The sequence below is a fragment of the Meriones unguiculatus genome, chromosome 11 (genome assembly GCF_030254825.1).
Source record: "Meriones unguiculatus strain TT.TT164.6M chromosome 11, Bangor_MerUng_6.1, whole genome shotgun sequence".
NCBI classification, from domain to species: Eukaryota; Metazoa; Chordata; class Mammalia; order Rodentia; family Muridae; genus Meriones; species Meriones unguiculatus.
This window is the reverse complement of record NC_083359.1, coordinates 2,898,040-2,963,733: the sequence shown is the minus strand read 5'-3', so window position 1 is coordinate 2,963,733 and position 65,694 is coordinate 2,898,040. Positions and strand designations below refer to the sequence as shown.

The 65,694-nt window shown below is 57.2% G+C and overlaps 4 protein-coding genes, 1 long non-coding RNA gene and 7 other non-coding genes across 15 annotated transcripts; 7 read left to right on the top strand and 5 right to left on the bottom strand.

Annotated features, from left to right (window-relative positions):
- The first annotated feature begins 6,795 nt into the window (after positions 1 to 6,795).
- On the top strand, positions 6,796 to 10,614 carry Vamp2 (vesicle associated membrane protein 2). Its single transcript, XM_021642519.2, has 5 exons — positions 6,796 to 6,952; positions 7,429 to 7,549; positions 8,019 to 8,177; positions 8,266 to 8,317; positions 8,896 to 10,614. Coding segments are annotated over exons 1-5 (351 nt in total). The 5' UTR covers positions 6,796 to 6,950; the 3' UTR covers positions 8,913 to 10,614.
- Positions 10,615 to 12,896: 2,282 nt separating this feature from the next.
- Per1 (period circadian regulator 1) lies at positions 12,897 to 27,610 on the top strand. Of its 4 annotated transcripts, none has more exons than XM_021642466.2 (23): positions 12,898 to 13,046; positions 17,972 to 18,379; positions 18,539 to 18,637; positions 18,731 to 18,885; positions 18,999 to 19,120; positions 19,212 to 19,413; positions 19,551 to 19,602; positions 19,728 to 19,870; positions 20,220 to 20,298; positions 20,368 to 20,474; positions 20,611 to 20,764; positions 20,856 to 20,964; positions 21,044 to 21,175; positions 21,327 to 21,432; positions 21,532 to 21,703; positions 21,791 to 21,921; positions 22,120 to 22,299; positions 22,872 to 23,108; positions 23,942 to 24,549; positions 25,011 to 25,197; positions 25,376 to 25,565; positions 25,828 to 25,978; positions 26,768 to 27,610. In XM_021642466.2, the coding sequence occupies exons 2-23, from the start codon at positions 18,105 to 18,107 to the stop codon at positions 27,029 to 27,031; spliced, it is 3,855 nt and encodes a 1,284-aa protein (XP_021498141.1). In that variant the 5' UTR covers positions 12,898 to 13,046; positions 17,972 to 18,104; the 3' UTR covers positions 27,032 to 27,610. The 4 variants fall into 4 exon arrangements, with proteins under 4 accessions (XP_021498144.1, XP_021498141.1, XP_021498143.1 ...); XM_021642468.2 differs by having other exon boundaries at positions 12,974 to 13,093; XM_021642467.2 differs by lacking the exon at positions 12,898 to 13,046 and adding an exon at positions 16,402 to 16,554.
- A 1,315-nt stretch (positions 27,611 to 28,925) lies between these two features.
- Positions 28,926 to 28,999, top strand: Trnat-agu (transfer RNA threonine (anticodon AGU)). Its single transcript has one exon. It is a non-coding gene; the product is annotated as a tRNA-Thr (tRNA).
- A 363-nt stretch (positions 29,000 to 29,362) lies between these two features.
- On the top strand, positions 29,363 to 29,444 carry Trnas-cga (transfer RNA serine (anticodon CGA)). Its single transcript has one exon. It is a non-coding gene; the product is annotated as a tRNA-Ser (tRNA).
- Positions 29,445 to 29,653: 209 nt separating this feature from the next.
- LOC132646443 (uncharacterized) lies at positions 29,654 to 32,755 on the bottom strand. The gene is made up of 3 exons (XR_009584740.1): positions 32,715 to 32,755; positions 32,350 to 32,436; positions 29,654 to 31,915 (listed from the first exon to the last, which is right to left on the bottom strand). It is a non-coding gene; the product is annotated as an uncharacterized LOC132646443 (long non-coding RNA).
- A 3,950-nt stretch (positions 32,756 to 36,705) lies between these two features.
- On the bottom strand, positions 36,706 to 36,776 carry Trnag-gcc (transfer RNA glycine (anticodon GCC)). Its single transcript has one exon. It is a non-coding gene; the product is annotated as a tRNA-Gly (tRNA).
- A 145-nt stretch (positions 36,777 to 36,921) lies between these two features.
- On the top strand, positions 36,922 to 40,878 carry Hes7 (hes family bHLH transcription factor 7). Its single transcript, XM_021642511.2, has 5 exons — positions 36,922 to 37,406; positions 38,181 to 38,235; positions 39,295 to 39,390; positions 39,825 to 39,912; positions 40,156 to 40,878. The coding sequence occupies exons 1-5, from the start codon at positions 37,135 to 37,137 to the stop codon at positions 40,605 to 40,607; spliced, it is 963 nt and encodes a 320-aa protein (XP_021498186.2). The 5' UTR covers positions 36,922 to 37,134; the 3' UTR covers positions 40,608 to 40,878.
- Positions 40,879 to 41,098: 220 nt separating this feature from the next.
- Trnar-ucu (transfer RNA arginine (anticodon UCU)) lies at positions 41,099 to 41,186 on the bottom strand. Its single transcript is given in 2 exon segments — positions 41,099 to 41,134; positions 41,150 to 41,186. It is a non-coding gene; the product is annotated as a tRNA-Arg (tRNA).
- Positions 41,187 to 41,454: 268 nt separating this feature from the next.
- Trnal-uag (transfer RNA leucine (anticodon UAG)) lies at positions 41,455 to 41,536 on the top strand. Its single transcript has one exon. It is a non-coding gene; the product is annotated as a tRNA-Leu (tRNA).
- Positions 41,537 to 41,822: 286 nt separating this feature from the next.
- On the bottom strand, positions 41,823 to 41,894 carry Trnaq-cug (transfer RNA glutamine (anticodon CUG)). Its single transcript has one exon. It is a non-coding gene; the product is annotated as a tRNA-Gln (tRNA).
- A 279-nt stretch (positions 41,895 to 42,173) lies between these two features.
- Positions 42,174 to 42,246, bottom strand: Trnak-uuu (transfer RNA lysine (anticodon UUU)). The gene has a single exon. It is a non-coding gene; the product is annotated as a tRNA-Lys (tRNA).
- A 584-nt stretch (positions 42,247 to 42,830) lies between these two features.
- Positions 42,831 to 64,617, top strand: Aloxe3 (arachidonate lipoxygenase 3). Its single transcript, XM_021642510.2, has 15 exons — positions 42,831 to 43,165; positions 43,455 to 43,659; positions 45,002 to 45,083; positions 45,792 to 45,911; positions 46,183 to 46,308; positions 49,113 to 49,216; positions 49,626 to 49,798; positions 50,505 to 50,648; positions 50,737 to 50,940; positions 51,024 to 51,110; positions 51,526 to 51,695; positions 52,384 to 52,505; positions 58,412 to 58,512; positions 59,030 to 59,200; positions 63,863 to 64,617. The coding sequence occupies exons 1-15, from the start codon at positions 43,019 to 43,021 to the stop codon at positions 64,040 to 64,042; spliced, it is 2,136 nt and encodes a 711-aa protein (XP_021498185.1). The 5' UTR covers positions 42,831 to 43,018; the 3' UTR covers positions 64,043 to 64,617.
- Positions 64,618 to 65,694: the final 1,077 nt, after the last annotated feature.

Here is a 65,694-nt window from a genome sequence, read left to right as displayed (position 1 = left end):
AGCTGGTGTCAGTCAGGGTTCCACCGAAGCGACAGGACAGCCAGAGCCTGCCTCCTGCCTCCAACAGCTGCGGCACCGGGTGTGAGCCTCTATGCCCGACTCGGGGAGTCCCTAAAAATAAGCGTGAGTACATTATGTATTTACGTACAAATATGTAACATATTTATGATGAGAAACAGAAGCCATAAAGGACCCTAGCACACTCAGCTGTGTGAAATGCACAGTGGGGTACAGCTCAGTGATCCAGGGCATGCTCAGGACACACTAAGCTCTGAGTTCAAGCCAAGCCGGAAACCTTCACACCGCACGGTAGCTCGGGCTGATGGTGCTCACCCTGACTCAGGAGAGCGAGGCAGGAGGAACACAAGTTTGAAGCCAGCCTAACACTTAGGTGATGCTTTGTCGATAAAAACAAGCAAACAAAAAACAATAAAACTTATGCACACTTAAAAACATTGCCAAAGTAGAAAGCAAAAGATGACAATCTTGAGAAAGTACTTGTAAATTATTTTGTAGAGAAAAGGTTAATGTCGACACAAAAATCTATAGGTCTATAAGAAAAACATGAACTTGAAATAACACAATAATGTTATAGGCATTTCATAGGTAAGAAGTTAAAAGAACTATTAAACCTATGAAGAAGCCTCATGTCACCACCGTACAATGAAAGATGTGTTTAGTTAATATATTTAATTTTTAAAGATTTCTCTGTATGTATGTGTATGTCTGTGTGTATGATGTGTGTGCAGACGCCTGAGGAGGCCAGAAGAGGGTGCTGAATTGTCGGGTCTGGAGATAGAAGCGGCAGGACATGGGGACTGAGAACCTGGCCTGGGTCCTCCAGAAGAACAGCAGGTACCCAAGTACTGAGCCAGCTCTGCAGCCCCCACATGGTCATAGTGGCAGAACAGCCTCACAGCATGTTGGAGATGTGGGTAAACAGGTCTTACCTGTTTGCTGGGTGGGAAGAAATCTTGGTAGCATACCTGCAGATGGCAATTTGGCAATACCCATCAAAATCACAAGCACCTTTGGGTTTCCAGATTTTTTTAAGTCTTTAGCTCGAAACTAGGACTGAATCTATGGCCCACGGGGCTAGGAAGGCCCAGGAATTATTAAATCACAAGCCTTTCAATTTACCTTCTCAGCTTAATACATTGGGACCCATTGGGTTTCCCAGGCTGACCTTTAATTTACTCTGTAGTCTAGACAGGCCTTAAACTTGTGATCCTCCTGCCTCAGCTTCCTAAGGTCTCCCACCCAGCCCACCTAAGATTTTATTTTCTTCTTTCTTTTTCTTTCTTTTTTTGAGACAGGGTTTCTCTGTGTAGCTGTGTCTACCTTGGAACTTGCTGTGTAGACCAGGTTGGCCTAGAACTCAGAGATCTGCCTGCCTCTGCTTTCCTGAGTACTGGGATTAAAGGCTTGTGCTACTGTGCCCGGCTTTGAACTAAAATTTTCATATTTAGGAATTTACTCTACATATTTGCATAAAGGCAAAGTTGGAATGTATAGAATGTCTTTATAGCTTTCCTTAGGCTGACAAAAGGTCACCAACAAGCTAAAATGACTGGATTGATTAAATCACTGTATGTCCACACAGCAGGATACTACACAATCATAAAAATGTGAGTTTTGTGCCCGACATATAATGGAACAATCTCCAAATCATGTCAAATGGAAAAAGCAAAGTGCAGAACAGTCTGTGTAGATTGCTTGCGTTAGGGTGAAAAGATTAAAGCGTATGGCTGGAAGGAGGTACAGCATTGGGGTCCGCTGCTGGGAGACGGGCACCCGGGACGGAAGAGGAGAAGCTGTGCTTTGAACTATATGCTCTTTTGACATCCCGAAGCTCTAAGTACAGATGTATGCATTAGCTAGTTTGTTTCTGGGCCAAGGTCTCCTTGTGTAGCCTGGCTGGCACCAATCTCATGGCAACTTTTCCTTCTCAGACTCTGACTGTTAGGATTACAGGTATGTGCCACTGTGCCCAGTTTTAAAAAATGTCTGAGATGATGGGGGCTCAAGCCCTGGACGGTACTAGTCAGGCACTTGACCACTGAGCGACATTTCAGCCCTAACTGACTTTCAATCTTATGCTGAGACAGGGTCTCACTATGTAGCTCTGGCCCTCCTGGAACGAACTCACGAGGGTCTGACTGTCTCTGCCTCCCCGGGCTGGAAGAAGAGGTCTGCACCACCACGTTAGGTCCTAACAACTGTAACAAGCGAAAGCATGGGACGGGGGAACGCCTGGCAACTGCGTGCTGCCAAGCCCGACAGCCTGGGTTCAACCCTGCTACCAACACGGCGGAGAGGAGGCCGAGTTCCAACAAGCGCCTCCCCCACAAATACAACAAATAAATTGTAATAAAAAATACAATAGGTGACATTTAAGTTCCTGTCTTTCCAGGTCCCTGTCTCACACCTACCCTCAGGGGTTCTTTTTTCTTCATAACCTCTGTTTCTATCACTGAAAAAAAAAAACTTTATTTTTAAAAAACTTTTTATTGATTCTTTGTGAGTTTTACATCATGTACCCCAGCCCCACCCACCTCCCTATTACCCCATATCTGCCCTTCGCCCTTGCAACTGCCCTCCAAAATAAAACACACAAGCAAGCAAACAAACAAGCAAAGCACAGAAAACATCTCATCATGGAAGCTGTAGGGTGTCACGGTGTATCCCTCTGTCCACACGTCTCCACTTGCAAATGTTCATTGCAGTGAGTCACTGGTCTGATTCGAGGTCTCTGACCTCTGTGACGCCGTCAATATTGGATCCTCATCGGGACTCCTCCTGATTATCCTGTCACTGCTGTGTGTCTCGGAGACCCTGCAGCTTCAGAATAGCAGGACTGGCCCTGTCATACATCCCAACTGTTTTCAGATGATGTAGATGTTGGGGTGGACCAACTCAGAGCCCTGGATCTGGGCCTGGGTGGCAGCTGAGCCATGGCTGGCTCTCCCTTATCTGCACCACCAGGGCGACTTTCCAGCACCAGTCCAGCGAGGCCACTCAGTGTGGTCACCCACAGAAGGCAGGGTCGGCTCTCCCGCTTTCCTGCCCACCTCTCCCCACCCACCCCTCCACAGCCAGCTCCACCATGCTGCCCAGTCAAGGTGCAGGGCCCGCTCTCCCGCGCTGCAGCCTGTGAGGGGCTGAGCCAGCCAGCTCCCTTACAGTAGTACCCTTACCAACCCTCTGGGGGCCTCACCCGTGTCTTCACCGTCAGCGTCAGCTCCACTGTGCTGCCCAGGTGAGTGCAGGGCTGGTTCTCCTACTCTCATGAGCCCAGGGATAGTGCTCCCCTCTAATGGAGGCGACCGCCAGATGAGTGGGAGCCAGCTCTCTCAGTACCTTTTTTTTCTTAAAGACAGAGTCTCACTGTGTAGCCCTGGCTGGCCTGGAGCTCACAGGAGAGCCACCCTCCCTTCCTTCTTGAGTTCTGGTATTCAAGGATGGGTCAACTACACTTTACTTAATGTTTTTATTTTTACTTTTGATTCTCACTTAGAATACTCTTCGCTGAGGACCACTGTCCTGACCATGCATTATCCGTTTGTTTGCCTTGTTCCTGACATTGTGCTTTGTATTAGAAAACGACACAGATGAAGCAGATACCACTTTAAAAAAAACAAAAAAATAGGTGCGGCGACGTAGGCTGGTAATCCCAGCATTCAGCAGACCAGCCTGAACTATACAATGAGACCTTGTCTCAACAAAGAAATGGGTCCAGTGAGAGGATTCCTCAGGGCCTGCTGCCAAGGTTGATGACCTAAGTCTGGTCTCCGGACACACTGGAAGGAAAGAAAAGCCTCCTCCAGTTTATCCTTTGATGATCACATGTGATTCCCCAATAAATAACCGCAAATTCCCCCCTGGCTTTTCAAGACTGGGTTTCTGTGTGTAGCCCTAGGCTGTTCTTTAACCCATTCTGTAGCCCAGGCTGGCCTCAAACTCTGAGATCCCCCTGCCTCTGCCTCCAGAGTGCTGGGATTAAAGGCGTGCGTGAGTCATCACACTGGGAAGGCCCTGATTCTAATTCCCAACATTTCAAACACAAACACAGAACCAAACCAAACCTTCCTGTATGTGGGGGAAAAAAAAGTTAACAGTTGAAATCAAAACAAATAAAAAAGACTCCATCAAAGCCTTGTTCTAAGCTTAGCTTTGCCCACATATATCAATATATGACATGTTATCAACAGTCATAAGGGCATAGCATGTAACAGCAAAACACTGGAAACAATATAAAAGTCAGTGGGATGTACTGGCGGGATAAACAAGGTCCCAGAAATTAATTACTGGTTTCTCAAGGCTTGACTCATGAGGCTGAAATGAGTTCATGAATCATGTGGGAATGATCCTTCCACCCCAGCTGCTAAACCAGGAGTCCTGTGCAGAGGGAGGGAAGTGGGAGCAAGCTTTCATTAAAGTGTGATCTCTGTAGGCCTACATGAGGAGCCTGAAGAACTGCCTTAGAGATAAGTCTTGCGCCCTCCCCCTCCCGCGCATTTCTGCTCTTTGAGGGTTTCTGCTGTTGCTAGCTCTTTATTGTTGCGGTTAATTTCCTATTTTTGTGTGTTTAGGATTTCTGCCTGCATAAATGCCTGTGCACTGTGCAGTCCAGAGGGCCCACAGTGGGTGTGATTTCCCCCAGGACTGCAGTTACAGATGGCTGCGAGCTGCCGTGTGGGTGCTGGAAATTGAACCGGAGTTTTCTGGAAGAGCAGTGAATATTCTTAACTGCTGAGCCATGGTCCCTCCAGGCCTCAGACCTTGGCTTGTTTTGAGATAGTGTCTCATCTACAGACTGATCTTAACCACGGAGCCACCTCTCCTAGCAGACTGACCTTAAACTCCGGATTCTGCCCCTACCTTCCAAGGGCAGGGATGAGGGGACACACGCCACTAAGCCAAAAAAAGAGCTTCAGGAACTGGGTCTAGAAATTCGACCACCAAAGCCCTGTAGCAGCCAACTGTGGAAGCGTCTCAGTCGTGCAAATACTGTTTTTTTCCCCCAGCTCAAGTCTATTCTGAGTCTCCATTCTACCTGTTCGCAGTCAACATTCTCTCACCCATTTCCAGGTGAACTCGGTCATTCCGCAGCCTCCTCCCGCCCCCAGCGCGGCTCTAAACTTAGAATTTCTTAACACCACACCGAGGTGGGATGGGAGGGGTTGGGCTGTGCGCTGGCAGTCTTCACTCTGCAATGAACCCTACTGGGTCCTTTCCGCCCTTCACACGTGCCTTCATTTTCACCCTGCGGTAGCTGTTCCCAGAATCCACCGCGAAGAACCACTTTCCCAGTGAAATGCCAAAGCTCAACCTCTCCAAATCTGTCTGGGAATCGGTCTCTCCCGCGTCCTCTGCGTTCGGCTGGGCAGCATGTGTGTCATCCCTAGACCAGGGTCTGAGGTCTGACCTGCTCCTCACGGGGTGGGGTGGGGTAGGGTGCTGGGCTGTGCGGGATCCTGCTCAGTTACTCTTTGCTTGCTCTCCACGTTTCTCCCGGCACTAGGGCATTCGAACTTGAAGTAATGGAGTTCAACATCGTTGTTCTCTGACTGGAAAGTAGAGTAAAACCAGAGCCTCCCAGCTGCTCGGAGACCTCCTCGAAAGCTGCTCTTTTCGTGAGCCCAGCCTCACAAAGACGAGGCTGGAAGCTGCTGGGGGAGGGGAAGGAGCCCAGAGCGAATCCTGCACCCAGCACACACTCCCCTGCTCTTTCACCTCCCCCAGACAGCTGGGAAATAACACTTCTGACTGCAAAACCCCGTCCTGGGGCGTCTGGGAGGGGGCGGGCACTGCAGCACCCTGGGGGCCCTGGGAAGCCCCGAGTGGGAGGAGGAAAGCCAGACCCTGCCTGCCTCGGGATTAAGGCTCTCCTAGGGATGCAAGGAGTGCTTCCCCACCCCAGAGCCACTAGGCCTCCCCTAGAATGCCTCCTTCAGGCTGGAGGCTTGCTGACAAGCAGCTGCCCCCCTCCCCCGTCCTACCTCTCTCTAGACGCAGCATGGGTGTGTGTGTGTGTGCAGCTGCTGCGGCTGCTTGGTGGACTTAAAATGGAGCCGTCAGGGATGGACCAGGTCTAAGATGACACCCTATTGTGTTGTCTGTAACAAACCGTTCAACAGATATTTATGGTCTACGTATGTGATGCTGCAGGGTCCAGGGAGAGGCAGTTGGTTCCGTCAAGGTCATGTCTAACCCGCATGTAAAGCAGCGCCTCTAACTGAGCACTACAGGTGCCACCTTTGCCTGCTGCCCTTTCTTGGCCCAGGCCCTACGCTAGCATCAAAGCTGAGGCGGGGCAGTCGGGGACCAGCCTGCAGTCAGCATGTGATAACAGCAGCCTCTGCCCTTCCGGGAGTCTTTAGCTTTGACTGGATCTGGGCCCACTCCAGCTTTGACTGCCAAGCACACACGGCCTGAACTTCACCTGAGAGCAGGGGCAGCTTCCACAGCTCTTAGTGCACGCGTGTGTGTGTCGCGGGGAGCGGGCGCTTCTGTTAACTCCTTTGCCCGTACCCTGCAAGGAAGTCAAAGGCGCCCCGTGGGACTTTCAGTTGCAGGGTGCAGGGTGAGACCTCGGGCTGTTTGTGGCCAGGACCCGCGCTTCGGCTTCAGGGAGGAGGGAGGATGCGGCCTAGGGGTGACCTGTGGGTCTCGGTTAGGGCTGGGCTTGCGAGCGGACGGACCCTCAGCGTAGGACAGACAGACAGACCCGAGCAGACCGAGGACCCCCGGCCCCGCAGCGCCCCGCCCCCGCCCGCCGCGGGCCGCCAGCGACGTGTCGCCTGCCGCGCCCCGCCCCCGCCGCAGTGCCCGGATGCGGGTGACGCGCGGCCGCCATCTTCCAGTCCCGGGCAGCCAGCGCCAGTGGGAGCCAGCGCGAGCCGCCGCCGCCGCCGCCTCCGCCAAGCCCTCTGCCCGCTGCCCCCACCATGTAAGTCGGCACCCGCCGCCCGCCGCGTCCCGCCCGCGTGGGGCCGCCACCGCAGGGCGGGCAGCGGGGCACGGGGGTCCCGCCCGCGCCTCCCGTGCCCGTGGCTGCGCGGGGACGCCCGGAGCCCGGTCCCGGGCGGCTTGGCACGGACGGCCGCGGGAAGGGGCGCAGCCGGCGTCCGGCCTCCGCCCCGCCCCGCCCCGCCCCCGTCGCCGCGGCCCGCAGCCCCTTCGGGTGGACCCCGGGCGGCATCTTTGAGGTCGCCCTCCTTTAGCCGGCGGGGAAACTGAGGCACGGGGAGGGTCCGTCAAGGTCACGCAGCTCCACCCAGTGGGCCGGTGGGGCGACCGTGTCTCCCACCGGGTGGCCTTCCTCGCGTGCGAGAGGGCTGGGGGGACCACGGATGGACAGGTGGATGGGTGGAGCCCCGGCCGGAGGCTTCAGGCCCTGAGTCTTAATCCGTGTCTCTTCCTCAGGTCGGCTACCGCTGCCACCGTCCCGCCCGCCGCCCCGGCCGGCGAGGGTGGCCCCCCTGCACCCCCTCCAAATCTCACCAGTAACAGGAGACTGCAGCAGACCCAGGCCCAGGTGGATGAGGTGAGTGTGTGTGTGTGTGTGTGTGTGTGTGTGTCAAAGGTGCATGATGGCGGGGTGGCAAACAGGTGTGGGAACCCATCTTGGGCTGAAGGTGATTTACGCTGGTGGGGTTTGGTCAGAGACCTGCCATCTCCCTTCTCTGTCTCCTTGTCAGCGTGCACTTGGAGGGGCGGTGGGGTGTGAGCCAGCTGTGCCAGCCCGGGCTGTGCCAGCCGGGTCAGGGGTGCTGTGGTGGCAGCCTGATCCAGGCTCCGTGGATAGGGGTGTTGCTGTGACAGCTGAGCTGTATGGCTGCAGCATGCCCCTGATGTGTGCTCCTTGCATGTCCCCAGGTGTGCTAGGCATGTTCTGTGTATGTCCTTGGCATGTTAGCCGGGAAACATCGGGGTGCATGGTCCGTGTGTGGCACAGTGGGCACATGCTCCAGAAGTGCCCTCCCTGAGGCGTGCCTCGTGGGCCCCTCCCCCAGGTGGTAGACATCATGAGGGTGAACGTGGACAAGGTCCTGGAGCGGGACCAGAAGCTGTCTGAGCTGGACGACCGTGCTGACGCCCTCCAGGCCGGGGCCTCCCAGTTTGAAACAAGTGCAGCCAAGCTCAAGCGCAAATACTGGTGGAAAAACCTCAAGGTACAGGGAAAGGGGCCGGGGGCGGGTAGGCTGGTGGTGGGCAAGTGGGGGTGCCAGCCTGTCTCATGCACCCCTCTCTCACCCCTAGATGATGATAATCTTGGGAGTGATTTGCGCCATCATCCTCATCATCATCATCGGTGAGTGGGGAGGGAGTGGTCAGGGCCCTTTCCCTGGAGGTCGAGCTTTTCCCTGTGGATTCTGGGTTCTGAAGGTCATTAACCTAGTTTTTACTCTTCAACCAAAACACGTTTTGCTGCTATTGGCAGTTTTGATTCATCTAGAGCCAAAAACTGTGTAACCTGACTTTGCCTGGTTCTGGGTAATTTTGGTTAAAATTTTTTGAGACTGGAATTACTAGGTGGGTGCCTGGTGCTCCACTAAGAACCCTTTGGGCCACAGAGCTCAGTCGGGGGATCCTAAAACTGGGAAGTAGGAGACTGGAAAGGTCCAGGGCTTGAACACGAGACTACCCCACCATTTGAGAGCTTGTAGTCACAGGCCCAGGAATTAAAGGGCTTATGCCCCTTTTTCCTAGAGTTTAAGGGATCGAAGTACCCACTTGTCAAGTCTCTTCGAGGAAACTGAGGCTGAGAGATGATGGGAAGGGATGTCATTCAGTTGGGAGTGGGGAGGTTTGGAACAGGGCCAGGCCTGACACACTGCTTTCTTTCTCTCTCTCCCTCTCCCTCATCCTCCTCTTGCCCTCTCTCCACAGTTTACTTCAGCACTTAAATCCCTGAGGAGTCTGCCCTGCCTAAGAAGGGCCTCTCCCCCACCCCCAGCCGTTCCTTCACCTCTCAGCCATATCTTTCAGCCCCCTCCCTTGGATCCGTGTGTATGTGTGTGTGTGTGTCCGTGTGTGTGCCCCTGTAAATAGCCAGCTGTTATTTATACATATATAATATTATATATATTTGGTCTGTTTGTAGTTTTATTACTAGAAGATTTTTTCCGGTTGTCCTTAAGGCCCCTTCCTGAGGTTCCCATCACCTCTCTCTCACCCTCTGTCCCTTTTCCTCTTTCCCTGGTCAGCCCAAGTCCCTTCATTTGCATCTGCTATGCAATAGCCCCTCCTCCCTCCCTTGGATTTAACTGACCCTTCCCTATCTTCCCTGGACAACTCCTGACCCTCCCAAAACAAAAACCAACCCCACAGAAACAGAACACTCCACGTGTCCAGGCTTCCCTAGGTAGCATCTCTGTATCCCTCGGGAGGCTCTGAGACTGGTTCCACTTGGTCCTAAGAATCCCAAGGTTTTCTGGGAGCTTCCAACATGTTGATTAGCATATCATTTACATACCAAGGTCTTTTTCTGTTTCCTTGCTTTTTGTTCCATTACTCTTCACTCTGTTTTTTTTTTTCTTTCTTTCTTTTTTGAAGAGTTAGTCTCCATTGGTCCTCTTATCACACTTTTATTTGCACGACATTACCTGCAGGTGGTGGGGAGCCTGGGCTTTTGGGGAACCAGGCTGCTCTGGACCCCAGAATTGTCCCTTCCCAGCCCCTCTAGTCTAGTTTGCCTCCCTTACCCCATTTTCCAAACCTCGTGTACCCTCCTCTCCCTCCCCCCAGCTGGTGTGTAAGTGTTGTGGAGTTTAGTGTATTATGATGGACCAATAATTCTGCCACTCGGGGTCTCTCCCTACATTCCTGCTCCCCAGTTTTCATGTGGGGCACTCAGCTGACATTCCCAGGAGGTCTCCCTCCCTCCCATCTGCCTGATCTGCTGCCTCCTCTCACCAGGAGAATTGGGGGCTGACCACAATCTGATTCTTTGAGGGGGGGTGGCTCCAGTGTGTGTGTGGGGGTCATCACTGCCGTGGGGAGGAGTGGGACAAAACAGAATCCCCCCAATCCCTCCTGAAATCTCTGGCCTCGTCCTTGCTAGAGGTTGGACTGAAATCTTTCCTCCCCAATCTGGGGGGTGTTACCCCCCATCACTGCCCAGCTCCTCTGACTGCCCCCTGTATTCAGGTGGGGGTACTAGTCACTGCCAATATGTGTATGGGACTTGCTGGAGAATGGGGATCCCCATCCTTCTCCAGGGTTGTTGAGCCGAGAGAGAGAGAGAGAGAGAGAGAGAGAGAGAGAGAACAAGCTATTCCCTTGTTGGGTGAAACGATAAGAGGAAGGATCTAATCTTTTAAAATGGCACAGTTTTAGGGGTCTGAGGGTACAGCCCCTTAACCTGCCACTGGGGGTACCCTCAAACTCTCCCTCCCTACACCAGGTTTTCTGTATGGAGGGGAACCAAGGAGATCTAAACTGTGGTGTGAAAGGGTAGGAGAGATGCTGGGGGTGGGGGTGCTTGTGTTTTAGACCCCCAATATTATCCCAGTGTCCCCTGCCTTCCTTCTTCCCCTACCCCATACCCCCAATTCTGTGGCGCATCCAGATTGTGAAAATGTACAATAAACGTGTAATGAGTAACCAGGTGGTGTCTGGTATCTTTTTCTTAATCAGCAGTCAGAGTATGGGGTCTTCAGGCAGGGGATGGTTGAAAGATTCTTTGGGAGAAGCTGGCCTGTTGCAAGAGGCCCTGACCTTGGGCCCCTTCAAAGTGTCATTCCCGAAGTGGCCACACGGGGCACCAGCAGGTGAGACTCGGAAGTATAACTAAAAGTACCTGCCGCCTGAGCCAGGTGAACTATGCAGCATGGGATCCCACCTTCGCACTCGCTGGCCTGGAGTATGCTGCAACCACTGACCTCCTTATCTCCTAAATTTCACTTCTAGCTACCCCTTAGGCTCTCATAGCCACGCACTCCTGAGCCACTTCTGGGGAGGTGCTTCTTCCCCTGCCCAGCACAGTGCCAGGCGACCAGATGGGTTAATGAATGCTTGCAAGGACAGCTTGAGGAGATGAAGCTGCCTGCGGACTGCCCACTCCCTGTGCAGCCCGTTGTGTGACTGTTGCTCTAGCCCCTCCTGAGCTCTCCAAGCGCCGTCGGCATCCTGGTCCCCAGGCACTTCAGGAGCATCTGGGATGTGGCTGCATAGGAAGTAGGCAGTGTTTCTGCTGCCCTCTGTATTGAGGGTGTGAGGGACTAGTCACTGCCAGTGAATGTGGTACTTGAAGAATCCTTGCCCCTCCAGGGCAGCTGATGGGAGAGAGAGAGAGGACTGGTTAAGAACCACTGGAGGATCCAGCTGGGGCACTCGGGAGGCAGTGGCAGGCAGATCTCTGAGTTGGAGGCCAGCCTGGTCTACAAAGTGAGTTCCAGGACAGTCAGGGCTGTTACACAGAGAAACCCTGTCTCAGCAAAACAAAAACAAAACACACCCACTAGATGGCTATGTGGTGCAAGCTTTTAATCCAAACACAGAAGGTGGAGGCAAGCCTGGTCTACATAATGAGACCTGTCTAAAGAAATACATGAATTGTTTTGTTTTTTGAGAAAGGATCTCATTATGTAGAGTGAGTCTCTGGAGTGCTGGAATTCAAGGTGGGTGCCAACATATCTGGCTAAGAAATAACTATTTTAGAGGTATTTTTAAGAAATAGACTGTCAGAGCCTGGTACTTGGGAGGCAAAGGCAGATGGATCTCTGGGCTTGGGCCAGCCATGTCTACGGAGCAAGTTCCAGGATGGCCAGTGATACACAGAGAAGCCCTGTCTAGAAAAACAAAACAACCCAAACCCAAACAAAAAAAAGGATTTTCGGGCCCTTCAGATTTTAGAGGTTCTAAGGTGCTGAGGTATCTCATATTTAACAACAATCTATCCTAAGTTCTCCCTTTACGGAGAGTTTAAGTATGTTGGGCTTTTTTCATTAAATCCTCGGAATTACTTCTAGGTTTAAGGTTTCCATAGGCCTAAGACACCGAGCTACGGTGTCAGCAGCCTGGGTTCAGACTTGAGCGCTTTAATGAACATGTTAACATGGTTTAATTCCGACAGGTTATGTAACCTCGGAATCTCGGTCTCTTTCGTGAGGTTATAGGTAGTGGACCAGCCTTCTCTGGCCAGCCAGGCCAGTACAAAAGAAATAGGAGGCGACTGTCATCTTCGCCAGCATTGTCATGCACTCTAAAGACGGCTTTGCTCGTTTCCCCGGCACTGGCAGGCGGATCCCTGTGAGTTTGAGGCCGGCCTGGTGTAGAAAGCGAGTCCACGACAGCCAGGGCTACACAGAGAAAGCCTGACTCGAAAACACCCACACACACGCGCACACACACACCCGCGCACACACCTCTTCACGCTAGCGCTCGGATTTTTAAGCTTCGGGAATCAACAGACACAAAGCTGGGCACCAGACGCCCCGTCATGCCAGGGTCTCTGCACAGCATCCCCACTACGCCACAGCCGGTCACATCTACGCCTGCGCACAGGCCGCTCTGCACGCCTGCGCAGACGCCTCAGCCTTGGAGAGTGTCGTCAAGGAAAATCCCCAGCTTCTGGGTAAACAAGTGGCCGCGTGAGCCGGCCCGCACGTGTTCCCTACAGCTCCGGGCCGCTCCGCCAATGAGAAAGTTCGGAGGGCAGGGCTGCCATTGGCGTCACCGACCCGGGCAGGGCGGGGTTTTCACCGCAGCCAGTAGAAACCCTGGGAGTGGGCGAGGGGTGCGGCTTCCGGTCAAATGTCCAATCGCCGCGCTGGGGCGCCCCCTCCCTCACGTGGCGCTGTCACTACCGGTTGTCCTGCTGCCCAATGGGACGGCGGCCGCGGCCCCAAGTGCCAACGGTGGCTTTGCAGGGGCCTGTCGGCTGCACGCGGAGCGGGGCATGGGTTGGCGCCTCTGAGCCAATAAGCTCGGGAGGCGTGCCCGAGCGGGCGGTGGGCGGGCCCGGCGGAACCTGCGGAGTGGCGGCCCGACGCCCGCGGCCGCGGAGAAATCTCTAGTCTGCGCGCGCGCTCGGAGCCGTGAGTAGCCCCCCGCTCCGGGGCGGTCGGGATGGCTTTTCCGGGAGGTGTGTTCGGCCAACAGGGGTGTCCGTGGCGTGGCGTGGCGTGTGGGGGGCATCATGCAAATGCGCGAGAGCCGCAGTGGGGGCTTGGCGGTGTGGAGAGGGGGACGCGCTGGGGGGGACAGGGCTGCGAGTTACCAGCACCAGATCTGGCTCAGCCCGGGGCCCCCGACCTACTGCCTTCGCGCCTGCGATGGGGCCCCTGAGAGCTGGTTAAGGCTGGTGTAGGCTCCCTGAACACTTGGAAGGGGCAGAGATTCCGAGGCCCGAGAAAGGTGGTAGCGCAGGTGGGGACCCGAGAAAGGCTGGTGCGTTGCTGTGTGGGACCCAGGGGGGCTCATCAGGACCATGGGCTTATTTTTCACGAGGAAAGGGTAGTTGCGGGGCCGCAGGAACACGCTTGGAAAACAGAAATGGGAGAGCAACTTGTTGGATTCTGAAAGGGAGGACTTGTCCACTCTTCACCTAGAGATGAGGCGTTGCCGAAAGGCTGCTCTGTGTCCAGACAGTCGGGCCTGGGCGAGGGAGGAAGTGGGAGTCCTAGGAAGGCGCTGGACTAGCGGCTTCTCTGTCTCTGTTGATCTCCAAGGTTTTTGATCATTGAAGAAAATGAACCATGATAGTGTGCATGGAGAACGAACAGTGCCTCGAGATCAGACTGAAGGGAAAGAAGGGACTGAGCGCAGCCTGTGTACTAGGCGCCAAACTTAGAACCAGGGGAATATTTCCCCCTGCAGTCCTGGTTTGACAAGTGCAGGAATGCGGCGTAGAGGTTTGGTAACATTTCACAGGGTCCCCAAGGGTGAGAAGCCCGAAGGACAAGCCGTCATTAGAGCTTGAACCTCGGGCTCCACTATTAGGAAGCTGAGAACATGTCTATGAAGCAGACAAGGCAGGTTTAGTTAATATTAAGTCTTAGTTGTCTCGCATGTCCTTCCGCTGTTCGGGGCTTAAATAAGAGCAATACATGTAAACTACTTGGCACAACGCTTGGGTCATTTACAAACACAAACTATAAGGTAACAAAACAATAGTGATAGAGTTAGGGATTTGTGTGAATGCTGTGGCTGAGAGCAATCCGCATCTTCTGTTTTTCTGCAAGTTTTGATGACTCCTCTTTTCCCTCTTCCTGATTTTTCTGGTCTTCAGGCACCAGCCCAAATTCCATCATTCTTCCCCTGTATTCCTCTCCCAAGATCTGGGCCCAGACTGAGGCTATTTGCTCTGTCCCAGTTTGACTTCCTCATCTTAAATCCATTCTTCCCGACCTTCCCCCCTGTGCTGTTACTAGAAGTTCTGCCTCTGAGGGGGCTCTGGAAAGGAGCAAAGGCGCGCATTCTCTCTCAGACGCTGGGCCTCCAATTTACCCGCCCTGTGCTGTTACTAGAAGTTCTGCCTCTGAGGGGGCTCTGGAAAGGAGCAAAGGCGCGCATCCTCTCTCAGACGCTGGGCCTCCAGTTTACCCGCCCTGGTTCTTTGGCACCTGGCCAGCAGCTGTGTACAGTTTGGTGAGGGGGTGGGGTGGGGAGCCAATGCCAGGAGCTGTGAGGACCCAGCTGAGGGGAAGGGCAAACGCAAATCCGGAAAGGAGAGCCAGGCGTGAGGACCCCTTCCTCCTAACCGTCTCTCCAGGAATCCTTGGCTTTTGTACAGGACCGCTGTCGTTGGGTCGGGGGAGGCGCCAAGGCTGAGTGCATGTCCTGGGCTGGCAGCCAAGAGAACACGATGTTCCCTGGTGCGCTGGCCGCCGCCCTCTGGGGCTGGCTGCCTCCCAAACCGCGGCCTCTCCAGCCTCCCTGCCCCACATTCCCGGGCCGCCTCGCCCCGCCTCCTTCCTCCGCTTTGACGTCACCGCTGTCTCCCGCCCCCTCTTCTCCATTGACGGCAGCAGAGCCTGGTTGCCTTGGGGACTGCGGCCGACAGCCTGGGCCTTGGGGTCGGGCGGGGGCTGCGGGGGTGCTGAAACCTTTTGTCCCTGTGAGTGGCAGTTACGGAGGTGGGCGAGCCGTGGCTGGTTGGGTCGGGGGGGGTCACACCTGAATCCTTGAGAGCCGTGGAAGGAGCGGGGGAAAGAGAACGGGGTCACGCACAGGGCGAGGGGCAGGAGAGCAGGGTCACTTTCAGGAAGAGGAAGCTGAGAGCTCGGACTCCCGTGTCTTGCCTTCTGTGCTTTCCTGCTTCTGTTTTTCTGGGTTAGTTTCTAACCCTTCTGTGCCCCAGCTTTTCCGCAGAACCCTGCCCCTGCCTCTCCGCCTCCTCCAAAGGGAAACACCATTGTGAAGGAGAGCTTTAGCCACGTGACAACGAGGGGCGTGCACTTAGCGCCGACTGTGTCAGCTGCTGCGCGGTGGCCTCTTCTCTCGCCGCCTCCGTTTCCCGGGGACCCTGAGAAGAGCCACTCCGCACAGGTCTGGAGAGGACCCGCTCCGGCGCCTCGTGCCCCCACCCCCAGGCACGCCCCTGTTCGCCGTGAGCGGGTGCTCTGCTTTCCTCCCTCGCCTGTCCTCGGCATAAAGTGGTCGTGTTTGCCGACGACCCGGCGTGTGCAGTGCGGACGCCGACTGGCTCGCTGCTGAGAGAGCTTAAACGAGTCGGGCGAGCTTGCTGCCGGGCTCGGCAACCTTGGCTTTCTCTCTCAGCATCAATGGTGTGGAGTCCTCCCCACCCCCTTTTTCCGCCTAGGGCCTCGGCTGCCTTCTCTGCTGCCCCCTTTTGTTGTCCCGGCTTCCTGGCCCCCACTTTTGGGGCCGCTGTAAATGCGAGTGGAGACCTTTTCTCTGATTGGCTGACGAAGCACCTGCTTTGTCTCCTCTCGCGGTAGCCACTGGCTCTCGGTGCCCCTTCCATTGTCTGCGTCCTCCCCTCACCCACTCAGCCCTTATGGACACGTGGACCCTCGATCGCCGTTCTCCCGGGATCTGAAGTGTCAGAGGGAGGAAGGGGGCGACTTCTTTATGACAGAGGTAGAGAGAAGCCAGCGCATGTCAGCCTAGGTTTTTCTCTCCCATCTCCCGTGGGCGCCAGACATTTCATTCAGCTGCTCCAGGACAGGTGTCTCATTCCGCAGAGCCGCGCAGTTCAGGAAGCAGGATTCTCCTGAGCGCCCACGGAGGCGCAGGCCTTTCCCTGAAAAGGGGTAGCTTCCGTCCCCTCGCTTCCCGTTCATTATCCGCTGTGTGAGGCGTCCCGAGCCCATTGGCTGACTGAGGCCCTTCAGCCCAGCACCAGCACCCAAGTCCACGTGCAAGGATGTGTGTGACACAGCCCTGACCTCAGTGGGGGCCAGTAGCCAATCAGATGAAAGGGAGAGATCCTTAGCCAACCGGGGGCGGGGCCTGCGGCTCGTCGGGCAGGAGGCCAATGAGGGGCAGGGCCTGGCATTATGCAACCCGCCTCCCAGCCTCACGGAGCTTCTCCGCTGCGGGCTGAAGCGGCAGGCTGCTGGAGGGCGCTCGAAAGGCCAGGTAGGGATCTCCGCTGCAATCCTCGGGCTAATCCTGTCCCGGAGCCTGGCCGCCACTGCTTCCAGCGGGGTGGGTCACTTCCAGCTCAGAGAGCAAAGCAGTAACGTGCCTTTCCTGTCACTGTCCACCCCTTCCCGCCCCCAGCCTCGGCCTGTCCGCATCTCTTACTCGCTCACCTTACCTCCTGTTCTCCTCCATGGCAGCCGTCCTAAGCCCAGCCACAGACCTTGGGCAAACTCGACCCCTTACACCTTTCTCGACACTCGGGGTACCTGGGATCCTTCAGGCTTTCGCGCTCCCCGCCGTCCTCCCTCCAGTCCCTGGCCCCATGCCGGTCGTGATGTCAGCCGCTTCAGGCTGGAACATCCTGTTCCCAGCGCTGGTTCTTGCAGTTGGCCACAGCCTTCCCTTTTCTCCTGGTGCTGGGGAACCACTCGGATGGGGGTGTGGTTAGACAGGGAGTAGAGAAAGCGCTGCGTGTGGGTTTTCCTGTGTCCCCTGCCTGAGGCAGTGAGGTAGCGGTGGAGTTAACTAGAGTGAGGGGCCGAGGAAGATGCCCGGGACCTTGCCTATGGCGAGTGACCCTCCAGCCCTGGTGTTTGGGAGTGGGCAGGGTCTTGATCCGAATGATGTTCAAGGCAAGAGCTAGGATGGGGGCGTTTCCCGGAGAGCAGAGGCTGTGTATTTCTCCCGGGGGAGGCTGGGACCTGCTCCTGGAGTCCCCGGAGTCTATCTTTACGTGGCTACTGGGCTCTCTGGGCCCTGGGAATTTGTTAAGGTGGGTGCCCTCGCCCTCACCCCCAGCCCCCGCCCCAGCCTTGCCGCCAGTATGGGGGTGGGTTGGGCAGTGTTGGGAGTGGGCCATTTCCCACTTGCACAGTGACGGCGATAGGGGTTGGGGGAAGGGTCGCTCCTGCCCTCCTGTGGTCCCTCCAGCAACCGCTGAGCTCAGCGACTGACGTCGGTTTCCCTGACGACCGAGGCTGTGGCGGAAGCGCGTGGTGGGGCCAGGCACATCGGTGCGCATGTGCAGCGGGGGTGGCACCGCCCCCGGATAAAATTAGCCCGGAAGCCTAAATATAGGAGGCGATCAGCTCACCCCCTGCTCTGCGGCCTCAGAGTCCCAGACCAGGTGGAGACCTGATGAGAATTTGAGGATGGAAACCTGCAAGCTTTGACCCACAGCCATATTCAGATCGTTAGGCTGCACCCACCACACACTGGCAGGCGGTGTAGGAGAGGGCCCAAGAGAGCTGCCTTCCTACCTGTGGTGTCCTTAGGGGAACAGGAAACTCACCTTTCTATTGCAGGCCCCAGGCCTGAGTCCCAGCAGTGAGGGACAGCAGAGGAAGGGCTGAGTGAGCCTGAGTTCTGGCTCAGCTTTTGCTAAACGCTCCTTCTCGTTTTCCTTTTCCAGGTGCTGTGATTAAATTAGTCATCCCTCAGAGACAGGCCTACTACCTCCTGTGTCCAGGCCTTGCAGGCCGCGTTGCGCACCTGTAGTGGCCTCTTCACCTTCCCTGCTCTGTCCTCTGCTGCATGGCCCAGATATGAGCGGCCCCTTAGAAGGGGCTGAAGGGGCAGGAGACCCCAGGCCCGGAGAACCTTTTCGTCCTGGAGGAGTCCCATCACCGGGGGCCCCGCAGCACCGGCCTTGTCCAGGCCCCGGCCTAGCTGATGACACAGATGCGAACAGCAATGGCTCAAGTGGCAATGAGTCCAATGGACACGAGTCCAGGGGGGCGTCTCAGCGGAGCTCTCACAGCTCCTCTTCTGGCAACGGCAAGGACTCGGCCCTGCTGGAGACCACCGAGAGCAGCAAGAGGTGCGTGGGTGCGTGGGTGTGTGTGGGTGCATGTGGTGTGTGCATGTGTGGGTGGGTGCCAGTGTACTGCGGAGTGGTTCTGTGGGCAAGGCGAAGTAGGTGATAGCACGGTGCTGTTGATCACCTGGCCGTCACCTTACCCTGTTGTGTCTTTTCTAGCACAAACTCACAGAGCCCATCGCCACCCAGCAGTTCCATTGCCTATAGCCTTCTGAGCGCAAGCTCAGAGCAGGACAACCCGTCTACCAGTGGCTGCAGGTGTGTGGGGTGAGGGCTGTGGGTGACACCTGGGGCAGGCAGCCAGACCCTGGGGCTGACGTCTTCACCCTTCCTTCCCTGTGGGCCTTGCAGCAGTGAGCAATCAGCCCGAGCCAGGACCCAGAAAGAACTCATGACTGCGCTCCGGGAGCTCAAACTTCGGCTACCACCCGAGCGTCGGGGCAAGGGCCGCTCCGGGACCCTGGCCACCCTCCAGTATGCCCTGGCCTGTGTCAAGCAGGTGCAGGGTGAGTGGGGCTTCCTGGCAGGGCGTGGCCAGCAGGTGGACTGATGTAGGGGCCACCTTACTGACTGAGCGCGTCCACTTACTGGCTGTGGCTTGACTTCCCTTGATGTACAGCTAACCAGGAATATTACCAGCAGTGGAGTCTGGAGGAGGGCGAGCCTTGTGCCATGGACATGTCTACTTACACCCTGGAGGAACTGGAGCACATCACATCCGAATACACGCTTCGAAACCAGGTCAGCTGCAGCTTGGGGGCTCTGTCCTCACACACCCTCCTTCCCGCTCCTGTGGCTCCTAAATCTTCTCTTGATCTTGGTTTCATTCCAGGATACCTTCTCTGTGGCCGTGTCCTTCCTGACAGGCCGGATTGTCTATATTTCGGAGCAGGCAGCTGTCCTGCTGCGTTGCAAGCGGGAAGTGTTTCGGGGTGCCCGCTTCTCAGAGCTCCTGGCTCCCCAGGATGTGGGTGTCTTCTATGGCTCCACTGCACCATCTCGACTGCCCACCTGGGGCACTGGGGCCTCTGCAGGTACAGCGCCTTTACTCTGTGGAGAGGACTGAGCAGCTCTGGGAAGCAGCAGCCTGGACCTCAGCTTTCACTGGCTGAACTCATCTCAGCCCAGGAAAGGGTGGTGCTCTGCTCACTGTCCTTCTCATCCATCCTAGGTTCAGGACTCAAGGACTTCACCCAGGAAAAGTCTGTCTTCTGCCGAATCAGGTGGGCAGGGGATTAGGAGCAAGCCCCTCTCTGCTGCTCATCTCTGCTATATGGGCTGTGGCTTAGACCAGGGGACAGGGGCAGCTTGCCCCGGAAACCTCTAACATTGATCTCTCCCTTGCCAGAGGAGGCCCTGACCGCGACCCGGGGCCTCGGTACCAGCCATTCCGCCTAACCCCATATGTGACCAAGATTCGGGCCTCAGATGGGGCCCCTGCACAGCCGTGCTGCTTACTCATTGCTGAGCGCGTCCATTCTGGCTACGAAGGTGGGGAGGCCATGGCTCTGGCCGGGTGATGGGAGGCAGGGCTTCCTCAGGTGGGCTGAAGGCCAAGAAGAGAGTTTGGGAGGTACGCGCTGGGTCCTTAGGATGCAAGGAAGTGTAAGGAAAGAGAGTTCAGGTTGGAGAGACCCCTGAGCTGTGACAGGTGAGGAGGAGGAGGAGCACAGCGCTGATGCTCAGAGCCATCTCTGCTGTGAGTCACCGATGACTCACACCCTGTGGGCCATAAAGCCAGGGCTGAGCTGAGAGGAGGGTTGCCGGGCAGCCGGGCCCGAGGCAGGGAGGAGGGCCGAGGAGCCGGACCACTGATGTGACCTCTGTGTTCTGCCTGCAGCGCCCCGCATCCCTCCAGACAAGAGGATCTTCACCACACGCCACACACCCAGCTGCCTCTTCCAGGACGTCGATGAGAGGTGAGGCGCAGCCTCAGAAAAGGTGGGCGGCCAGGCCAGGGCCAGGGGCTGACGCGCCTCTCATTGCAGGGCTGCCCCGCTGCTGGGCTACCTACCCCAGGATCTCCTGGGGGCTCCGGTACTCCTCTTCCTGCATCCCGAGGACCGGCCCCTCATGCTGGCCATTCATAAGAAGAGTGAGTTCTCGTCCTGCTCGCCCTCCCGGCTTGGCCCCAGAGCTTCTTCGCTGCTCTCGATGCCTTGGTCTCTTGCTGTCTATATGTGTCTCTTTCTCCCACCCACTGACACCCACTTTCTTTCGTGCTCCCACAGTTCTGCAGCTGGCAGGCCAGCCCTTTGATCATTCCCCTATTCGCTTCTGCGCTCGAAATGGGGAATATGTCACCATGGACACCAGCTGGGCCGGCTTTGTGCACCCCTGGAGCCGCAAGGTGGCTTTTGTGTTGGGCCGCCATAAAGTACGCACGTAAGTGAGCCGTTTCTCTGAGCTTGCTTCGGGGATGGGGAGAAAAGACAAGATTAAGGACGGGACTGAACTGGCCTTTCTCACCCTGCAGGGCACCCCTGAACGAGGACGTCTTCACTCCCCCAGCCCCCAGCCCAGCTCTGTCTCTGGACTCTGATATACAGGAGCTCTCAGAGCAGATCCATCGCCTGCTGTTGCAGGTGAGGGCTGAGGAGGGTTTCAAGGACGAGGGCTGAGGGGGAGGGTGGAGAAACTGACCACGCCTCCTTCTCCCTGCAGCCTGTGCACAGCTCCAGCCCCACAGGGCTCTGTGGAGTTGGCCCCCTGATGTCCCCTGGTCCTCTACACAGCCCTGGCTCCTCCAGTGACAGCAACGCGGGTGACGCCGAGGGGCCGGGGCCTCCTGCTCCAGTGAGTAGCCACCTTCCTCATTGGGCACTTTCTTGGGGATCATGATTGCCAGTCCCTCATGTCACCCCCGCCTAGGCTCCCAGGTCTTCTTACGGTACGTGGGCCCCTGGCACTGGCCACCCAAGGCTGCCCATGCTCTGCTGTCCCCCAGGTGACTTTCCAGCAGATCTGTAAGGACGTACATTTGGTGAAGCACCAGGGTCAGCAGCTCTTCATTGAGTCCCGGGCCAAGCCTCCGCCCCGGCCCCGCCTCCTGGGTGAGTAGGTGACGCCATGGAATAGGCAGAGGACTAAGGCCTAAGGGTCCCTCCTTCCTCCTCCTAGCCCATTTACCTTTTATCTTTTTCTCGCCTCAGCTACTGCTACATCCAAGGCCAAAGTCCTTCCCTGCCAGTCCTCAAACCCTGAACTGGAGGTGTCCCCTGTCCCTGACCAAGCACCTCTGGCATTGGTCTCTGAGGAGCCAGAGAGGAAAGAAGCCTCCGGCTCTTCTTACCAGCAGATCAACTGCCTGGACAGCATCCTCAGGTGAGGCCTGCCAGGCACCTTCTCCCTTGACCCTGCCTTGTCTGTCCCAGGGCCTGCCCTTAAACCCTCTGCTCCGTCCATCCGCAGGTATTTGGAGAGCTGCAACATTCCCAGTACAACCAAGCGTAAATGTGCCTCCTCCTCTTCCTACACTGCCTCTTCAGCCTCTGATGATGACAAGCAGAGGGCGGGCCCGGCTCCTGTGGGGGCCAAGAAAGGTACAGACCCGTGGCATGCTTGGCCCCCATGATCCCCTCCCAGCCTGTCCCGGCCTATGCTCTTCCGCCTTGGGGGCTCCCGCCTGTTCTTCCCTGCCCTCCTCTCCTGCCTCCCGACCTCCAGCTTCCTCCCTCTAGCCAGTCCTCCCCTCTCCGCCCTGGGGTTCCCTCTCCTGACCTTGCCGTCTCTCTGCACAGATCCGTCGTCAGCAGTGCTGTCTGGGGAGGGGGCCGGTCCTCGGAAGGAGCCAGTGGTGGGAGGCACCCTGAGCCCGCTCGCCCTGGCCAATAAGGCGGAGAGCGTGGTGTCCGTCACCAGTCAGTGTAGCTTCAGCTCCACCATCGTCCATGTGGGAGACAAGAAGCCCCCGGAGTCGGGTACGGGCGTGCAGTGAGGGGTCCCTCAGCCAGAGCTTTCCTGCCTGCCTTTCCTTCCCACCCCCAGTGGAGAGAAGAGGCCACCTCGTTAGCTTGGGGCTCTGTTGCTCCTCACTGTCTACCCGCCTAACCTCTGCTGCTCCTGCCCCATTCTCCTCCCTGTACTCTTACTGTCCGTTGAAACAAAAGTTGGGTTAAGGGGAGGTGGTCCAACTCTGAGCTGCTGACCACAGAATGGTCTAAATGAGGATATGTTGAAGACTCCTCAGGGTCTTTGGGTAGACTTTAAAAATATCTGAAAGCGGGATGTGGGTGGGCTTCCCTTTTAGAGGAGGTGTCACCCTAGGCGGTTCTGGCAGGGTGTCGGCTGGGTGGAGACTGAGCACCCTCCTTTCTCGCGGGGTGACTTTGCACGGGAAGCCGAGGCCAGGTCACCCCTTGGGAAGGAGGTGGCCGGGCATGGCTGTGTGACAGCCAGGGTTGGTGAGCTGTTGGATTGGGAGGTCGGTCGGAGCGGATGTGTTGGCCCCGTCGATGTCCTCATCACCTTTCCTTCATCTCACCTTTCTTAGACATCAACATGATGGAAGACCTGCCTGGCGTCACCCCTGGCCCAGCGCCGAGTCCCGCCCCCAGCCCCACCGTGGCCCCTGACCCGGAAGCTTATCGCCCAGTGGGTCTGACCAAGGCTGTGCTGTCCCTGCACACACAGAAGGAAGAGCAAGCCTTCCTCAGCCGCTTCAAAGACCTGGGCAGGCTCCGTGGACTTGACAGCTCTTCTGTGGCCCCCTCAGCCCCTGGCGAGCGAGGTAGCCACCTGGGCCTTCCTTGAGCTGCCTTCTGCGCGGCCAGCCTGGGGCCGGCTGCTGGGGGTGGTGACGTGGCGCTGAGGGAGATGTGCTTGCGCTGATGGCTGCCTTCACCGTCAGGACCCTCTTTGTTAGTTAGACTTCTAGATAGCGTCTCCCTGCTAGGCCAGGGTTCCAGGCTGCGAGCTGAAGAGGGAAGCCTGGAGGGCTGGCATGAGGCAAGCAGGCGGTGCCCGGTTCCAGGTAAGCTGCTCCAGGCCTAGCCGGGGCCCAGGACGCCACACAGGACTCGGCGTCACTGACTTGCAGCCGTCCGCAGAGACTCTCACTCTTGGATGGGGCTGGGCTTCCAGGGCAGATGGAGAATAGCCCTTCTAGGTACCTGCAGGAGACCTGTGCAGACAGCTGTAGGACTGAGGCCTGGGCTCTTCTGCCCTCCGCATCCTCCTGTTCTGAGTTAGGTAGAGCACAGCTTCAGCTGGCGGGCCAAGAATCCAGGCTGCCATGGCCCGAGGGCTTTTGGCAGGTGAACTGAAGTCACCTGCCTGTTCGTCCACGGACCTGCTCTGCCTCCTCTCCTCTGCCAGTGTGCCTCTGTTCTGCACACCACCCCAGCATGACCCTTGTGTAGCCTTGCCTTCCCTGGCTCCTTTCACAATAAACCCCCCTGTCCCCTGGCTCCTGTGGTTCTTCCCTGAAACGCCCCCTACTTCTGCTTCCATCTTGTGGTTTTTGCCTGCAGGCTGAGCAGCTTTCTGGACCCTTTGCCCGGCCTCAGAGCTTCAGGGCGGTAGAGGCGCAGGCTCCTTGCTAACCCTGGTCTTTCCCCGCAGGCTGCCACCACGGTCCCATGCCCCCTGGTCGCCGACACCACTGCCGATCTAAAGCAAAGCGTTCGCGCCACCACCAGACCCCCCGGCCCGAGACTCCCTGCTATGTGTCCCACCCTTCCCCTGTGCCCTCTTCTGGCCCCTGGCCCCCGCCCCCAGCAGCTGCCCCCTTCCCAGCAGTAGTCCAGCCCTACCCGCTGCCAGTGTTTCCTCGAGGAGGGCCCCAGCCTCTCCCCCCTGCCCCCGCATCTGTGACCCCGGCTACTTTTCCTTCTCCTCTAGTAGCCCCGATGGTGGCCTTGGTGCTTCCTAACTACCTATTCCCCACGCCAGCCAGCTATCCATACGGGGTGTCCCAGGCCCCTGTGGAGGGCTCACCCACGCCTGCTTCCCATTCGCCTTCTCCGTCCCTGCCCCCACTGCCCTCCAGCCCCCCACACCGCCCAGACTCCCCGCTCTTCAACTCAAGATGCAGTTCCCCACTCCAGCTCAATCTGCTGCAGCTTGAGGAGTCCCCCCGCAATGAGGGGGCTGCTGCTGCGGGGGGCCCTGGGAGCAGCGCGGGGCCCCTGCCTCCCAGTGAGGAGGCCGCTGAGCCAGAGGCCAGACTGGTGAGCAACTCCTCCCTGCACCCCCTTCCAGTGCCCTCAGCCCCTACCCCTCTCCTGCCTGGCTGCCCTCTCCTGCCTGGCTGCCCTCTCCTGGGCTGCTGCTCAGCTTCCTGGAGTCAGTGTGGGTGGGCGATGCAAGCCGAGTTTCTGAATGAAGCAGAAATCAAGCTGCCTCCTCTGTGAAGGGACAGTTGTGGCTGGCTGGCAGGCGGCAAGGACACGCCAGTACACGTCAGCATACATTCTGAGAGTGTGTCTGCCGCCTGGAAAGGGCCTGGAGTTATACCCCCTACTCGTCAGCTCTCTCCTCTCAGCCTGACCCTGTGTCATGGAGCAAGGACCAAAGATCTGTTGGGTTGGGTGTGCCTCCTTTGCTTCCCTCGACAGCAGAAGCGCTTGGGAGGAAGGCCCGGGGTGATTCCTTACTGCCTTCCTGTCCCCCTCCACTCCCTCTCGTCTAGGTGGAGGTAACCGAGTCCTCCAATCAGGATGCACTGTCGGGCTCCAGTGACCTGCTGGAGCTCCTGCTGCAAGAGGACTCTCGCTCTGGCACGGGCTCCGCAGCCTCAGGCTCCTTGGGCTCTGGCTTGGGCTCTGGGTCCGGCTCAGGATCCCACGAAGGGGGGAGCACCTCAGCCAGCCTGACTCGTGAGTGCTCCACCTCCGGGCCCCCCAGGGTAGGATGGAGGTGGGAAGGTGGGAAGCCAAGCCCCTTCTTGGCCCAGCTGGTTAAGGCCAGTGAGATGGACACGTGACCCGAGAGGGCGGCCTGGTGAAGGCACTCTGCCTAGCCAGCCTGGCTCCATCGGCCTCTGTCCCTCTGCAGGCAGCAGTCAGAGTAGCCACACAAGCAAGTACTTTGGCAGTGTCGACTCCTCAGAGGCCGAGGCTGGGGCTGCCCAGGCCAGGGCTGAGCCTGGAGACCAGGTCATCAAGTATGTGCTCCAGGATCCCATCTGGCTGCTCATGGCCAACGCTGACCAGCATGTCATGATGACGTACCAGGTGCCACCCAGGTGAGCGTTAGAGGCCTCATCTTCCCTTCTCAGAGCAGTAGAGACGCCAGCCTGTCTGTCCTACCCAGATGACTTGAGGGTCTTCCTTCCAGGCTAGCTGATGTGGTGGCTCCCACTGTGGCATTAGCCCCGTCTCTGTCAGTAGTTCTTACGTTGAGGGTCGTTTTCCTGGTGTGGGAAGCTTCCTTGCATTCAGGGAAGGTGCAGAAGACACTGGACCAGGTCTTGGCCCTGAATCCTAGCCTTTACTTTCCTCACGCAGGGACGCAGCGTCTGTGCTGAAGCAAGACCGGGAAAGGCTCCGGGCCATGCAGAAGCAACAGCCACGCTTCTCGGAGGACCAGCGGCGGGAATTGGGTGCTGTGCACTCCTGGGTCCGGAAGGGCCAGCTCCCTCGGGCCCTTGATGTGATGGTAAGAGCAGTCTGGGATGCCAGGAAGAGGCTACGGCGGAAGATGCTGAACTCACGTCCGAGGGATAGAGAACTCAAGTCTGATCTTAGTGTCTTTGGGCCGTTAGCTCTGAAGGATGCTAATTCCATAAGCCTGCTGCTGGGCTACACAATATTAGACGACATCGCGTCACAAGTGTTTACAGAACTTCCCTGGCCCATCATTCTAGCCTACAGTAGAGCCTCCGTAGAGCACTTTCTTTAAAAAATGTGTGTAGATACACACACACACACATATACATACATGCATACGGATATGCACACAAATATATACAGACATACACACACACATATATCCTGTGCCCCCATTGTTCACAGGGGTCAGAAGAGAGAGGGCACTCCGGAGCTGGAGTTGAGGGTGGTTGAGCCACACGTGGGGGTATTGGTGTTTGAAGCTGGGCTCTCCGGTCCCCTGGGTAGAAGATCTTGCAACATTGTTAGACTGTAGGTGCATGTGTGGACTGGTTTCTTGGGGTTGTATTTTTGTTTTGTTTTGGGTTTTTTTTGAGGCAGGGTTTCTCTGTGTAGCCCTGGCTGTCCTAGACTCACTTTTTTTGTAGACCAGGCCGGCCTCAAACTCACAGAGATCCGCCTGTCTCTGCCTCCCCAAGTGCTGGGATCACAGGCGTGTGCCCGTGCCCGGCTCTCCAGGGTGTACTTTGAGACGCACTGTTAGGTTAAGGTTGGGCTTCTGGGCTGGCGGACTTCCGTGAGGATCCTGCCTCACTCATACCCTTCCTTTCCCTCCAAGGCCTGTGTGGACTGCGGTAGCAGCGTTCAAGATCCTGGCCACTCCGATGACCCGCTCTTCTCAGAACTGGATGGACTGGGGCTGGAGCCCATGGAAGAGGGTGGAGGCGAGGGGGGAGGGGGTGGGGGTGATGGTGGGGAGGAGGCCCAGACCCAGACCGGGGCTAAGGGCTCTAGCTCTCAGGACTCTGCCATGGAGGAAGAAGAACAAGGTGGAAGCCCATCCAGCCCAGCTTTACCTGCAGAACAAAATGGCGCCAGCTAGACTCCATTTTGGGGCCACGTGCAGCAGTCTATGGGAGGCTTCCTTTCAACCATGTTGGGGTTCTTAGTACTCAAGATGTGGCTGGACCAACCGACAGGACCCTGCCCCAGCTTCTCCCAACATCGGGGGCAGGACCCCCATTACAGTTCAGGACCTGGGAGCTGCCTCTGGCCTCTTAGCAGAGGGTGGAAGTTTCCAGCCTAATATGGAGGGTTGTCAGCTCCCACCGTGCAGAGACTTTTCCTTGTGTGGTTAAGGCTGCTGACAAGCTGCTGACGTGGTCTCTCCAAATCCCAGCTGAGCCCGAGTCCCAGTCAGAGAGTTGGGGCTGCACTTATTTATCGGGGGAGACAGCTCCCTGCCCCACCTCATCCTGAGATAGGGGGAGGGGAGCTGGGGTCCGCGCAGGGGTCCTGCGCCCCCCGGCTGCTCCAGGGGGAGGTTGGTGGACCATGGAGTCCCTGGTGCTGCCCCTCAGGTGGGACCCAGGTGTTCTCAGCTCTACCCTCTACCAATGGCATTTGTGTTTTTGATATTGTGTCTGTTATTTTTTTTTAATACAAAATGAAAAACCAAGAACCCAAGACTTTGTGAAGTGAAGTTGGGAGTTTGGGTGAGGGGAGGAGCGGTGCCGCCCCCGGCGAGGTTGGGCTGTAGGTGGGATGATGAGCTCCGCCTTCCCTCACGTTCCTGGCAGCAAAGGGCTCTGCTGTGCCCGGTAAACTCTTAGACCTAACCCGACCACGTTCCCTCCCGAGGCCTCAGCCTGGTTATCCTGAGAGGCAGGGAGGTGGCCGGGGTCTTGGCATGCTGCAGTCCCTGGTACTGTGGCCACAGCAGGCGGAAGCGCTGGGAAAGCGCAGGCAGCGGTAGCTGGGCGCTTCAGTTAGCGAAGACAGCAGTGCCTTAAGGCCAGGCCTCTACTGAGGAGACAGGCCGGGGTCTAACTGAGGAGGCAGGCTGTGGATATGAGAAGACAGGCCGGGGTCTAACTGAGGAGACAGGCCGGGGTCTAACTGAGGAGGCAGGCCGGGGTCTAACTGAGGAGGCAGGCTGTGGATATGAGAAGACAGGCCGGGGTCTAACTGAGGAGACAGGCCGGGGTCTAACTGAGGAGGCAGGCTGTGGATATGAGAAGACAGGCCGGGGTCTAACTGAGGAGACAGGCCGGGGTCTAACTGAGGAGGCAGGCTGTGGATATGAGAAGACAGGCCGGGGTCTAACTGAGGAGGCAGGCAGGGGTCTAACTGAGGAGACAGGCCGGGGTCTAACTGAACAGGCAGGCCGGGGTCTAACTGAGGAGGCAGGCCGGGGTCTAACTGAGGAGACAGGCCAGGGTCTGACTGAGGAGAGGCCAGGGTCTAACTGAGGAGGCAGGCTGTGGATATGAGAAGACAGGCCGGGGTCTAACTGAGGAGGCAGGCAGGGGTCTAACTGAGGAGACAGGCCGGGGTCTAACTGAACAGGCAGGCCGGGGTCTAACTGAGGAGGCAGGCAGGGGTCTAACTGAGGAGACAGGCCGGGGTCTAACTGAACAGGCAGGCCGGGGTCTAACTGAGGAGGCAGGCCGGGGTCTAACTGAGGAGACAGGCCGGGGTCTGACTGAGGAGAGGCCAGGGTCTAACTGAGGAGGCAGGCCGGGGTCTAACTGAGGAGAGGCCAGGGTCTAACTGAGGAGGCAGGCTGTGGATATGAGAAGACAGGCGGGGGTCTAACTGAACACAGGCCGGGGTCTGAGGAGAGGCCAGGGTCTAACTGAACACAGGCCGGGGTCTAACTGGAGGTGATGGCAGGGCCAGCGTGGACTGGGCTGGGCAGCTAGGCCCTACCTTCCCTTTCCCCACTCCTGCTGCCCACAGCTGATCCACTTTGAAGCACACAGCCCATTCTCGTTGGCGCCGTGGCTTAGCTGGTTAAAGCGCCTGTCTAGTAAACAGGAGATCCTGGGTTCGAATCCCAGCGGTGCCTGGTTTGCCCGGGATGCGGTATATTATTGCCGAATTATTGGTAGCTACCCTGAAGGGAAATTCTGCCACCCTGGGTTCCTCTTTCCATTGCCCAGTGTACTCCGTGGACCCTCCCTGCGCCCTTTTAAGGGTTTAGAGACCCAGGAGCCTCCGAGCCGAGCCCTGGGGTGGGGAGGGTACTGGTTTTATTGGGGGGTCACGGAAGGGCCTCGGGGCCAGGTCGCTGCTCAAGACGAGGCTACCCGGCAGTTTGGGCTCAGCGCACGCGCACAGCAGCTCTGGGGGAGAAGAGAAGCCGGTGGATGCCTTAGGGGTCGAGGGCTTGATAGGCAGCTATAGCTCCACGGGCCCAAGGCCACACGCGGCTGTGATGGCCGAGTGGTTAAGGCGTTGGACTCGAAATCCAATGGGGTCTCCCCGCGCAGGTTCGAATCCTGCTCACAGCGGTAGAAATTTTGGCAGCCGACATCGCTCCCTCCCTCAGCACAGAGCCGTTCGTTTTCTAGTTCTTTCTTCCTTTGGAGACGCGCCCACTGGGATTCAGTCACCCAGGTCCTAACCCCAGAAAGCCACGAGGATTCCCGGCTCCACTCGGAACCTGCTCAGCCACTGACTGCCCTATGGTGTTACCGAAACCACGAATCCACTCTGCCCTCAACTCTGTTTTATTTTTGAGGTGGTGATTTGATTACACTTCTCCGTCCTCCCATGCGCTCCTCCTCCAGTAGCTCCCTCCCAGCTCCCCCTCAAACGCAGGCCTTGTTTCCCAGTTGCTTTTGCATGACTTAGGTACAAGAATATATGTAAGCCAGTCGGAGATACGACCGGAAGACGCTGTCCGGGCCCTCTGCTCTTCAGGCCATTCCATCTTGCTCCTCTGTACAGCAAGAAGAGACCAAGTCCCCCGAACCCCTCAGGTTCACCCTTTGTCTCACCATCTCAGCTTCCCTCGTACACACCCCTTGTCTCACCATCTCAGCTTCCTTCGTTAAGGCTGGCCTTCCGGCTGATAACACCCTTCTCATCCTTCTCATAGTCCTGCGGCCTCCTCTGCAGCTCAGCCACGACTCAGCTTCTGGGTCTTCGTGTCAGGAGAGTCAGGGGACCCAGTCTCCAACAGCCTCTCTCCCCTGAGACAGCGCTAGCCTCTCATACCGGCAGCCGCCTCTGGCCTTCATCTCCAGAACTGTTCCTGAAATGCTGTGAGCTCCATCTCCCCTGGGCTATCTCGTAAGGCTCTCAGGCCTACGCTTTTCCCTCAAAGCTGCTTCTCATTTCAGTCAGCAAAGATTCCATTCCTTGGGTGATTACACTAAAACCTTTCAAATCATCCTTGGGTCTTCCTCATCTAAAATTCCATACTGGTCAGCCAGCAAGTTCTTTGCCTAAGGTACAAGGTTTAGCATGAGAGACATGTCCGTGTCCTGTTACATCCCATCCAGGCCTGTCTCCCTCCTGTCAATGGATCACTGTGTCCAGTCTCTTGGAATGCCAGGGCTCAACCCAGAACTTTGTGCATGCTGGAGAGGCACTCCCTAAGTTACGTCTCTTCCCATAGACTGCCATTCTTGTGACCACAGTCCTCTTCCAGTCTACTCTTCTTGTGGGGAGGGGAAGGTTGAAACCAGGCGGCCTTTGATGGCCTCATCTTCTCTATAGTCACTATGTAGCCCAGGTTGGCCTTGAATGCAGCGGTCTCCAAAGTGTAGGGGTGACAGACTGGAGTTTTCTTTCCCTCACCAGCAGAGAGTGATACTTCTGTGAAAGTAACTTTTATTCACCTGATTTAATTGTTGTCTCAGAGACTTACTGCCTCTGTCTGCTGACCTAGGCCTAGTCCTGGAAGCTTCTAGCCTCCATATAATCTAACCTAGGCCTAGAATGTTTTCAGCCTCTGAGACTCACTGCTGAATAAGCTCACCCTTTCTAGTTCTTTCTGGGCTCAGAGCTGGCTGGTTCAACTCAGCTGTTCTGGCTCATACTCTTCTCCCAGCTGACTAATTCAAACTGGCTTCTCTTAGCTTTTGACTGAATTGCTCTGCTTGGCCTCAAACTAACTCCAGCAATCTGCTCTAAACTCCTGGATCCTTCTCATTCTCTGGCTTGTTCTGTCTTCACCTGTGTCTAGCTTGTTCTCCCTTCAACCTCTCTCTGTAAAACTGTCCTGGTCAAACTGGCTCTGAATTCCACGAATTAAACTGCCTTGAGCTCAACTCCACTGGCCTGCCTCTCATCTCCCTGACTCAGCCGAACTGTCTGAACAGCACTGACTAGAACTCAGAGATCTGTGTGCCTCGGTCTCCTGAGTGCTGGGATTAAAGATGTGCACCACCATGCCTGGATCTAAGTGTTTCTTTACCTGAAACTTCCATACCAGGCTGGCCTTGAACTCCTATCTGCTTGCCTCAGTCTTTTGGATTAAAGGCCTGTCTGAATTTCAGCCACAGTAGCCATGCTACTGGATTAAAATTCCTCTACATACTTCTGATATGTAAGTGGTGTGTGTGTGTGTGTGTGTGTGTGTGTGTGTGTGTGTGTGTAGGCTGCACCTCTGTGTGCTTCCACTCACAGGAGAGGAAGGCAAGAGGCTCTCCAGCTTGAGACAGGCGTGGGCTACGTAGTGAGTCTGCTTCAAAACACAGCACAGTACTAACAAGCTAAGAAAACTGCACCAGGGCTTGGGCTAGCCAGTGGAGTAGCTCTTGGATCCTGTGAAAAAGCCCTGGGGATCCTGTGTCCTGATCCAGGAAAGAAAAATATCAGGAATCTGATTCCAACCTTCTTCCACATCTTCAGTCTTCCAGTGGCTGGTGTCAGGAGAGACTCGCCGTTTTACCGTCGGCAGAAACAGAAATGAATTCTCGCTCACACTACTTTCTAGCTCTATGGTTTTGGGGTTCTCTCAGCTCTGTTCTCCCTGAAGGGAAGAAACAGTCAAGAGATAAAGACATCTTAAGCAAAGCTAAGCAAAATAAACACTCCAGAGAGGGGAGAGGAGACAGACAGACAGACAGAGACAAAGAGAAAGAGAAAGAGACACAGAGAGAAAGAGAGAGCGAGGGAGGAGGGGCTGCTCTAAGGCAGGGTTCTGTGTTGTGGATTTAAAATTTTTTTATAAAGACTTATGAGTAGCATGTTCACAGGGGAAAGTGACCCTCTCAAATAATGATGAAGCAGTTCCTCCATGAGCCTCACAAGAAAAGGTGTGTGTGTCAGCCCCACAAGGCACATGATAGTCTAACGCTGTTGAGTATGCAGACCCTTGGCGAAAGCGCCTGTGTGGCCGAAGGCTCTGTTGCCTGGTTCCTGAGGTGGTAGGGACACCCTAACTGCAACTTTGGGAGTGCTCACCCTGAAGGAGCCTCTGACGATGAAGTTTCCTCAGTTTCTTCAGCCTCACTCACCCCTTACCAGGCGTCTGTTCCCTGGAGATTGAACCTAGAAGCAAAGACACACTAGGAGGCACCAGCGCATAAAAACAAAACAAAACAAAACAACAACAACAACAAACCCTAGACCTCTGCAGGCTGAGGTGCACACGCCTGTAATCCCAGCACTAAGGAGGCAGAGGCATGTGGATCCCTGAGTTCCAGGCCAGCCTGGTCTACAAAGACAGTCAGGACAGCCAGGGCTACACAGAGAAACCCTGTCTCAAAAAAACCACCCTCCCACCCACCCAAACAAACGAAAACCTAGATTTCAGCCAATAAACGTACATCTGTGCTGACTTGAACCAAGTCTCTCTGAGTAAAAGGATGAGTCAGAGCTGGGGTCAAAGAGTTATCAGATAATTTGGGAACACTTTGTTGTGCCAGAAAGGAGCGCTCAAAGAATACCCAGCCGATAAGCACAAAAGGACAGCGTGAGCGTACCCAACCGAACTGCCATTGGCTGAATCTAGGATAACTGGGGTTACCACAACGATTGCAGAGCCCGGGATGTAGCTCGGCTGGAAAGGCTCTTGCCTGACATGTGCAAAGGGCTTCAGTCCCCAGCCCCTCCCAAAACTGGGTGAAGGTGCATGTTTTTAAATCCTATTACTTGGGGGGTGGAGGCAAGAATATCACAAATTTAATGTCACTAGAGGCTACATGAGACCTTGACCCAAAATAAATAAAATTATCATTACATTTTTTTGCCTGTTTTTTTTTTTTTTTGAGATAGGGTCTGGCTGTCCTGGAACTTGCTATGTAGACCAGGCTGTCCTTGCATTCCCAGAGATCCACCTGCTTCTGCTTCCTGAGTACGGGGGTTAAAGACAAGCGCCACGACATTTGGCTGGCACAGAGTCTTTCTATTTGTAGCCCTGGCTGTCCTGGAACCCCTTCTGTAAAGTAGGCTGGCCTCAAAGTCAGAAAGTACTGTGTGCCTTTTCCTCTTGAGTGCGCCATCACGACCAACTCTAAATAAAAAGATTGTAATGAAGTATATAGTCCAATAGTTCATTGGGTAAAATAAGAGTCAAACATTTCTAGCCAACATAAATAGATGAGATTACAGAACAGAAACACGTTTTTCTCCCCCTCCCCCTTTCTTTGAGGTATGGTGTCATGTAGCCCAGGCTGGCCTCAAACTCCTTAAGCAGTTGGGAAGATCCTGAATTCCTGACATTCTGCCTCTCAAGGGCTACAAGAACAAGCGCGACCATGTCCCATTCTTCCCGGATGAGGCCCTGCAGAATCAGTTTTCACCCCCTGCTCCCTTTCTCTGCTCTTTCTTCACCACTCCACCACACTTACTGCCTGTCCAATAACATTTTGTGTGACCCACGTGGGCGGCTCCCCGACACGGGCAGAAGCTAGCGAGGCCTGAGCGAGCTGCCTATTTTGTGTGGAGCCGTCTCTGTGGGGCTTCGCGCAGAGCACGCAGGATAAATGTGTGCTGGGGAGGGCAGGCAGGATTCAACTTATGCAGCTTCGGGCTTTAAAGTTTAAAGTGCTTTCCTGATGATGCCCTTCCTTGAAACAGAGAGACAGCGAAAGGGAAAAGAAAAAGGAAGAAAAAGAAAAAAAGTGTTTGAGATTCTGAGTTTAGTTTTGAATCACAGGACAAGAGAGCAGAGAGCAGGAGCACAGCTGCTCCTATCAGGAGCCTAGAACTCTCCACTTTTCAGCCCCCAAGCCATAGGGAAACAACCTTCTAGGAAGTCTCCGGTTCAGGACCCACGGTGTCCTCATGAGCCGCTTTCCCTTTGAAGAAGGAGAGGCGAGGAACAGGAGCTTGTAAGCCCAGCTATCCCAGCGGGAGAGAGGAAGTTAGGCACACCTCCAGCCTCCCAGCCTTTCCTCTGCAGGCCTCGAGGCCTGGCGTGGCCATGCGCTGCCCTCCCCCAACCTCAGTGTGTCCACCACAGAGACACAGATGCCTGCATGTGTGCGCACTGTGAGGACGCATGTGTGGTCACAGACACCGACACGCACAATCTTGAGCAGAGGTACAGGAGGGCCATCTTCACAGGCCCCAAGGGCACCAGAGCAAGGAGCTGGGGCCAAACCCTCCAGTTTGCTCAGTCAGTCTTTCTGGAGATTTTGAGCGCCTGAAAAGCCCATAGTCTTTATTTTTGGGTTTTCAAGACAGGTTTTTTTTTTCTCCGTGCAGCTCTGGCTGTCCTGAAACTTACTCTGTAGACCAGGCTAGCCTCAACTCGGATCCACCTATCTCTGCTGGAGAATTAAAAGGGCTGGGATGAAAAGCGAGTGCCGCCACCACTTGGTTATATAATTTTAAAAGAAACAACAACAAGAAGACTAAGCATAATAAGTAATATTTGGAAGAAAGAAAAGCACATAACAATTCACGTACCTAAAACGCTACAGAGGGTGAAACTGACTCCAATCCTCATGGCTCAGGGAAACGATCCGATGAACTGTCAGGAAAGTGACACGACAAGAGCCTGTTTCAAAAATACTCACAAGGATGATTATAACGATAATTAATGCTTAACAAGTCGCCAACCCCTAGCGGACCGCTGCCACCTTCTCCACAGACTGCCTGCCGACTCTGTATATTTCTTTTTCTGCGTGGGTATGTGCAATTTACAGAACCCTGTGGCCCACGAACACCTTGCTGGAACCTGTTCTGGGGTTCCTTAATTTCATCGGTATCGCGGTGAGTATCAATCAGCCTCTGCACTTGAAGTCCTTGGCCCCTACCCGGCTCCCCAATCAGGGTCTCAGCCTGCTGAGAAAGCCTATTTTCTTAAACCAGTAGGTTTGTTATTCTAGTTTTCAAAACGAGCGTCTCACACGTTTCTCATCAAATGGCCTGTAGCACTTCTGAGGCCGTGGGAATAACCGGGACCTGGGGTCGCGTCGGGGATGGGTGGGTTGGTGTCAGCGAGGGGTGGAGAGTTAGCCTCAGTAGCGAGGGTGGGGGTGGGGAGGCGGGGAGGCGGAGGGCGCGGTGCGGGAAAGCGGGGCCCTCCGATCGCTAAGGAGCAGCGGCTCCAGCCGGGTGCCAGCACGAAAGCAGTCTGCAGCTCACGCAGGCCGTGAGTTCCCTGCTGCACGTCGACCAATTCCCAAGCTACTCCAGAGCCTCCCAGCTCCAGCGAAAAGGGCGCTACGGCTCCCTTGCCTTGCATCTGCCACCCCATACTCGGTTCCAGGCTCTTTCTCCAGCTCCCTCCAGCAAATCTCGCTCCTGCAGGGTGGCTTGGCCTTGCCCGTTTTGCTGGGACTCAGCGGCTGCTCAGTGCCGAGCCAGCACCACCCCGAGGCTGCTGCCCCTGACCACTTCCACTGAACTGCTCTTTTGCAATTGTCCTTACAACCCCGTGGGATTCTCCTAGTCTGCTTTCCGCCTTCTTGGGTGTTTCCCGTCCCCACACCACCGTCCCCGCCAGAGTATGTTTCAGGAGAGCTCGGAGCCAACGTGACCCCAACGCCCAGCAATGGTGGGCACCTAGCGGGCACGCGGAGGTTTAGGCTTGCCCAGGCCAATGTGCCAGCTGGGCGCACGTTTACTTTTCTCCCCGGGCCACGGACCCTGCTCGGACCCGAGGACGCAGCGTCGTCACCGACACACTCCGAGACGAGGGCCGCGGGGCTGCGGGAGTCGGGAGGCCGGGGAGAGGGAGGCTTGCACCGGATCCGGGCGGGGCGCGCCGGAGGGGTCGGGAGGAGGAGGAGGCCGGGGCGGGGCGCGCCCGGGAGGGGAGCGGAAAGCGGGCGCGGGGCGCCGGGGCCCCCGGCGCGCTCACAAGTGGCCCCGGCAGGTGGCCGCGCCGGTCCCGCCCCTCCCGGGCGCGGCGCGTGCGGGATCAAAGCCGCCGGCGAGGGGCGGCCCGGGGCGCGCGGGGGGCGCGGGGCGCGCGGGGGGCGCGGGGGGCGCGGGGGGCGCGGGGCGTGGGAGCGCAGGCCCGCCCGGGCCGCAGGGCCGGAGACCTAAAAACCACCCGGGAGGGATGGAGGAGGCGCTGGGCAGCACCCAGAAGACGGGGAGCCGCCATGCCCAGGCCCTTGGACTTGGGGAATTGCGCTGCAGAGAACAGAAGATGGGGAGGAGAGAGAGGAGAGCCTGTCCCTGCGGAGTCAGGGACCAAGTCCGGAGCTTCCAAGCCGGCCACAGAATCAGAATGCTGCATTTCAGTTTTGGTCAGAATACTTAAGCCCAAAAAAATTAGAGATGATTGCTTAACTTGAAGTGTGGTCAATTTTATTTTTTCCTCGATGTGGGATAGGGGAAAAAAAAAAAAAAGAACTGTCGTGCATTGGCCGGGAATCGAACCCGGGCCTCCCGCGTGGCAGGCGAGAATTCTACCACTGAACCACCAATGCAGGCGAAGGAAAGTCCTCTAACGCACGCATCTGAGCGTGTCGGCCGCGGAGGCACGCCCGCTCGGAGCTCCACGTGTGGAGAAGGCGGCGTAGACCCGTGGAGGTGGGAGGAGCGCCGGGCTGTTCCTTCTCTCCCTCGGATCCGGCCACCGGGCCATAAAGTCATTCCATATGGCCAGGGGCGGCCCCACACCCGGGTGCAAACTGCCCCGGGCCCCGAGCCTCACGTGCAGGTGAGAAAAACCCAGGCCCAGGGCTGGTTCCCAAGGAGGGGGGCCGTGGGCCCGCTGGGGCCGCACATCTGTGCTCCCATTTGGCCGAGGAGGGGAAGGTGGGATGCCGGGGGCCCTAGCCCCAAATGGGCGCCCCTTCCCCGCGCCGGCCCCTCCCGCCCTGCCCGGGCCAGGCGGGCTCCGCGGGAAACGCTCCCGGGATGCGGAGCCTCGGCGGGAGGAGGCTGGGCCCCGCGGCCGCCCCGGGCCGGCGTGCAGCCCCGACTCTCCTGCGGCCTCGCCCTGCGCGCTCTCGCGTGGCTAAACCTCGCGTCTCCGGCTCTACCTTCTCGGGCACTTTGTTGGGAAGTCTCCAGGCGGTGGCAACCCCCGCGGAGGGCCGTGCTCGCGGTTTGAGGTGGGTGCGGACCCCTTCTCGTCCTTTCCTCCGTCCCCGGAATCCGCTCCAGAGGGCGCAGCTCCGGGCGCCTGTGTGCGCTGTCCCTAGACCTACTCCCAAACTCGGGGCTAAGCCGAGTACGTGCAAATGGAAGGACCTCTCCAGTCTGCGCACACTTTAGGGACTTGATCCTTCTCCTGGACGCTCCCTTCGCCCTGCCCCACTCCATCCGCCCTTGAGAAGTTCTGTTTTGGGGCACAAGCTCCCCTCGCCGGGGGAGGCTCCTCGTCCCTGGGCGTGCAGGGATAAGGCGCGGAGGTCCTCGGGGACCGGGTGGACGCGACCGTGCCCACAGCAGCGCGCGGAACCCCGCAGGTCGCTCCGCACCCGCGTCGGGGGAGATTATAATATTCCTCCCGCAGGCTGAGGCGCGCTGACACTTCTTCCAGCGGGGGTGGGGGTATCCGGGAAGCCCGCCCTTCTAGGAGACCCCCAACTTTCATGCCTAAGCGAGTTCTGCCCAGCATTCCCCTCCGTCCAGCTGGGTCCCGCCTCCTTATACAGCTTTATGGTCCCCAGAGGGCCTGTCGCCCCGTCCTTCCCTCGCTTCCCACGCTTGGGGCTGGTTCCTCCCGCCCCCTCCCCCTTCGCTCCCAGCCTTTCCGGGAGCCGCGTGCCGGGGTCCCCGCGCTAGGGATGGAGGTGCCGAAGTGGGCGGGGCCGGGCCCCAGCCCTCCTACCTTGCCGCGCGGGATATAAGGCTCCGGGAAGCACGCGCTGTGTCCACCGCAGGGTCCGAGGAGCAATGGTCACCCGGGATCGAGCTGAGAATAGGGACGGCCCCAAGGTGAGCGGTGCAAGGGTCCCTGTCCCGGCCGGCGGGCTCACTCCGCGGCTGAGGGCGGACACTCAGGGTGAAAGGACAGAGAAGGACCTGTAGAGAGCGGACAGGGGTTGGGCCGAACGGCGCGGGCGGCGGAAGCCGAGGTCTAGGGGCTGTGGCCTGCAGGGCTAGGGGGAGTGCCGGAACCCCGGCACGGTGGCCTGTCCTAGCACCCGGGAGGCCGAGGCAGGTGGATTGGCGCACGTTCGAGGCCTTGGAGTGCGCCCCACAAAAACAAAGCGGGCCAATAAAACAGCACAAATAAGCCAGAGGGCCGAGCGGGTGGAGGGTGACAGCTCCGGACGCGGCCGGTCCGTGAGGGCTCAGAGCGAGGGCCTGGGGGTCTGGTTCCCGAGGGGCGAGGCCGGGAGAGCGCTCTTAGCGGGCCGGGTGGCCGCTTCGCCTTGGGCTGGGCGAGGAGAGGGCGCGCTCTCCCCGAGCGTCCACTTTCCGCTCTGGGTTACTTTGATGCTCATCCCGAGGCTCGCTAGCGTGGGGGCGAAGTGTCTCCAAAGTTCCTCAGCGATACCGGGAGAGAGAGCACACAGGACAGATGTGGAGAGGCGCGGAGGAGGGCACAGAACGGGCAGGGGCGCGGAGAGGGGCCTCGGGGAGAGGGCGCGCGGGGAGAGGGCGCGCGGGGAGAGGGAGCACGGGGAGAAGGGGCCTCGGGGAGAGGGCGCGCGGGAAGAGGGGACCTCGGGGAGAGGGGCGGGCGGGGAGAGGGAGCCTCGGAGAGAGGGCGCGCGGGGGGAGAGGGAGCCTCGGGGAGAGGGGCGCGCGGAGAGAGGGGGCCTCGGAGAGAGGGCGCGCGGAGAGAGGGGCCTCGGAGAGAGGGTGCGCGGGGAGAGGGAGCCTCGGGGAGAGGGGCGCGCGGGGAGAGGGGGCCTTGGAGAGAGGGCGCGCGGGGAGAGGGGGTCTTGGGGAGAAGGCGCGTGGGGGCCCCCGTGGCAGGCCGGGCGCTCGCTGGCGGCGCTGAGTCTCGGCCCGGGCGGCCCACTCTCCCTCCCCCGCCGCCCGCAGATGCTGAAGCCGCTGGTGGAGAAGCGGCGCCGCGACCGCATCAACCGCAGCCTGGAGGAGCTGAGGCTGCTGCTGCTGGAGAGGACCAGGGACCAGGTCAGTTCGGCCGCCGCGCCCGGGCTCTGCGGCGGCCCCGTGACCCAGGGCTTCCCCCCGGGGTGGGGACGGAGGCTGGTGGCGGCTCCGGGCCCGGGGCCTCCTGACCCGAGCCTGGCCCATGCCACGCCCGCCCCAGACCCGCCTCTCGCCCTCCGCCTTCGATCTTCGCCACCTTGCGGGTCTGTAAGTTTCCTGTCCGGCTGCGTAAACACGAGCCTCCGGGCGGGCCGGCTCCCCTCGGGGCCCCCCACCCCGGGCTGCGCGCACCCCGCATCCCCACGCGCCGGGGACTCGCTGTCCCCTCGGGCTGGGCCCTCCAGGCGCGGCGGCGAGCCCTGGGGCGCCCGCAGCTCCGGCCCCGCCCCGCCCTTCTTCCCCCAGCCACTTTCCCCCTCTCTCCCGCCCCTCTGCCCCGGCGCCTCCCCCTGCAGAACCTCCGGAACCCGAAGCTGGAGAAGGCCGAGATCCTGGAGTTCGCCGTGGGCTACCTGAGGGAGCGCAGCCGCGTGGAGCCCCCGGGTACGGCGCGGGGGGCGGGCCGCGGGGGCCGGGGGGGGCGCGCCCCGCGAGCCCGGGGGGGCGGGGGCCCCGGCGAGGTTAATGACGCCCGCGCCTGTCTGTCTCCGTGTCCCCCGCCCCGCCCCTCTCCACGTGCGTCCTCCGGCCTCCCGTCCGCGTCCGCGCGCCCGGCTCGCCTCCGCGCCTCGCGGCCCGCCCCTTCCCTCGGCCCCGCGCTGGCTGCCCTCCCGCCGGCCGCACCAGGGCGCCCGCGGTCCCCGGGCCAGGACGCCGAGGCGCTCGCCAGCTGCTACTTGTCCGGCTTCCGCGAGTGCCTGCTCCGCCTGGCGGCCTTCGCGCACGACGCCAGCCCGGCCGCCCGCGCCCAGCTCTTCTCCGCGCTGCACGCCTCCCGGCGCCCCAAGGCGCCCCGGCCCGAGGCCGCCGACCCGGGGCTGCCCGCGCCGCGCCCCCCGCTGGACCCGGCCGCCCCGATCCCCGGCCCCGCGCCGCACCCGCGCCCCCCCGCGCCCCAGGGCCCCGCCAGCCCCCGCGGCGCCTGGTCCCCGTCCCGCTGCTCGCCCCGCGCCGGGGATGCCGGCGCCCCGGCGCCCCTCACCGGACTGCTGCCGCCGCCGCCGCCGCCCTGCGGACGAGACGGGGCGCCCAAGGCCCCGCCGCTCCCGCCGCCCGCCTTTTGGAGACCGTGGCCCTGAGCTCTGGGGGGCTGGGGCGGGGCCCGGGGGGGCGTAGAGACTCCAGCCGGAGGGCGGGAGAGGGGTCCGGGCATCCGGGCGAGGAGGGCAGCGGGGCGCGCGGGCAGACGCGCGGGTGAGATGTGGTCTATATTAGAGTATCTATATAAATATATATTTTCCTGTCCCCTTCCCTCCCATTTCCCTGTGTGTAGGATTGTACCCTCTCTACCACAGCCCAGTACCAGTCCCTTCCCGAGGCCCTAGTGCATGGAATAAAGTGGTTATTAAATCCCGGTGTGTCCCCTAGCCAGGGGCCTCCCTTTATCTCGGCGCCATGCCCACTTCCCATCCCTTCTCCCACCTTTAGGCCTGCTCTCCACGGCCCAAGCCTTGGGGCAGACAGGTAAGTAAAGAGGCGAGCGACAGACTGAGGTGGAGCTGGAGAAAATAAAGTGGGTTTTTCAATAAAAGCCAAGAGCAGATCTTTTAAAGGCAGAGAATAATAAAACCGACTCTGGTGGGATTCGAACCCACAACCTTTGAATCGCTTGTTCCGTCACTAGAAGTCCAATGCGCTATCCATTGCGCCACAGAGCCACCTGGCGGGCGGCGCCCTCTTCCAGCTTACGGACGCTAGCATAGAAGAAAGCGCGGGGTGGGCGTGCGCGCGGGGAGTGGGCGGGGCGGGGGGCGGGGCGCGGGCCGGCGGGGAGGGCGCGGCTCCCAGGCCCGACTCCGCTGAATAAACGTGCTCTGTGGTGAATCGCGGTCCTCCGGCTGGTTTCTTCCGCCTCTCGAGGCCGCCGTCCCCGCGGCGCCCGGCTGCTCTCTTAGGAAGACGACGGGGACCCACAGCCTCCGTGCGGGTAGCGTGGCCGAGCGGTCTAAGGCGCTGGATTTAGGCTCCAGTCTCTTCGGAGGCGTGGGTTCGAATCCCACCGCTGCCACGTCGTGGTTTTTCTCCGGAAGGCCACTTTAGTTTTACCGTGTCTCGCCAGCAGCTTTCCCGAGCTTTGTCTCGCAAAACCCGAGGCTACCTCCGCGCACTGCTCGGCGGGCCCTGCTGGAATCACCTGTTTGTGCCCAACTTACACCTGCCTAGAGATGCAGTGTTCTTACATTCGGGGCAGCCCCGGTGTGTGTCAGTGACTCTCTGTGCGTTTGACGGTCTGCGTGAAAAATTGCAAACGTAGGCGTAATGCACGAGGTGGGAAAAAAAAAAAAAAAAAGCTAAGGTTCCACCGAGATTTGAACTCGGATCGCTGGATTCAGAGTCCAGAGTGCTAACCATTACACCATGGAACCCCCTCTGCCCGGCAGAGATTATATACATTATTCTAATCTCGTTTTGCATATCCCAACGTTACCATTTATCGAGGCAAAACGAAGCCGATGCAGGAAAAAGCTAACTGCCGCGTGCGCGCCTCTTCCGAACCTTAGACCCACGAAAGGCCAAGGCCTTCGCTGAAACACTGGTGTGGAAACACCGACTGGGAGCCGACAGAGTCTGTCGGGGAGTGCGCTCAGCGAGAAGCGTCATCAGCCTCGGTTCTTCCCGCTCGCTGCGCTCGGCAAAAAAGCCGACGCCCGAACAGGGACTTGAACCCTGGACCCTCAGATTAAAAGTCTGATGCTCTACCGACTGAGCTATCCGGGCTCTTAGCTAGCTACTGCACTTTTGTCTAAAAGAGCATTTCCCGACGCTGCGCCCCGCTCGCCCGGGAGCCCCGCAGCGACGCCAGTGCGCCCGCGCCACCCGGCGGGGAGGCCGGGCCGCGGTCCCCGAGGTGGCGGGCGGCCGCGCGGGGCCGCTGCGCGCCTCCAGTCGCCTCCCTGCAGCCTGGCGGTGGTTCTTCCTCCTCCCCGGCCGTTGTGACCCAGATCTGGGGAGCCGGGGCGCACGGGCGGCCTCGCGGGCGGGCCGGAGCGCGAGGAATGCGGCAGGAGGCCCGCGGACGCCGTCGGGCGGGCCCTTCCCCGGCGGGCCCCATCCCCGGCGGGGCGGCCGGGGTCGCGCGGGAACCCCGGCGCCCACCGCGGGCGTGGGAGGGAAAGGGCCGGGCGGAGGCTGGCGGTGGGCGAGCGCGCCCCGGGGCGTCGCCAGCGCCCTGACCCGGCCGAGGTAGTGTCCCGTGCGTCATCTCCCGGCTGGCATCTGGGCCCTCCCTCCCTCCCTCCCCCGTGGGCCCAGGCTCCCGACGCCCGTCTAGGCGAGCCAGCCAGAGGGACCGGCTGTGCCAGCGGCGCGCAGGCAGGACTGCAGCGCACGCCCGTGGGCGGGACGGACTCCGAGCTTCGGCGGAGCTGCCCCAGGAGAGCCGCGCAGGACCGTCCCGAGCCGGCCCTCCCCCAGCCCACCTCCCCCGCCGCGGCCTCGTCCGCAGCTCACGTCTCCGGGCCGCCGCTGCCCCCGCGCTGTCGCTCCCGTCATGGCGGTCTACCGCCTGTGCGTGACCACCGGCTCCTACCTGAAGGCCGGCACCCTGGACAACATCTACGCCACGCTGGTGGGCACCTGTGGCGAGAGCCCGAAGCGGAAGCTCGATCACGTGGGCAGGGACTTCGCCAAGGGGTCGGTGAGTACGGAGGAGCCACGGGGACCTCTGAGGGTCTCCCCCTGGCATCCTGGCTCCTCCTCCTGTTATTGTTGGTATTGTTATTAGTATTTTATGTGGTTTTTCGAGACAGCGTCTCTCTGTGTAGTCCTGGCGGCCGAGGAACCCTCGCTGTAGACCAGGCTGGCCTTGAACTCAGCGATCGGGCTGCCTCGGCCTCCCGCCGCCGCCCGGGCTGGTCTGCGGGAGCAGGGGGGGCCCGACGCGCCCCTCTGAGTCCCGGCCTCCCGCTGGCTTCCCGCCGCTCCAGGTGCAGAAGTACAAGGTGCGCTGTGAGGCGGAGCTGGGGGAGCTGCTGCTGCTGCGCCTCCACAAGGAGCGCTTTGCCTGCTTCCGCAAGGACCCCTGGTACTGCAGCCGCGTCAGCGTCACCGCCCCCGACGGCACTGTGGTCCCCTTTCCCTGCTACCAATGGATCGAGGGCTACTGCACGGTGGAGCTGCGGCCGGGCGCAGGTAGGCCGGGGCCAGGACTGGGCAGAACCGCTTCTTAGGGCCTAGGAGCGGGGTCTCACCGCGCTCGGGGCAGGGGCTAGGGTCGGGGTTAGGAACGCTGGCGTCCCAGGGAGATGGCGTCTGACCAAGAGCGCCCCTAAAGCCCTGACTTGCAAGGGCCTCCTGGGTACTGTTTAGTGCTCTCGCGGCGCGCCCAGACAGACGCGCGCATGGGCAGGCGCGCGCACTCACAGTCGCGCGCACAGGCAGATGCGCGCACAGGCAGATGCGCGCACAGGCAGACGCGCACAGACAGACACGCACACAGACAGACGCGCGCACAGACAGACGCGCACACAGACAGACGCGCGCACAGACAGACGCGCGCACAGGCAGATGCGCACAGACAGACGCGCGCACAGGCAGATGTGCACAGGCAGACGCGCGCACAGGCAAACTCGCGCGCACAGACAGCAGGCAGCTGACATCCCACAGAACCCCCTGCGCCTCTCCAGAACCTGTCCTTCTGGAACGCAGAAAGGAATTAAGTTACAAGCCGGTTTCATCAGGTGGAAAGCCGCGGGGGTTAGAGAATGGAGCTGCAAACACCCCGCGCCTTGCTTCCTGCTAGCGTTTCTGGGGGGAATGAAGTGTCTGGGAAGTAAGTTCGGCTGTCTTGCTGAGTTTTGGATTTCCAAGATGGCTTGGGGTGAGCCCTTTCTGTCTCCAGGACTGTCTGTTCCACACACAGCTAGGGTTGCTGTGTGTGCGTGCCTGTGTGTGTGTGAAGTGTGTATGTGTGTGTGTGTGTGTGTGTGTGTGTGTGCCTGTTGTGCGAGATGGCGTCCTACCTTAGCGTGAGGCAATGAACATTATTCCGCAGTCTACACTGCACTTTCCATACCAATTCCCACTGATCCTCAGAGCACGTGGCGGCTCTATTTGTTTGGTATTTGTTCAGTAGTTATCAGGCTTGTGCAATGAGCATGACACCAGGCATCACGCCAGACACGGGGGGACACGCAGTGAGTGTGGCGCCACGCCAGACACGGGGGGACACGCAGTGAGTGAGCCGTGACTTGTGCCCTCAAGGAGCGCAGCGTCTGGAGAGGAGGCAAACCTGAGCGCTTGGGAATACGGCTGTGGTTTGGCTGATAATCACCATTCCTCCAAAGAGCTTCAAACCATGATGAGCGCGCACACGCGCGTGGAGGTGGCGCGCTCGGGGCTGCGGCGTCAGCAGCGTGCAGCAGGAAGCGAGCTCGAGAAGAGCCTTCTGTAAAGAGTGGCTCTGAGAAGAGCCTTCTGTAGAGAGAGGCTCTGAGAAGAGCCTTCTGTAAAGAGCGGCTCTCATTCCCCACAGCCAGCACCGTGAGTCAGGACTCTCTCCCCCTCCTTCTGGACCACAGGACGCGGGAGCTGCAGGCCCGGCAGGAGTGCTACCGGTGAGCGCGGCTGACCCTCTGTGCCCATCCTCATTCCCACCGCAGCCTCTCTCAGGCTGTCCCGAGCTCTGAGGTCGGCCAAAACCTCGGGGGCCCAAGGCAGACCCGGATCTGTGCCTAAACTTAACTCCACTCTAACAGTGATCGGGGTCTGGACCCAGAGTACCGCTGTGGGTTACCTGGCCCGGGAGGCAGCTGTGGCTCGGGAGTGTACGGCTGGCCTGCCATTCTCTAGGCCCCAATGCTCAGATAAAACCCCAAAGCCAGCACTTTCCCAACAATGAGCCATTCTCATCCTGCTCCCGCCCCAGGGTACCCAGATCCCCATGCTGGAAGTAAGTCTGGAATTTACCGATCTTCCTGCGCCTTCAGACCCATTGTACTTTGTTTTTGTGAGGTTGGGGTTGGGAAGAGCTTACTACGTGGCCCATCTCGGCCTTCAGGTTGTTGGGTTTCAGGTGTGTGTCACCACCCTGGGTTTATCTCAATCGTAATCTAAGCCATTACTGCTCAGCAGCACAGTGCGGGCTGAGCACACACAAGAGCCCGCCTTCCGCGTCCTAAAAGTCAGCGCCTTCACGGAGAAGCTCCGGGTCTCTGTCACACTCCAGAAAGCAGAAAGCAGCCGTGGGTGCTAAGCCACACTCTGAGAGGCCAAGGATTCTCTGTCCCCATTAACCCCCAGCCTCTGTCCCCTCCTCCGGGCAGCTGGAAGATCTACGCCCCCGGTTTCCCTCGGATGCTGGATGTCAGCAGCTTCGAGGAGATGGAGTCAGACAGGAAATTTGCCTTGACCAAGACAGTACCTTGTGCCGAGCAGGACGACAAGTGAGAGCCAGCGGCTTGGGAGGGAGCGGTGTGAGGAGTGGGGGTCTGTCGAGGTGCCGCACAGAGGTGGGCGGCAGGGCCATGCCAAGCCCGGCTCTGTTCAGGGGCAGAGGAGACAGCGGTGGTGCTGACGTGTTCAGCAGAGGGAAGGGTCGCTCCTGACTGGGGGCAGGAGTGGAGAACTAGGGAACCTGGGGACAGGCTGGAGAAGGAATTCGGGACAGGGACAGGTCCCACTGACGGTCCCAGCCCTGGCCCCGCCTCTCCTCAGCCCTGGGAACCGCTACCTGCCTGGCTTCCCCATGAAGATCGACATCCCCTCCCTACTGCACATGGAGCCCAACATCCGCTACTCGGCCACCAAGACGGCCTCGCTGATCTTCAACGCCCTCCCTGCGTGAGCCCGCCCCTCCCCTTCACGCCTTCCTTCCACCCACGCCCTTCTCCTTGCCCCCACTTCCCCTCCCTCAGGTCTTCAGGGTCCTCCTTTCCCTTTGCCTTGTCCCCTAGTCTCCTCCCTATTCTTCAGGGCGTGGCCCCAGGGACCACGCGAAGCAGGGTAGAGGGGTTCTGCCCGGCAGCCCTGAGGAGGTGAAGCCAGACCGGCTCCGGTTTACTGCAAAGCCCACAGGCTCTGGATGCGTAACCTTGATTTTTTGTTGTTGTTGTTCTTTTTTTGGGGGGGGGTATGGATGGGGGAGACAGGGTCTCTCTATATAGCCCTGCCCATCCTGGAAGGAACTCACTATGTAGCCCAGGCTGGCCTCAAAGTCACAGAGCTGCATCTGCCTCCTGAGTGCTGGGATCACAGGCGTGTGCCAATGTGCCCTGCCTAATGTAAACTTAATTTTTACCTAGTTTCTGGACAAGTGTCTGGAGGAGAAGATGACCCACTCACTCTGACATCATAAGTTTTGCATTATTATTGTTATTATTATTTTAAATGTGTGTGTGTGTCTGTGTGAGTGCATGCCATGAGTGTACAAGTGTCCACGGAGGCCGGAAGATGGCATCAGGTCAGTTATAGGCAGCTGTGAGCAGGTATCGGATCCAGGTATGGGATCCAGGTTCTCTGAGAAAAGCTAATGTCCCGTTAATCACGGAGCCATCTCTCCAACCCCCACTGTAGGCTTTGAAGAAGGCAAGTGATACTATGTTAAAGATAATGCTAAGCCAAAATCTCTCCGTGATGGTCCGTCTGGTAGAGGGAATCTGTGGGATCACCCAGGAGCCATGTGTGCAGTTACGAAGTTGTCAGGGTGGGCAGACGGTGGGTGGGTTTTCAGGGTGGTGTGACCGAAGGGAGGAGTGCAGTTGCCTCGGGATATATGAAGAGGCCAGAGGCCAGCTGGGTCTGGGATGTGTCTAGGTAGAAGCACAGGACTGAAGCAAGCCTGGGAGGTAAGAGAGAGAACAGCAAGTGACTACGGAGTCCCGAGTGGGGACCGCGCCCCTGGGTTCTGTGAGACTCATGCAGAGCTGCACGTGGGGGGATGAGCAACGGGCCTTAGTTTCCTGCACGTGTGTGTCTGCATGATTCTCTCAGAAACGCTCAGTGGAGGAGGGCGTGGAGGGGGGGCAGGCATGGCTGTCTGGGGTAGATGGTGTGTGCAGCAGCCAAAGGTTCCTCCGGCTTCAGGACAGGGACGTCACCCCGAGGAGGGCCCGTGGGGCATCGGGGAAGACAGAGAGTCTGAGAAGGATGCGAAGGTCTGAGCAGGAATGGGTCACCGGCGGGCGGTTCTGAGTTAGGTCAGGCAGCCTCGGAGGAATGCGGGGGTCGGTGGCTGAGGGCTGACCCCAGGCTGTACCGTGAAGGGCGTTTGCGGCAGGCCCCGGCAAAGGGAAAGTGTCTCTTGGCTTATTTGCCTCCTCGGCCTCCAGGACTGAGCTCTTCCAGTTTTTCTCTGCAGCTCAGGCCTTAGGCAGGAGACCCTGAGGCAGCTGGGTGCCTGGGACTGTGGAGGTTTGTGCGGCCCAGCTCTGCCCAGCCTCTACACCCCCGGCTGGGCTCAGCTCTGCCCAGCACCCCCCACCCCCGGGCTGTGCCTAGAGAGTACTCAGCAAGCGAGCAAATACTTAGTGAGCTGTAAGGCCGCGAATCCATGCCCACCCGGCCTTCCTCAGCTGCCCGCTGCACTCTTCAGAGCACATCAGCACCATCACGTAGCTAGCTGTCTTGTAGCTGACCTTGCTACAAGCCTGCCTGTTCTGAGCTCCGTTCCTCTTCCTTTGTCCAAGCCCTGGGGAACAAGCGCCTAAGAGGAGATGGGTGTGTCAGGATGCATAGAGCCTGTCCTTCCCCAGGAACGCACAGCGGGACCGGAAGTAACAGATATGCAGGGTTGTAGTGAAATGCAGGGTCTCCTGAATGCCGCAGGGCATGGGCTTGTGGGGAGTCAGTCAGGCGAGGCTTTAGAGGAACTGGCATCTGAGTCTCACCTAGAGGGCCAGACTGACCTGAGGTAGTAAGATGGAGACTCAGCGGAGACTCAGCTTGAATGAGGCTCTGGAAACAAGATCGTGAGAGCCAATCTTCCCCCCCTCCCCCAACGCTCATAGGTGAAAAAGAAAAACCATAGCCAGGCATGGTGGCGCACGCCTTTAATCCCAGCGCTCGGGGAGGCAGAGGCAGGAGGATCTCTGTGAGTTCGAGGCTAGCCTGGTCTACAAAGTGAGTCCAGGACAGCCAGGACTACACAGAGAAACCCTGTCTAGAAAAACAAAACAAACAACAACAACAAAAACAAAAGAAAATAAGAACCAGGCAGTGTAGTCACCAGGCATGAGCACAGCACACTAGTGGTTGTGCTTGGAAAGCAGGCCGTGGTTGGTCTTGTGTATTGCATAGGGCCGGGAGAGAACACTGCAAAGGCTACAGGAAGGTGCTGGGGTGGGCATCGTGATTGTGACCCCAGGCTTGGTGGCTGGGGCTTTGTCTCACGGACAGAAAGGAGCCATGGAGGGTCGGAGGGAGTTTTAGAAGTCTGAAGAAAGGGCGCACCTCTTCTGGGCACACACTCCCTCCTCCCATGCAGGGAGGGCTGCCTTTGAAGCAGGGCCTCACTCTAGCGCCAGACTTCCCTCCTGTGTGGGTTCTTAGGCAGCTCGCCTTAGGAAATGGCTGCTGATTGTCTCCAGCCTGGAGCACAGGTCTCCTGCTGGCCCCACCGCCAGCTGTCACCACCTTCTGTCCCTCAGATCCCTGGGCATGAAGATTCGAGGTCTGCTGGACCGCAGGGGCTCCTGGAAGAAGCTGGACGACATCAGGAACATCTTCTGGTGCCACAAGACCTTCACCACAGGTGCGCAGAGCCAGCGGGCACCTGTCCTTTGCCATGACCCCCGCTCCCGGCAACTGCTGGATCCCAGTGGGAACCTCCTCAGACAGGACTGGGAGAGACCATAGAGACATCACTGACCCGAGGGACGCCCATTTAAGAAGCCCTGACCTCCGTCAGGGCACTTGACTCCCTTCCTCACCTTACCACCAGATGGTCTGGGGTTTGGGATCAGAGAGAACCTGGTTCTAACCCCAGACCTGCCACTGTCTGTCGGTGTCTGGCATAACTGAAAGTGTAGTCATAGCCCCAGTGTTGTGTTGTTGCTGGGAGGAAAACTGGAGCCGTGACGCGGGGCAGAGGCTGGGCAGGACCAGAGTTTGGAACATAGTTTCCAGACCGTCTGGTTCCCTCTCTTGCCCCCTCCCCACAGAGTACGTCACGGAGCACTGGTGTGAGGACAGCTTCTTTGGGTACCAGTACCTGAATGGTGTCAATCCCGTCATGCTCCATTGCCTCTCCAGCTTGCCCAGCAAGCTGCCCGTCACCAATGACATGGTGGCGCCTCTGCTGGGACCGGACACCTGCCTACAAACAGAGCTAGAGGTGGGTGAGGACCTCAGCAGTGGACATGACAGGAGGGAGGCGGGTTTGTAGCCGTTGCGGACTGTGGCTGTAGAGAAGAGGTGGCATGGTCCAGGTCTGGGCCCCATCCACAGGGGAGGCCTGTCTGTCTGTCAAGAACAGATAGGGGGGAGAGCCAGGTGGGTCCTGGGGTTATTGAGGCCTGTTTTAGGGTCTGAGAGATCCCAGGTGTTGAAGCCAAGATGGCTGCTTTAGGACAGGCTGCCGAGAGTGGCGTAGCAGAGAGGATTCCAAAGGATGGGAACTGAGGATGTGGAGCAGTTGGCGACCTGGTCTCTGGTGACAGCCAAGCCCTCAGACATTCTCCGAGGCTGGGGCTGTGGCTGTAGACTCACTGTGTGTTGCTTTTGCTGTTGTTGGATACGCTGAGGTCAGAGGAGGGGATTCCTTCTGAGCTGAGGGAGTAGGACGAACAAGGTATGGGGGGAGGAGCAGAAGCTGGCCTGTGCAAGCCCAGAGGCCAGGGGAGGGATTGCACAATGGCAGACTCAGCTAGACCTCATTCCGGACATTCTGGGAAGGGTGCGGTACGCAGCATCATCGGCCCTTAGTGCAGGCAGCAAGAATTGCTGAATCTCGAACTGGGGACCTCAGAGAGAAAAAGAGGGACACGGCGGGGTGGGGTGGGGGGCAGAGGGCTTGTTAAATCTCCGTGTGCCTTCTCCAGAGGGGCCACATCTTCCTAGCGGACTACTGGATCCTGGCGGACGCCCCTGTCCATTGCCTAAACGGCAGCCAACAGTACGTGGCCGCCCCGCTCTGCCTGCTGTGGCTCAGCCCGCAGGGGGCGCTGCTGCCCGTGGCCATCCAGGTGAGCGCGGGGGAGGGCTCCCGGGGCGGGGCGGGGCGCGGCTGACCCGGCTACCGCGCGGGAGGCTCGCCTCACTGCTCCCGCACAGCTCAGCCAGACCCCGGGGCCGGAGAGCCCCATCTTTCTGCCCACTGACTGCGAGATGGACTGGCTGCTGGCCAAGACGTGGGTGCGCAACTCCGAGTTCCTGGTGCACGAGAACAACACGCATTTCCTGTGCACGCATCTGCTCTGCGAGGCCTTCTCCATGGCCACCCTGCGTCAGCTGCCGCTCTGTCACCCCATCTACAAGGTCGGCGGGGCGCGGGGTCGGCGCTGAGGGGCGGCCCGCGGCCTGCCCGGACCCCGGCTCACGCGACCTCGTTCCCCTGGCAGCTGCTGCTTCCCCACACTCGCTACACGCTGCAGGTGAACACCATCGCCAGGGCCACGCTGCTCAACCCGGAAGGCCTCGTGGACAAGGTGCAGCCTCCCCGCCGCGACCCTAAGGCCCCGCCCACAAGCTGTGCCACAAGCTGTGCTCCCTAGACCCTTGCCTAATCCTCGCCCGCCTCTTCCTAGAAGCTGTTTGCCCCTCCCCTAGGCCTTGACCCAGGCTGGCCAATGCCACCCCACCCATGGGCTAGACCCCGTCGAAAGTAGGTTTTATGGGCAGGCGGCCTTAGCCCAGCCCTGCCCCCAGCTGACCACGAGGTTCCGTCCCCCAGCGTAGTCATTCTGTGGTTATCAAAGCCTCACAGTCCCCCTCCCATGCACACAGTAGGTCCTCAGCTGCGGGATAAATCGCACGTGCTGACCCACTTGTGCCAGCCGGTCTCCCGGCCCTCGGGTGGGGTGCGGGCCAGCTTGGGAAGCCCAGCTGTGTCTGTGTCCCCAGGTGACGTCCATCGGCAGGCGCGGCCTCATCTACCTCATGAGCACAGGGCTGGCCCACTTCACCTACACCGACTTCTGCCTCCCGGATAGCCTGCGAGCTCGCGGTGTCCTGGCCATCCCCAACTACCACTACCGCGACGACGGCCTGAAGATCTGGGCGGCTATTGAGAGGTGGGGGCGGGGGCGGGGGGTGCTGAAGTCTCCTGCTGCCGAGGTCTGCGGGCCCAGTCTGCGGGCCCACGGGGCAGCGCGGGCTCGAGCGTGGAGGCTTGGGCTCTAGGTGTTCTCAGACTCCCGAGAACAGGCGCTGGCAGGCAGGTTTCCGGTGAGAGCTCCCCAGCCCCCCAACCCCCCCACCCCCCCATCCCCCGCCTTGTCCAGAGGACTCAGGTTGGGCTCGCTGAGGTAGGCAGGGCGTCTTCCTCCTGGCTGCTGACCAGGAAGGGAGGGGAACACGGTGTAGACTCTGCTCTTCATGGCCTCCCAGGGAGGAGACTCAAAACGTCCTTGATTTGGAGAGTGGGGGGACTTTCCGTTGTTGTTTGTTTTGGTTTGCCAGACAGGGTTTCTCTGTGTAGCCTTGGCTGGCCTGGACTCCCCTTGTAGACCAGGCTGGCCTTGAACTCACAGAGATCCGCCTGCCTCTGCCGCCAGCGCCCAACTAGAGAGGGAGAGAGGTGAGGACGGAAGCGAGTCAGCGGTTCCAGCCGGATCTGGGGGTCATATTGAACTCATCGTTCATCTTTCAGGACTCTTGGTGGCCGGCACTGGCCTCTCCCCTCCCCGAGCATCTGTGGGCCTCAGAGTCCGGCCTAGGCTCGTGCTCACTCCAGGGGCAGCAGCATTTTTTCCCTTGCAGGTTCGTCTCAGAGATCGTGGGTTACTATTATCCCAGCGACGCGTCCGTGCAGCAGGACTCCGAGCTGCAGGCCTGGGTGGGCGAGATTTTTGCCCAGGCGTTCCTCAGCCGGGAGAGCTCAGGTATCCCCCTGTCTTTACCCACACCACCCACAGCTCTTGATAATCCAGTTCTCATCCGCACCTACCTCTACCTCCATTAATCAGTTCTTATTCCTGAAATCCACACTATTACCTGCTGCGGGGGATCGAACCCAGGACCTCACTCATGCTAAGTGAGGGCTCTACCGCTGAGCTTCGTCTCTGAGAGCCACACCACGCTGTCCTATTTAACTGCTGAGGGGGGATTCTAAACCGGTTTGGACTATTTCTGAAGCTGTTGCTTTTCAACCCTGGCCCTGTGGTTCCTCCGCCTTACGTAACTTATTTGCTGTCCAGCACGCAGCGGGGCCACCTCTGACTTTAGCAGACTCTGGAGCTCTCTCTCCTATGCTTCTGTAATCATCTTGCTGGGTGGTCATGCGAGCCACTGAACCCCACCCCCTCCCGTAGTCACGAGCTTCTCCCTGGGGTGATTGGTCTTGCTGCGCCTGGCTCCTGGTTTACGCTGCTCCTCACCGAAGCCATGGCTGGCGCCTCCCTGCCTTCCCCTCCAGCTTCTGTTCCTCAGTACAGTGCCAAGCAGAGGGCAGTGCCACACCGCCCTCCCTCCCTCAGCCTTCTCTCAGTCCGGAGATGTGGCCTCTTGCTCCCTGGTAATCCTCCTAACTCCTGGCCAGCCTGGCTCCACGACTCCTCTCTACACACCCCTAATTGGAGGAACCTTTCTGTGGCTCCTCCTTAGCACAGTTCCAGACTCAGAAGTCCCAACACGGGCCTTCCCAAAGGACCTCTCTCTTCCAATGTCTTTCCTGTCTCTGTCTCTCTGTCTCCTCTCTCCTCTGTCTCTCTATCTCTCTGTCCCTCTCCCATTGTTTTGAGGCAGGAACTCACCATATAGACCTTACTAACCTGGAACTCTGTGTAGACCAGGCTGTCCTTAACCTCACAGAGCTCCGTCTGCCTCTGACCCCGAGTGCTGGGATTAAAGGTCTGTGTCACCATGAACTGCTGTTTTTTTAAGCTTTGTTTGTTTGTTTGTTTGTTTGTTTTTGAAACAGAGTTTCTGTGTGCTGTCCCGGCACTCACTTTGTATACCAGGCTGGCCTCCAACTCAGATACCCGCTGGCCTCTGCCACCCACGTGCTGCCATGACTGTCTATTTTTTTCTATATTTGTTTGCTTGGTCTGTGTGTGCAGGGGCACAACGGTGCATGTGTGGAAGTCAGAGGTCACTTACAGGATCAGTCCCCTCCTTCCCCTGTATGGGTCCCGGGGACTGGGCAGCAGGTGCCCCTAACCGCGGAGCCTCTGCTTGCATTAAAGTGGCTCAAATGTCCATCTACCAGTTTCCCTTACCCTGGCCTGGGTCTCCTTGGTAGGCGGGTGGCTATTTAGCTGGCTGATTGCTTCTGGTGGCTACTCGGGGGAGGTCTGACTGGGGAAACCCAGGAACACGGTAGTTTCAAGTCCCCTCTAGACAGAACAACAACGGCAGCCCTATCCAGAGGGGACTTTGTATTTTTTTTTAATCTTTTAGACAAAAGTTTTCAAACACATAGCATACAAATAAACACTGTTTCACCCACCCACCCACCAGATTCTATAATGGCTGACATTTTGCCATATTTGGTTAATCCGTTTGGAGTTTGTTTGATCTAGACAGCATCTTACTATGTAGCCCTAAGCTGGCCTGGAACTGGACGTGTAGACCATGCTAGCTCAGGCTTCTAAATTACAGAGATCTGCCTGCCTCTGTCGCCCTACTGAATCAAAGGCATATGCCAGCCACACCCGGCCCACAGACCCCTTTCTGTAGCTCTGAGGATCAAATCCTGGGCTTCCTACATGGACGGCAGCTGTTGTACCACTGAGCTTGGCCGTATACTTAGCAAAGTTGTCAGTATGCATCAGCCTCAGCCTCCATCCAGTACAACTCTTCATTCCCCATCTGCCCTGTTTCCCTGCATTGATGCAACCGAGCCAGGAGCCAGCCAAGGACCACGTTTTATTTAAGCTTTGAAGACTTTTAACTTAAAGCAGCATTTTGCGGAGATTGTTTGTTTTGACAAGGTCTCACCATGGTCCTTACTGGTCTGGAGCTCTCTACATAGACCAGGCTGGCCTCAAACATTCAGAGGCCTGCCTGCCTTTTCCTTCCTTGTGTGAAGGCTGAGGGCACGCGCCACCATGCCTGGCTCGCTGCTTTTTATAATTACATAACCTGTCGTCATGGAAAAGCCCAGGCTCTGGCTGGAGAGTGTGTCACCTTAGACTATCTAATTCCTTTCTCTTGCGTGGCCCATTTTGTTCCTGTCTCGTGTAGTTTTTGTAAACCAAAAGGAATGTGTAAGGGCTGCACATTTTTGGCGAGAATATTTCTCAGGTCTTTGTGGCATGTGCTTTGCATCACATTGAGAGACACCTGATGTCAGCTTGTCTCAACATTAACAAGGCCAGGAGTGATTTCTAGGTTAAGGTGATGACAGCCAGATCTCTCTCAGATATTTTAAAGGCTGACCTTTTCCTGTGTTTTGCAAACTCACTGTTAATCATGATCCTAGCTGTTTCTTTCCCTTGGCGTTTGTTTAAGACTCAAATTGAGGTGGGCACAGCGGCTCACGCCTGTAATTCCAACACTCAGGGTGGCAGAGGCAGGTGGATCTCTGTGAGTCTAGCCTGTTCTACAAAGCGAGTCCAGGACAGCCAAGATTACTTAGAAAAATCCTGTCTTGAAAAACAAAAAAAAAAAAAAAAAAAAAAAAGAGAGAGAGAGAGAGAGAGACCCAAATTGAGGTTTGTTTACTGTGGGTTCAGTCCCCCTCTTTATTAAACTTGCTTATGAGGCTGTAAACTACACCACTTTCAGATCGACACCAGCTCTTCCAGCCAGCTCAGACGACTCTAGATTCTAATTTAAAAACATACGCATTGAGCTGCCGCCTGCACCAGGCTTTTGCGTCTCGAGGGGCGGGAATAAACGCTGTGGAAGGCCCTGTGGCCTGTGGAAGGCCTTCCTTGGCTCCTGCATCACGTCTTTATTTACTTCTGGTTTAGACAACCAGCTAGGATGGAAAGCACAGAGAAGACTACCCGCTCCGGGCCGATGCCGGGTCCTCCGTCCCAGCCTCCCTCCCCTCAGCTCTAAGCCTCGGAGAAGTCTGACTCGCATTCCTTTCATCTTCCCTGGGTGGTTAATCTCTTACTGTCTGCATCAGTGCCCTGCACTGTGCCAGCGGCTTCCCCTTCCGTGTCCCCTCTCCCAGCCTCTTGCTGCTCACTCCTAAGGCCTGCAGGGTAACTCCCCTGACAGTGCCCAGAAACCCGGAAGAGACTCATTTCCCCTGCCCTATCACAACCGTAGTTTCAGTCAGGTTCCCTCCTGGTCCCCTCACCTACCCCATGTCCCATGCCTTGCCACTCCTGTTTCTAACCATCTACCCACTTCATTCTGCCAACAGTTAGAAGGCTCCTAGTATGTATTAAGTACCGTTCTAGATTTGGGGTTTAGCAGGGAGCAAACGGACGGAGCTGTGTTCTTAGTGGGGCTTGACGTACTTTGGGGGAGATGGTGATCATCGACGAATGTGTCAGGTGGCTATGAATGCTGGGAAGGAAAGCAGAATCTTGTTAGAGATATTTCATACAGATAGCCAAGGAATGGTTGACTGGGGAGGTAGAGCTTAAGAGGTGAGCGAAGGGGTTGAGGGAACTAGCTGTGTGGACTCTTGGGGTGAGACTCCGGCAGCGGTACTGGGCTCGGTACACCAGCGTGCTTGAGGAATATGTCAAAGGCCTCCGGGGGAGCCAGAGCAGGGTAAGTAAAGGGAAGAAAAGTTGGGAAGGGAGCAAGGAGCTGGCAAAGTGGGTGACAGGGGACTCTCTAGAAGGTTCTAGTGGTGTGTGTATGTGTGCGTGTGTGTATAATCCAGGCCTTGTATGTTGCTATACCCACCTCCAACCCCTGATTTAGCCCCACAAAGGACAAAGGTGGAAGTGACAGGATTCACCCAGGAGAGATGGAAGTGACTGAGAACATGGTGGGCATCTGGAAGTCCTTGCTGACATGTATGGTGTGAAATAAGAGGGGCTGTGAGCAAATAGGTTTAGGTCTAAGCAACTGGCTACAGCACACAGTTGTCAGCTGGGGGGCAGCGCACACCTTTGATTCCAGTGCCCCGGAGGCTTTTGGATCTCTGTGAGTTTGAGACCAGCCTGAATTATAAATCAAGTTCCAGGGCAGCCAGGCTCACACAGAGAACCCTGCCTCAAGACAAACAAACAAACCAACAAACCAACAAACCAGGACTGCTGTCATGCCAGGGGTGGTGGCACATGCCTTTAGTCCCAGCACTTCTGAGGTGGAGGCAGGTGGATCTCTGAGTTTGAGGCCAACTGGCCTAGTGAGTTTCAGAACAACCAGAGCTGTTTTACTACAAGAGACCTTATATTAAAAAAACAAAACAACAACCAAATAATACATTGTCCATCTGAGAGGGATCAGTTCCATGAATAAAGCCATGGACTTGGATGAGGTCAGTGTGGTGCACAGAAAGGAAGATGGAGGGCTGAGCCTGACAATACTCCTGTCTGCTAGTCACTTATTGACTGATCTGTGTGCTCTGGGACACGGTCTCACAGATCTCAGGTTGTCCTTAAGTCAATAAGTTCAAAATAAGCTACTTTGACATGATTTTCCGCCTCCACCGTGGAATGCTGGGATTACAGCCATGTGCCGCCAACGCTGGGTGTATGCTGTGCTGCATAGAGGTTTATGTACCCTAAAACAAAAGAAAAAGCTTGTCCAGGCCTGGTGGCACATGCCTCTGAGCCCAGCTCTTAGGAGGCAGAAGTAGGCTCACTCTGTGAGTTCAAGGCCAGTCTGATCTACAGAGGGGAACCAGGACAGCCAAGGCTCTGTTACACAAAGAAACCCTGCCTCAAGGGAAACAAACAAAAACCAATGAACCCGGGCCCTCTGCCATTATGTATTTTCTTTTTTTAATTTGTTCTATTTATTTTTTTTTGTTCTATGTGTTTTGTGTGTGTTGTGTATGAAGCGTTGGGTGTGAGTAAAGGCCTGGGTACCATGTTGTACGTGGGAGGTCAGAGGACAACTTGGAGGAATCGCTTCTCTCCTTTCGCCGTGTGTGGCAGGTGGAGGTGGGCGTGGGGATGGCGGGGGGGGGGGTACTGTCAAACTCAGGTTGTCAGGCTCTGTAGCAAGGTCCTTCACTCACCTTGCTGGCCCTTTTTGTTTGGTTTTATTGACGCGGGATCTCACTGCAGTGCCCCAGCAGCTCTGAGCTGAATTCCAGCCGTCCTGCTTCAGTCTCCCAGGTCAGATGTGACCTCTGCGCCTGGCCTCTGTGACCTCTCCTCATTTAAGCCTCACCTGTCCTCCCACGCAGGACTCCTCCTCTTCTCAGGATGCTGCAGCCCCCAGCTCTGGTTTCTGTCCCTGTGTCCTCTCTTGGTCCCGAGCTTTTTCTTTAATCTTTTTTCTGCCTTCCCCCCCCTGTGCTCTGTGGTCAGTTGTCTCTCCTGCTAAGCAGAGGCCACCTTGCTAGTGGACTGGCAAGGATGTTGATAATGATGACATGAGTAGCGTCAGATCATTAAGCTCTACTGTGGGCTAGAGAGGAAGTGGCAACGGGGTGCCTTCCGGGGCAGAGATAGGCAGCTTGGCGAGGCTCTGTCTGGAGCCCAGTTTTTCATCATTTCCCGGTCTCTCGACCGGATCCTATCCGATGCCCTTCAGAGGCCAGAGGTCGTGGTGGTGGCCATCCCATGGCTGATTTTAGTCTGAGGATGGTTGCAGTCAGTCTGGCCTTCTGTCTTCCCTCTCCCCTTGCAGTGAACCCCTGCGCTCAGAAGCTCCCAGGAATCCGCCCGCATTCACACCCTCTTCCTTTCCTCTCCACACCCAGGCTTCCCAAGCCGGCTGTGCACCCCGGCCGAGCTCGTGAAGTACCTCACTGCAATCATCTTCAACTGCTCCGCCCAGCACGCCGCGGTCAACAGTGGGCAGGTAAGCCTGGGAGGGCAGGCGGAGGGGCGCTGGGCCACCAAGGTGCTCAGTTCCACAGGCCTATGAGGTGGCAATGGACTTGAGGTCAGAGTTCTGCTTGAGCGAGTGGGTGGCTCGGGGTTGGGGTGGAATTGCCGTCACCATCGGGGTTGGAGTGGTGACTGGGTGGATGGAGGACGAGTGCCAAGAGATGGCTGGGTGGGGTCGCAGCTGGTTACACCGCGACCTCTGGAAGCTCCAGTTGGGAGCAGAGCTTGACCTTGGCAAGAGCTGGCTGCACAGAGCATCAAGTTGAGGGCATGCCAGCCCAAGGCCTTTGTCTAGGACTGCCTCCTCCCTGGGTTCTCCTCCCTCCACGGCGACTGGTTCTACCCACTCTCTGGGCTTGTGGAACTTCTGGGACTTCCCATGGTCTTCCCCTTTCTAAATCCTGAGATCTGGGATGGTTGAGGTGGAATGAGGAACGATGGAGAGGATGCTCAAACATGCCCACCCAGGGTGCGGGGTGTCTCCACAGCATGACTTTGGGGCCTGGATGCCCAATGCGCCGTCATCCATGAGGCAGCCTCCACCTCAGACCAAGGGGAGCGCAACGATGGAGAGTTACCTAGACACCCTCCCGGAAGTGAACACCACCTGTAGCAACCTTCTCCTCTTCTGGCTGGTCAGCCAGGAGCCCAAGGACCAGGTGTGTGCATGCATGTGTGGGGCAGAGTGGGCGTCACAGGCCTGGGCAGTGACGTGGTTACAGAAGGAGGGCTGCTGGCTGCTTGCTGGGATTTATGTCCGCTGCTCAACTGCCTTGAGAGTCTTTTTGTCTTCCCAGGAAATGATACTTGATCGCCAAGGACACACATAAAAAGAAGCAAATGCCACTTTAGTGGCTGAGTATGATTTTTATGTAACTTACAAATTATCCGTCTATATCCATCTATGGGTCCGTCCATCCATCCATCCATCCAATCATGCATTCATCCATTAACCACTCATTAATTCACCCAAGAACGAACATGGGGTTCCTCCCACATGCCAGCATAGTGCGTGATGCTCTGTACATAAAGCTGAGTGAGATGCCACCGCCACCTTCTTGATGCCTTCACGTGATGCGCAGGTGGATGAAGAGCGACAGGAGAGTGTGGTAGGAAGTGCTCACGTAGTAATCCTCCGTTCAAGATCACTTTCTGAGCACCCATGGCATTCCAGGCACGGGTGGCAAGCAGTGCACCTTGGTGTTCTGCAACAGAGGCAAGGAGAGGGCTTTGTGGAGCCTCCGTGGCTTGGGAAACCTGCGGGGCAAGTAGAGCTTGGCAGATGGAGGAGGGGCAGAGCTGGTTTCTAGGCAGAGGGAGGGGCAGCCGGGAGTGGAAGGGAGAGTCTAGCTGTGTGTCCTTAGGATCACGGAGGTTCAGGGCAGTGACACGGCAGGGCAGGGTGACGAGCCAGATAGGACTTAGCATAGTATTTATTCCGGGGACAATGAGGCCACTCAGACTTTTAAAGTAGAAGTGACATGACTTAATCTCCTTCAGGAAGGGTGTTCCTGTGGCGCTGTGAGAGGGACAGGATTGCAGAGAGGAAATGAGGCAGCTAAGGAGTTTAGGCCAAAGTGAGCAGCAATTGAATCACCAGTTTCCAGCATGGCCATTCACGCAATGTCTTACCCCATCATGGCGCTCTGCCTTCTTGATCGCCTCCAGGCCAGGGTCATGTGTCCCCTGGGAATGCCCCATTTCTCAAGTTTGGATTTATCTGGTACTAGAGACACCAACATTGCAGGTTTCTTTATTATTTTTTTAATCTCTCTAGCAACTTTTTTCTTTCTTTAACTCTTTGTTGTTTGTTTTGTTTTTGTTTTTTGAGTCTCTTTATGTAGCCTCCTGGCTGCCCTGGACTCTCTTGGTAGGCCAGGCTGGCCTCTAGCTCACAGAGATCCTCCTGCCTCCGCCTCCCAAGTGCTGGGATTAAAGCTGTGTGCCACAACACCTGTTTCTTTACATTTTCTTTTTCTTTCTTTCTTTCTTTCTTTCTTTCTTTCTTTCTCTCTCTCTCTCTCTTTCTTTCTCTGTTTCTTTCCTTCTTTCTCTCTCTTTCTCTCTCTCTCTTTCTCTCTCTTTCTTTCTTTCTTTCTTTCTTTCTTTCTTTCTTTCTTTCTTTCTTTCTTTCTTTCTTTCTTTCTTCTCTTTTTTTTGGAGTTGGAGAGATGGCTCAGAAGTTAGAGCCCTATCTGCTCCTCCAGAGGACTCAGGTTTGGTTCTAGCACCTCCACGGAGGCTAACAACGGTCTGTAACTCCACTTTCAGGGAATCCAACATCTTTTCTGGCCTCTATGGGCACCAAGCATGCGTGTGGTATACATACATACATAGATGTAGGCAAAACACTCCTACATATAAAAGAAACATAAATTAATCTTTTTAAAATGTTTATTTTTGAGACAAGTTTCTTAATGTTTCCAAGGCTGGCCATGACCTCCTGGGTTCAAGCCCTCATCCTGTTTCAGCCTCTAGAGAAACCAGGACTATAGGCTGGTACCTGGTTCAACTTGTGTGTGTGTGTGTGTGTGTGTGTGTGTGTGTGTGTATGAAATGGATTGAACCTAAGGCTTAAGTACACCTGGACCCTTCCTAGCAACTTTATGTAAACTACATTTATGCATTGATTTCTCGGATAGGGTGCACGTGCCTGGGCACGTGAGTGCAAGTCAGAGGACCACTTTCAGGGTCAGTGCTCTCCGGCTACAAGGGCCCAGGAGGTCAAAGTCATGTCAAGCCCTTATCTACTGGTCCATCTCTCTGAGCCTTTCCTAGCAAGTTTTAACCATCTTCTCCTCTGAAGACCATAGGAACTTACCCTCTGCTGTTCCCGAGGACTGAGGGCTGTTCCCAAAGGGAGGGTCATTAGGAGGCCCTTTCCTCAGAAGCCAGGAGCTGACTACAACAGTAGCTGTAGCTGCGAGGATCCAACCCCTTTCTCAGTCGTTGGATCAGATCTGAAGTATAGCTTCTTAAAACAAAGCTAGTAGCCAGGCCGTGGTCACACACCTTTAGACCCAGCCAGGGCTACACAGAGAAACCCTGTCTCAAAACAAACTAACAAACAGAAAAAGCGATAGCATGCCTTTACTCCCGCACTAGGGAGGCAGAGGGCAGGTGGGGCTCTGAATTCGAGACCAGCCTGGTCCACGCAGTGAGTTCCAGGACAGCCAGGACTACACAGAGAAACTCTGTCTTGGAAGAACCAAAATAAATAAATAATATGAAGTGAGTAAGCAGCTACATTTAAGACGCCTGGCATGTAGTGCTGGTGAACCTCTCTGGGGGAGAAAGTTGAGGTTCAGAAATTGGATAGCTTGTTTAGCTCACAAAGCAACTGTGACGGCCTTGAGCTGAGTCCGTCACGCCTTTGTGCTCTGCTCCTTTTCATATTATACTACAGTTTCAGAAATTAGGTATCAGTGTGATAAATAAAACATAAAGCTGTAATTTTTTTTTATTTTAAGACAGGTCTTTATGTAGCTCTGGCTGTCCTGGAACTCACAGAGATCCTCCTGCCTCTGCCTCTGCCTCTGCTGGCATTAAAAGAGTGTGCCACCGTGCTGTATCTTTTTGGAATGTAATTTAAAATGTTTGTATGGGTGTGGGCACATGTATGTGTGAGTGCCCACAGAACCTGGAAGAAGGCGCCAGGCTCTCTGGATCTGGAATGACCTGGGGTGTGAACTGCCAGATATGGGTGGTGGGAACCCAGTGCTCTGTGGTCTTAACCACTGGGCCCAGTTCTGCCATTTTTTTTTAAGCCAATAATAAATCAGGTGTGGTGGTTTATGCCTGTAATTCCAGAGGCTAAGTCAGGAGGATTGTTGCAAGCTTGAAGCCAGCCTGGGCTATTCGGTGACTTCCAGGCCAATCTGAGCTACAGGGTGAGACCCTGCCAAGAAAACAAACAAACAAAAAAAGACTATCAATATAAAGAAATTATAAACAATTCTTGACATTTTGGTTGTGAGTCTAGCTTTCAACAGGTGCACCATCTCTCCAGACCAACAATTCTAATCAAGAAGAAGAAAAAAAGAACATAAATAAGCATTAGGGATGGGAAAGGGAAAGGGGAAGTCACAGAGAAAGTTTTCAAAATTGTAAGACTATACTGCTTACAGTTTAATTGAATTTGGAAACCTGGACGAAACAGTGATTTTCTAAACAGTAGCTGAAAACCATACATGAGGGTTAGGAGTGGCGGTACAGGTTGGCAATCCCAAAGAGTCACACACTCAGGTCTGGGATCTGAGGCTCGGGACACGCCACCACACCCAGGTCCTTTGTCAAAGTTGTGGAGAGGACAGGAAGGGGCGGAATCTTCCCGGATCAAGGGAGCCGGATTCTCTGGCGAGCAGAGGCTGTCACCTTAGGGAGGTGGACCTCATTAGAGGGCTCCAGTCCCCGGGTCACACTCGGCACCCTCCGGACCCTCTAATTTGGCCACGATAAGCCTCAATGTCCTTATCTATATCTGATAAGAGAGCCCTCTCTTAAGGGTTGTTGCGTGGTTGTGAGGGCTCACGTAAAGTCCTCACGAGCAGCTGCTATCAGGAAAGCAAGATTATACCCTCCTCTACCCAGTGCCAGCGTTCTCAAACTCGTATCGGCTAATAAAGGCAAGCACTGCGCAGTAGACTGCCAGGTGCCACGAGGGCTGGTTCACCTTACGAGGTTCAGCAACATTGCTTGCTCCATCAATACTGGGCATAATTAGCCCAGCGTAGGCTGAAAAAGCCTGTGATCAGTGCAAACAGCCATTACTAAGAAAAGCTGTTTCAAATGAACCCTTCCTCAAGGAATTAAAACATGTCTTTGTTTGTTTGTTTATGTTCTGTCTTCTTGAGACAAGGTTTCTCTGTGTAGCCCTGGCTGTCCTGGAACTCGAGTTGTAGACCAGGCTGGCCTCGAACTCATGGAGATCTGCCTGCCTCTGCTTCCTGGAGTGCTGGCATTACAGGAGTGTAACACCATGCCAGGCAACTTGAGGTGTTGTGAAACTAGGAATGGCGTGGGCTTTTGAAACCTCAAACCCCACCCCAAACAAGGCCACACCTCCAAACCCTTCCAAAACTGTTCCAGCAGCTGGGGAGCAAGCATTCAAACATGTGAGCCTGTGGGGCCCGTTCTCATTCGGAATCCCGCTGCAGTGACTGCTGGGCTGGTGTGATTTGAAGGGCTCACGTTCCCCGTGGCGGTACCTGATTCATGTCTCTAGATAACATCTCGGCTGTATTTGTTGATGTGTGAACCCTCATTACTCGCCCTATCTCATCTTGAACCTCTTCCTAATGTCTCGACCTGTTTTCTCCCAGAGGCCTCTGGGCACGTACCCAGATGAGCACTTCACAGAGGAGGCCCCACGGCAAAGCATTGCAGCCTTCCGGAACTGCCTGGCACAGATCTCAAGGGACATCAGGGAACGAAACCAGAGCCTGGCACTGCCCTATGCCTACTTGGACCCTCCACTCATCGAGAACAGTGTTTCCATCTAAGGCCCGCTGTAAACCATTCCAGAGGAAAGGAAGAAGTTCCAGCTTGGGCCTTCCAGTTTCTTCCATCCTCTCCATCCTCAGTCTGAACCGTCTCCCCTGCCCAAGGGACCAAGATGGCCTTGACGTTATATAAATGAGCAGTGTTTAAGTGAAAGCCGCTAACTGAAATCAAATGCACAATAGCCCCCTTAAAAAGGAACCCCTTTCCTTGCCTTCCTCCCACACAGGGAGGCCGGGCCTGAGTGACCAAGCCCCGCTTCCACACCGGCCTTGAACCCACCCGTTTCCGGGCGAGAGCTCTTTCTCCAAGTCCAGGACACCTACATCCAGCTTCCATTTTTAAACTGGAGTGGAAGGGCTGCCTGCCGCCCCCTTTGCTCCTGGTGTCTTAAGGGGGGGGGGGGGAGAATCCCAGCCCAGTTTACCTGGGTGTAGGTACCATTTCTGAGCCGGAACTCTGGCCTGGGCGTGTGTGCAGGCTCTCCCCGGCTCTCCTCCCACCCGCTCTCCTCCTATTGTTCGTTTTTGTCTTTGAGCCCAGTGACTTCAATAAAAGCTGACGTATTTGGCTCCCATTTCCTTTTGTTTTGGTGATGGTGATGATGATGGCATGGGGTGTACTGTCGTGGGGGGTGCAGAAGAGCAAGAGTGAGTCCGTGGGCCATCTGTTAGGAGACAGGCCCCTTCTCAGCTCACTCTCGTTCCTTTACCTCCTGGAGTGAGTCAGGGAGGGAAGGACTAGCTGGACCCAAATGATTGGCAGGGAGAAACTAGGCATTTTGCAAAGCCTCCGACCCCAGGTTCCGGGCCTGGCGCTGTTGTTGCTGCTCCTGAGTTACTTGGCTGAGTTACCTGCAGAAGCGTTATCTCCAGGCTTCGTGGAGACAGTCCAGAGTCCTCTGCTTCTGTGTCCCAGAAGCTGAAGTTACAGTGACAAGGACACCCACCGGGGTGTCTGAGGAACTCGGAGAGGTGCTGCTGACGAGTTGAATGTCGCTGAGGCTGTTGAAATTTGTGGGATTTTTTCGTTATTGTGGCATAATCTCACTAGCCTCCCCTGCCTTCTCCCTTTCCGTCACATAGCACTTACTTATTCATTTATTTGGTTTTTCTAGACAGGGTTTCTCTGTGTAGCCTTGGCCATCCTGGAACTTGCTCCGTAGACCAGGCTAGCCTCAAACTCACAGAGATTCACCTGCCTCTGCCTCCCCCGCGCTGGGATTAAAGGCGAGAGCCGCTGCAGCTCAGCCCACATAGTCTTTAAAAACAAAGATTTGTGGCCTCAATCAGCTGTCCACAGCTCTCTCTGGCTGCTACTCAGCTTCTGTTTCCTGTTTTGTCAGACTCAGATCCCGCCTACCTTACTGTCTGCACCCCCCCTCCTCTCTCAACAGAGTCTTGCCGTGTAGCCCATGCTGGCCTCAAACCTCCAGTCACCACGCATCTGTTCCAGGTCCTGGCACGTGGCCCCACTGGTGCCTCGTGCCACTGGGGAGGGGACCTGCCGCCCTGTGGCTTGGCATCACAGGCGTGCTCTCTCACGCCTGACTCTTCGCTGCCTCCTGAGTCACAGTCTGCTCCTGACCAAGCCCTGGTGACCAGCTCTCTCTGACTAGAGCTGTAATGTCTTTGGACGGTGGCAGGAGGGGCTG

What these genes read in the sequence shown, in the direction of transcription:
- Vamp2 (XM_021642519.2), top strand. An exon ending in CCCAGGCCCAGGTGGATGAG is followed by an intron (nt 7,550 to 8,018) that starts GTGAGTGTGTGT and finishes CCCCTCCCCCAG; the next exon opens with GTGGTAGACATCATGAGGGT. An exon ending in ACTGGTGGAAAAACCTCAAG is followed by an intron (nt 8,178 to 8,265) that starts GTACAGGGAAAG and finishes TCTCACCCCTAG; the next exon opens with ATGATGATAATCTTGGGAGT.
- Hes7 (XM_021642511.2), top strand. Translation starts at nt 37,135, where the DNA reads ATGGGCGCCCCTTCCCCGCGCCGGCCCCTCCCGCCCTGCCCGGGCCAG. An exon ending in AGAATAGGGACGGCCCCAAG is followed by an intron (nt 38,236 to 39,294) that starts GTGAGCGGTGCA and finishes CGCCGCCCGCAG; the next exon opens with ATGCTGAAGCCGCTGGTGGA. An exon ending in CAGCCGCGTGGAGCCCCCGG is followed by an intron (nt 39,913 to 40,155) that starts GTACGGCGCGGG and finishes CGGCCGCACCAG; the next exon opens with GGCGCCCGCGGTCCCCGGGC.
- Aloxe3 (XM_021642510.2), top strand. Translation starts at nt 43,019, where the DNA reads ATGGCGGTCTACCGCCTGTGCGTGACCACCGGCTCCTACCTGAAGGCC. An exon ending in TCTGTCACCCCATCTACAAG is followed by an intron (nt 50,941 to 51,023) that starts GTCGGCGGGGCG and finishes TTCCCCTGGCAG; the next exon opens with CTGCTGCTTCCCCACACTCG. An exon ending in CGGAAGGCCTCGTGGACAAG is followed by an intron (nt 51,111 to 51,525) that starts GTGCAGCCTCCC and finishes CTGTGTCCCCAG; the next exon opens with GTGACGTCCATCGGCAGGCG.
- Per1 (XM_021642466.2), top strand. Translation starts at nt 18,105, where the DNA reads ATGAGCGGCCCCTTAGAAGGGGCTGAAGGGGCAGGAGACCCCAGGCCC. An exon ending in GGGCACTGGGGCCTCTGCAG is followed by an intron (nt 19,414 to 19,550) that starts GTACAGCGCCTT and finishes CATCCATCCTAG; the next exon opens with GTTCAGGACTCAAGGACTTC. An exon ending in GGCCGGGGCCTCCTGCTCCA is followed by an intron (nt 21,176 to 21,326) that starts GTGAGTAGCCAC and finishes GCTGTCCCCCAG; the next exon opens with GTGACTTTCCAGCAGATCTG.